The sequence below is a fragment of the Mchenga conophoros genome, linkage group LG10 (assembly GCF_057382185.1).
Source record: "Mchenga conophoros isolate Kocher_MC1m ecotype Shallow Benthic linkage group LG10, M_conophoros_male_GT1.1, whole genome shotgun sequence".
Classification (NCBI taxonomy): Eukaryota; Metazoa; Chordata; class Actinopteri; order Cichliformes; family Cichlidae; genus Mchenga; species Mchenga conophoros.
In genome coordinates, this window is record NC_140535.1 from 13073720 (window position 1) to 13145808 (window position 72089).

At 40.8% G+C, this 72089-nt stretch overlaps 1 protein-coding gene and 2 long non-coding RNA genes across 4 annotated transcripts; all 3 read left to right on the forward strand.

Moving 5' to 3' along the window:
• The first annotated feature begins 13722 nt into the window (after positions 1-13722).
• Positions 13723-38106, forward strand: LOC146565471 (disintegrin and metalloproteinase domain-containing protein 17-like). 2 transcript variants are annotated; one of them, XM_085288605.1, is made up of 20 exons: positions 13723-13854; positions 21418-21550; positions 22818-22951; positions 23113-23201; positions 23787-23970; positions 27646-27776; positions 27956-28042; positions 28620-28739; positions 29116-29260; positions 29546-29637; positions 30005-30157; positions 32810-33009; positions 33097-33200; positions 33299-33433; positions 33751-33878; positions 34057-34135; positions 34315-34403; positions 34527-34586; positions 35428-35464; positions 36442-38106. In XM_085288605.1, the coding sequence occupies exons 1-20, from the start codon at positions 13731-13733 to the stop codon at positions 36810-36812; spliced, it is 2595 nt and encodes an 864-aa protein (XP_085144731.1). In that variant the 5' UTR covers positions 13723-13730; the 3' UTR covers positions 36813-38106. The 2 variants fall into 2 exon arrangements, with proteins under 2 accessions (XP_085144731.1, XP_085144730.1); XM_085288604.1 differs by lacking the exon at positions 35428-35464.
• Positions 38107-53279: 15173 nt separating this feature from the next.
• Positions 53280-54284, forward strand: LOC146565472 (uncharacterized). The gene is made up of 2 exons (XR_014894011.1): positions 53280-53530; positions 53811-54284. It is a non-coding gene; the product is annotated as an uncharacterized LOC146565472 (long non-coding RNA).
• Positions 54285-59822: 5538 nt separating this feature from the next.
• LOC146565473 (uncharacterized) lies at positions 59823-60827 on the forward strand. Its single transcript, XR_014894012.1, has 2 exons — positions 59823-60073; positions 60354-60827. It is a non-coding gene; the product is annotated as an uncharacterized LOC146565473 (long non-coding RNA).
• Positions 60828-72089: the final 11262 nt, after the last annotated feature.

Below are 72089 nucleotides of genomic sequence, written 5' to 3' on the forward strand. Positions count from 1 at the left end.
CATCCGCCTTCGCTGGAGGGTCCGTGGGACCGCTCCAGCCTTCGTCGGCTTCGTCTGTCTGGATCAAACTTTTCACTTGGTGTTAAATGTTTGATTTTTGGGTGGGGGGAACTGTTACGTTTCGGTGTTGTCAGTGTGTTGTTTTTGGCGTGACTGTTATGTGTTTCCTGTGTTACTTTGAAAGTCTGTGTTATCTTAGTCTTTTTAGTTTACGTTTCCCTGTCTCGTCAGTTCTGAGTTGCCCCAGCTGTGTTTCCCTCTTGTTGTCCATTTTCCTGATTGCTCCCTCTAGGTATTTAAACCCTGTGTTTCAGTGTGTCATGGTCGCGATCTCCCCCGTGTTGTAAATAGTTTGGTGTTTTGTTGTAAATAAATAGTTTGTTGTAAATAGATTTGTCGATACTTTCGTTTCGGGATTTTGGTGGTGAGCTTTAGTGGGGGTTTTTTGTGTGTGTGTTTTTTTTTTCCTTCATTTTTACTTTTTTCGTGTTGCACTCCGGTTGCCTAGGCCGGGGTGTTCCTGCAGAGGGCTATTTATAGACTTAAATCCTTTGAAGTGTATGACGTCACTGAAGCCTTTGCTCTAAGCCCCGCCCATTTCGAGAAAAAAAAAGAATGCGCTCGAAGTGTGTGGCGTGTTTGTATATGACATATATCACTAATATCCATAATACCACGGAAACACCTGACAACTCAGAGGATTATGCATCGCTGGCAGATCAAATTCAGGCTGTGATTCTACAGAAAGAAATGGATTTGTTAAACATCCCAGAAAATAGCACAACAACAGTGGCCTCAAAGGAGACAGAAACAGCTCCTGAACGTGCACAGACCTCTAACACAGTTGACCGCATCATGGAAAATCTAATCTGTGTGCCAGTTGTTATTGTACAGAAAGCAACAGTCAACGTGAACAGCACAGCAGAAAATTCCGCTGGTGCCACACTTATCACTAATGTCCAAAATACCACGGAAAGACCTGAAAACTCAGAGGATAATGCATCGCTGGCAGATCAAATTCAGGCTGTGATTCTACAGAAAACAAGGGATTTGTTCAACATCAGGGAAAATAGCACAACAACAGTGGCCTCAAAGGAGACACAGACAGCTCCTGAACAACAGAAAACAACAGACAACATGAACAACACAGCAGAAAATGTTGCAACAAATATCATTGATACAACTGACGAGCCCAGAACTCTAATAGACAAGAAAAACCGTGACACCACGCAGGCTGTAGATAAAGCAGGAACCTCTTTGGAAAATAATGTAACCCCAAAGAATTCCTCTGCTCAACATGAAGCCAGCATGCAAAATCAATTCAAAAAACACCCTTTGGCAGCAAAGGATGAATTGCCTCAAAACAAAGAAAAATACAGATTTTTTGTGGAAATATGTATGGAAGAACTAGTTAAGCGGGTTATAAAAAAATCAGGTAAAGTCACAAGTCCAGAAAGAGTTTTAGCCATCTACAAGAGGCTTAGCAAAAAGATCTGGGCTAAGATCGGGGATGAAATTGATCAAATCCCCTTAAGGAAGTTCAAAAACTTTGAGAAGGTGATTTTCAAAGCCCTGTGTAAACAGTGGCAAGAGGCAGAAGTAGTTCTGCGAAACATGGAATTAAATGAACCAACAGTCGACAATACGATTGTTAAAATTTTCACAGAAGAGGCAGCCAAACTCTCGAAGAAGCCAAGTTGCATACGTCGGTTTTTCTCATCTATAGGCCGACTGTTTTGTTTCACCAGGAGACAAAACAAGGTTGATGCACTGTAAAATGGTAAATGGCCTGTATTTGTGTAGCGCTTTCCTAGTCCCTAAGGACCCCAAAGCGCTTCACGCGTCCAGTCATCCACCCATTCACACACACATTCACACACTGGTGATGGCAAGCTACGTTGTAGCCACAGCCGCCCTGGGGCGCACTGACAGAGGCGAGGCTGCCGGACACTGGCGCCGCCGGGCCCTCTGACCACCACCAGTAGGCGTAGGGTGAAGTGTCTTGAGCCACGATCGCCCCTGATGCACTGTAGAAAAAATTGTGATAACCCCTTGGAACGGTCGCGGCAGATGGCTGTCCCCTCACTGAGCCTGGTTCTGCCGGAAGTTTCTTCCTCTTAAAAGGGAGTTTTTCTTCCCCACTGTCGCCAAGTGCTTGCTCAGAGGGGTTTTTCTGTTGGGGTTTTCTTTTTAATAACTTTTAAAAAAGTTAACATCAATAAAAGTTATTAAATTTTACACTGATTTCTGTTTTTTTATTGTCTATAAGTTGAATAAATACATTTGTTATTTCTTACTCAGTTCAAACTGTGGGTAGAAAATGCTGTGCTGTCATGTGACCTGTTCACACACACACACACACACACACACACACACACACACACACACACCAACATTGGTTTGATTAAACAAAAAAAGGAACAATTTAAAAAGTTTTCACACACATTTCTTTTTCTCCAGACATGAATGACACCAGAAAATCACTTTCAGATCCTCTCATGGCAATGCAGCAGAGGATTTAACACATGACCTTTGACCCTCTCTAGAGAACCTCTGCTTTTCTTCTTCTCGTCCCCCCACTTGGCAGCATTACTGCCTCCGGCTGATCATCTTGCTTCTCCCCCTGCAGAGTTTGGAATCTGGTGTGAGAAGAGACGCCACCGCTCAACAGCATGCTCTCACCCAGGTGATACTTGAGCATACCTGACAGCTGCTGAGGGTCACCTGGACACAGAAACACAAACAGGTCTGATCACATTTCCTTCTTCATGCTAAGCTCTGCTATAAGCCACAACTTGCTTTGCCCCATGTTTGTAGATGACTGGAATCAGAGCAGAGTCTCTGCATGTCTTTATTAGGGTGGAAGCTGCTACTGATATTTGTGCAGCAGACTAAACAAACAGTTTGTGAACATTCAGCATGTTCAGTCCAATCAAAAAGCAGGAAAATAGCCCCACTGAGAAATCTCTACAAGGCACCGCTGAGAGGTGCCATGTAGAGATTCATACATTCGGTCTTCATACTCGACTCCAGATCTGGACTTGTGTTGAACTCGACTGAGGTGGTCTGATCAGACACAGCGCTGCTCTTCACTGCAGCTGTCCACAAATCACAGAGGAAGTCAGGAGTGTTTTTACCTCGTCTAGCTGCCTCTGTGTGTGTGTGTGTGTGTCTCTTTAATTCATTTTTCTTTGTAAGCTACAGAGACCTTCACAGGACAATAATTGATCCTCGTGTTCGCATGAAATCACTAAATACATGCAGCAAAGCCCAGAGGACACAGGTAACCGATACAGGAGACTTTTCCTGCCCTTCCAGGGAGAAAGTCGATTTCTTCAGTTATACTTCCTGTTGTTTTTTTTGGTTTTTACGTTGAAGATTTTAGATGTTTGGCTTTTAATTCTGGTACTCCTGTTTTAATTTCAAGGCCTGAGGTTGTTCTTCTTGCACCCGTGGACAGAATCGTCTGTTTTTATAGTTTTATAGTTGTTTTGGAGTCAATTTTGCTTCAGTTAGTTCATTTAAAATATTTTAAATAGTTGGGTTTTTTTTATTGTCAGTGGTAGTTTGCTGTGTATTGTGTTGTGTGAACTTGGCAAACTAACTAAAGGAAGCATGTCCCAGGTCTGGTTTGTGGGTGGTTGTCTGCTTAGTAATGAACTCTGCAGACCACATCAAGCTTTCTGCTTCCCACAGGTGTAGCATATGGACTGAAAGCAAACAGAGGTGTTAGTGTGTTGTTGTGTAGTTTCTATTGAAGCTGACATCATTTAATGCTGTTTCTGCATGCTGGTCAGTGCCATCCAGACAGCAGGTATGACTGAGCTTTTGAACCAGGAGAAGGTGTTTACCTTCTTCGCTCCCAACGACGATGCCTTCAATGCACTGCCGCAGGATGAACTCAGCAGGCTGATGTGTGAGTTTTATTCAACTACACAGCTTCTCTTCATTCACATTCTTAATTTATCCACATGGACACTTTCCACACACGTGTGTAAAGCGTCTCTCTTCTTTACAGCAGCTTATGCTGAGACAGCTCGTTCTCACTCCGGACGCGTAAAATAATGACGATTTGTCACGTCCCTTAACTTCTCATGCTGACACCTAAGGTACCCTTCCACATTTTTATGTGACGCTGTGGGTTGTCAATTCATTCCAATATAAACCCGCTCGCGGCGATCGGAGACGCTTCGAGCAGAGGCTCCAGCCATCCTTTTACTCCAATAATAACCCCGTCACGGCGAAACATGACACCGTGAAGCACAATCTAACTGGAGAACCGGGGACCCTCTCCGCGAACGGGTTTTTCTCCCTAATTTAATGCTTTCTTTTAATGACATCGTTAACATTTCTCAACAAAAACACATGAAAGTATCACTGATAATTCAACAGTAAAAGCTTGGAGTCATTTTTGACCAGGACATGTCCTTCAACGCACATATTAAACAAATATGTAAGACTGCTTTCTTCCATTTGCGCAACATCTCTAAAATTAGAAATATCCTGTCTCAGAGTGATGCTGAAAAACTAGTTCATGCATTTATTACTTCCAGGCTGGACTACTGCAATTCATTATTATCAGGATGTCCAAAAAACTCACTGAAAAGCCTCCAGCTAATCCAAAATGCTGCAGCAAGAGTCCTGACAGGGACTAGAAAGAGAGAGCAGATTTCTCCTGTTTTGGCTTCCCTTCATTGGCTTCCTGTTAAGTCCAGAATTGAATTCAAAATCCTGCTCCTCACATACAAGGTCTTAAATAATCAGGCCCCATCTTATCTTAATGACCTTGTAGTACCATATCACCCTATTAGAGCACTTTGCTCTCGCTCTGCAGGCCTACTTGTTGTTCCTGGAGTATTTAAAAGTAGAATGGGAGGGAGAGCCTTCAGTTTTCAGGCCCCACTTCTGTGGAACCAGCTTCCAGTTTGGATTCGGGAGACAGACACTATCTCTACTTTTAAGATTAGGCTTAAAACTTTCCTTTTTGCTAAAGCATATAGTTAGGGCTGGACCAGGTGACCCTGAATCCTCCCTTAGTTATGCTGCAATAGACGTAGGCTGCCGGGGGATTCCCATGATGCATTGAGTTTTTCCTTTCCAGTCACCTTTCTCACTCACTATGTATTAACAGACCTCTCTGCATTGAATCATATCTGTTATTAACCTCTGTCTCTCTTCCACAGCATGTCTTTATCCTGTCTTCCTTCTCTCACCCCAACCGGTCGCAGCAGATGGCCGCCCCTCCCTGAGCCTGGTTCTGCCGGAGGTTTCTTCCTGTTAAAAGGGAGTTTTTCCTTCCCACTGTCGCTTGCTCATAGGGGGTCATATGATTGTTGGGTTTTTCTCTGTATCTATGAAGCGCCTTGAGGCGACTTTTGTTGTGATTTGGCGCTATATAAATCAAATTGAATTGAATTGAATTAAAATCGCTTCATGTTTTGGCCACCACACAGTGTTTTCCGAACTGATTCACGATCTGAAAGTGTGCAGATCTAACGTACATAATCCTTTGTTAGGTTTATTATTTTCATTTCACACGTAAAACATTTATAGATTCATTCACCACTCCTGTTAGTTTGAGCTTCAGGCTGCTGACGAACTCCTTCAAGATATGCAGGTAACATTTTTAGTGGAATCAGTTGTTAAAGAGGGAACACGCTTGTCTAATATTTTGTACGGAGTAAACGTTATATTATTTTAAATTTTTTTTTAAAGTTTATGTCACATTAAGTTGGTTAACTTAAGCTGTTTGATAATCTTTGCTTTAATCATAGACTGTATTTTAGGCGTTCCCTTTTTTCCTTGTTAATTGCGTAGAATGATGCAGAGTGAACCTCAGCCAAGACCAGTGCGCTGGAAAAAACGTGACAGACAGGGAGCTTTTATTCCTCAAAGATCATCAACCACTCGAAGTACTAGTTGCATGCCACGTGCTCAGTGTTCACACAACCATTGATTTTATCTCACAACTTGTTTTCACCAAAGAATTTCAGTAAGTAAATATTCTTCATTTTTTTCCCCCTCCAGTGTCCAGAGAGCAGCATCAATGTCCACGTGAAGAACCTAGTTATGTTGCCAGTGTCAACCCAACAAAAGGTACTTTACCTTCTTGTATTTATTGTGATTTCTGTTTACTTTTATATTTGTTGTTATAGTTGAGTTATGCAGGGCTTTTGTGCAGTCCTAAGAAACATACTGCCTAGAGTGTTTTTCACTTTGTGGAAGAGTTTCTTCCTTTCTTTCTTTTTTTTCTGTTAGTGTATGGTGCTTCATCAGGAGCTCCTTCAGTTGTTGGAGGATGGAGAAGAGGATGCAGCCATGACTTGTGAGACGTCGTCTGAGTCAGCTGCTACTCACTGGGCGATCAGAAATATGGTGTCCTTGCAAAAGTGGAAAGAGGCCAGGCCTTGTCTTATAGACAATATGTTAGCTACTCTGGATCCACAGTCACACCGTGTGTGTCAGTGTGGCAAACAAGTAGTTGTGAGGTGTCTGGACTGCCTGCCTCTTCCATTCCTTTGTGCTGACTGTGATATTGCAGTTCACACACGCTTTGTCCTGCACAACAGAGAGGCAGTAACAGGAGGGTTTTTGCAGCCTTCATCAGAGTTTCACAAGCCAATAGGTACGGTTTTTAAGTCTTATGCATTTCTTGCTTTGTATGAGTATGAGTGGGTGCTGTTATTGTATATTTATTGGAGTGGAGTGGAGTGCTGTAAAGTTTGAGGTGGACAGGATGTGCAAGGAGCCATGCTTTAGCTGCCCTGCCTGCACTCCAGACATGCTTGCCGTCTCAGTTGATGGAAACCGCAAGCTTTATCGCTTTCAGTCAAATGCAAGGTACGTTATGCATTGTGTACATAAGTCAAATATGGATTTGTAGAAAAATGTATTTTAATGTTTCTTTTCAAACAACTGTCACTGTGTTCGTTCAGCACTTCAGAGCAGGGGGACTTTGAAGGTGTCTTCATTGAAAAAGATGAGGAAGTTGCTGAGTTTGTGAAATACATCCAGAGACACACAAATCATGTAAGATACACATATATATATATATATTAGTGCTGTTAGCGTTAATCTTGTTAAAATGACGTTAATGCCATAACCATATACACATACACGTATCCAGTGATGCCCTCATGCAGACCGATATTTGGCCCTGGCAGAGCACAAGTGAACGTAAGCTCTTGATATATAAATATCCTTTTTAAACAAACTCCCAGTATCTGAGCAGTAGTTGAATGTTTTGTTCTTGAATCATAATATGCTACTATGTTTTCCCATCTGATGTTGTTAAACTGTAGCTGCTGCTGACCTCCGGACAAAGAGAAAAGTCTTTGAGAAGGTGATGGCTGTGAGGCGCCTGAGAGAGGAGGAGATGATCCTTTGCAGGGAGATGCGGCATCACTGGACAGTGTTGCGAATGCCATCTGTGGTGTTGGGAACAATCTCCTCAGACTGTAAGCACTTTATTTATTTATTAATTTTTTGATGAATCGATTGAAAATAAGAGCAGATGCTAAAGTCTTACTGGATCTTTTACCTATATCTAGATTGCTAGCTAACACTGCCTTCTCCCTTTTAAAAAAATGTTTAATTACAGCATCCTAATTCCTTGTGTTTATGAGGTGAGGTTTTTTTTTTGTTTGTTTGTTTGTTTTTTAACTTTTCTCATATTTATTTGTTTTGTTCTTTTTACAGCCTCCTTTGTTGGCATGTCGGAGGATGCACAGAAGGGACTCTGTAGCCTGGTTTTAGAAAACAAAGTGAACTGAAAGCTGAAATGCTCAAAGTAAAGGACGTGTACAAGAGAATCCTCAGCCACCAACCACTCCTGGAAATGGACTCGGAGGAGGACATTCCAGACGATGCCACTGAGAGTGATTTGAGCACTTCTGCTGAAGACTGATTGTGTCATCATTGATGTTATGTTTGGTAAAATAAAAAGTTAATCACATCTCTGTTTAATGTGATTTTTCAACAGACATTTTACATTTTGAGAAGAAAAATGGAATTTCCTTGGTGCAGTTGTTTACCCTGAATCATTATTTCCCATCTAATTTAATGACTAGTGTACATGTTCAGATACGATAACATAATTTAATTTATGGGATGCTTTCTGGGCTGCTCAAATGATCACAAAATTTAAAAGCACCAGGCAGCACACTCACAAGTACATTTTTTGTTCAGTGTTTTGTCGAAGAAATCAACAAGTACAATTGAGATGTTTGCTGTAGTGGTGTGTTTGTTAAGAAGCATGCCAGCACACCGGTGAAGTGACAGTCCCAGAATGCACCCGAGCCAGTGACTCGCCCCAGAGCAAATGAAATTGCTTATCTAGAAAGACAACCGTCATCAAAGAAGAAGTAAAAGAGTAGGAAACAAATGGTAAGGGAAGGTACTGTGGGGTAGGAAAGAAAGGCCAGAGCTGTGCAAAATGACCTCCAGCAGGCTACAAATGTGCACGTCTGCTCAAACGGTCAGAAACCGACTCCATGAGGGTGGTATGAGGGCCCGACGTCCACAGGTGGGGTTGTGCTTACAGCCCAACACCGTGCCGGATGTTTGGCATTTGCCAGACAACACAAAGATTGGCAACTTTGCCACTGGCGCCCTGTGCTCCTCACAGATGAAAGCAGGTTCACACTGAGCACTTGTGACAGAGTCTGGGGACGCCGTGGAGAACCTTCTGCTGCCTGCAACATCCTCCAGCATGAGTTTGGCAGTGGGTCAGTTTTGGTGTGGGGTGGCATTTCTTTGGGGAGCTGCACAGCCCTCCATGTGTTCGGCAGAGGTAGCCTGACTGCCATTAGGTACTGAGATGAGATCCTCAGACCCCTTGTGAGACCATATGCTGGTGCGGTTGGCCCCGGGTTCCTCCTAATGCAAGACAATCCTAGACCTCATGTGGCTGGAGTGTGTCAGCAGTTCCTGCAAGATGAAGGCAATGATGCTGTGGACTGGCCCGCCCATTCCCCAGACCTGAATCCAATTGAGGACATCTGGGACATCATGTCTCGCTCCATCCACCAACTGCACCACAAAATGTCCAGGAGTGGGCAGATGCTTTAGTCCTGGAGTCTGGGAGGAGATCCATCAGGAGAGCATCTGCCACTTCATCAGGAGCATGTCCAGGTGTTGTAGGGAGGTCATACAGGCATGTGGAGGCCACACAGACTAGTGAGCCTCATTTTGACATGTTTTAAGAACATTACATAAAACCAAATTAATGATTCTGTATTGCATTGATCAAGGAACCAACCCAATAGGAGCTAAAGGAATCCTCTTGACATTACTTCACTCAGTAAGTTTATACTATGTTTAATGTGCATTTTCTTCATCAGTTTTGAACATAACATGTTAGCGCTCCCTGGTCCTTTTTGGAGACAGATCCTGAGACAGCAGGCAGCTATGGAGAACTCGTGTCAGCTGTGGTAATTAAGGAATACTTTGATTTAATATTGATTTCATGACAACTATCCTCAGGCACATATTCCTGGATATATATGATGACATAAGTAAAGTCCCATTTTACAATCATTGCCTTCTTTGATCTGACTTATTGCCTCAGACTTTGGCCCTGTGTCCCCAAAAGTATAGAAAATCCATGACACTGAGTAAGAGGCCTTTATCATGTTATAAGTGAGAGAGTTTGGTGTAACAGTGGTTGAACATGCCAAATCAATCCACAACATACTGCCATTCCCCAGCTGTAACCTGCATATGCATCAAACCAAAATCCAGTATCATAGACATAAAGATGAGGTTAAAGGGGTTGTATCATTTTGCCAGATAGCTTCATCCCAAAAAAGATAAACATTCTTCAAAAACAAAAGTTTGTGAATATTTGCTGTATTGCCAGGCCTAAACCAACCTGTTAAACTTATCAAATTATTGTCATAGATACGAACCTATTGATTGAAACAGAATAATCCATTGAAGCCTCCATCATCATCCACGATCACTGTTACTGTTCAGATTATTTCATCTCTGTTTTCCTCTAGAATGTTTTGAAAATCAGCATTTGATCAACAGACTTTTTAAAAGTTTATTTTGATCCTATTGTTTACGTGTGTAATTGCATTTTTATTGAAATTATGACAGGAAAACCCTTAATCAAATTGTATCTTTGATATCTAATAATAATATTAACAATAATGTTACATATGTAATATGTACACAATAATAATGTGCAAACAAACAAGAAAAATAGCAAAAAATGTCAATTTTTTTCTAATACCCTGTATATAAAAACCACATATGACCACAACTCCAAATGTGCAATTGTCACTGCATCTAAACATGACATATTACAAAAAGGTAGAAACATATAATATACAATATGTTCTGAAGCTGGTACTGGTGCAGTTAACTTTGCTTTAGGCTCCCATACACAGTAGGTGTTACTTACCTTACGTGCAGTGCAGTATTACTTTACCTTGTAATATGTTATAATAAGCAAGTCACTTCTATATTTATGAGGATGTAGACAATAATGTTGGCTGATATGTAAAACTATGAGATGTCGAGTGCAGGGAAGATATTATTGATGGATCAGATTCATGAATGTGTTAGGTACTTAAGCCACAATTAGAGAGTGAAACAGAGACTGACACTGGTTGAAATGTATAGTAAATATTTTATTTTGAACTTTTATGCTGAACTACAAGCTGTGAACTGTGCGATCTCTGCGACCTGTGGTGCCTGGTTTACTGTGTGTAAAACTGTGCAGGTTCCCATGTGTCATCCCACACTTTGCCACTGTCAGGAGAAAAACATAACAAAGAACAACCACACACAAAATAGGACAATTTAGGTTGTGACATATGACAATTTTTTAGGATGAAATATCTTCTATATTCATGTCATGCTTTATACACCTTCATTGTAATATAAATTAATCAAATCAAGTCAGACAGTAATAATATATGTAGTAGATGTCAAGCAGGACCACAGCAGCAGCCACGATCCATCGGAACCTGCTGGATGAGAGAGCACAGAAACTCCAGGGAAGAAGTTTAGTTAGTAACATGCATGAACTGCATTACTGAGACATGTATGTTTACAGATGGTGAGGGAGAGGGGGAGAGTTTTCAGTAAAACGAGACGCGACTGCATCTTCAACCAATACTGAGCCTGCATAACCCTGAAAGAGACAGACAGAGAGAGGGGGGGGGGACACTAACCCCCAGCAGTCTGGTCCCATTACAGCATAACTAAGGGCTGAGCTGAACCAGCCCTAACTATAAGCTCTATAAAGAAGTAAAGTCTTATGCCTACTCTTAAAAGTGTTGACCATGTCCACCTCCAAATCTCATAATGGACTTTGGAGGTGGACAGCTATCAAGCTCCTCACAGAAGAGGAGCTCGATAGCTAAAAGCTCTCAATTTACTTTAGTCCAAATACATGAATTCAAATTGAGGTGATAACTATTTATCAACAATATGAATGTCTGTTCCTGTCCAACAAAGTTGTTACTACATACCATGTTGAGCAAGGCTTCCACTTGACTTTAACTTCTTCTTTTTCCTGAAAAACATGATATAAACAAACAATTAATTAAGAAAGACATGCAAGTTGCATACAAAAAGGAGCTTATAAACATTTGTGTACTATTGAATGGCTCAATAAAAACATAAGAACCACTACAATGCGTGTACTGCCAGCATCGAGTGCATGTTAGCAAAGCAACACTGCTTACATTGTGGCTCACAAGCAAAACTAACTGAAGCAGATGTTACTGAATGGGAAGGAGCACCTCCACATCAATCACTCCTTCTGAGCATGATGTCAGGAGGACTTTAAAGAACGTAAACATCAGGAAGGCAGCACGACTAGGTCGTATCAGGTGGTCTGTTCTTATTTAATGTCCTATTTGGAGTGAAATCCTGACTCAGTGGCTGAATTAGTGTAGATTCATCAAATACAAAAGCTTATGGATATTCAGTCAGGCACAGTTCAAATCCAGGAAGTCCAAAGACGCAAACAAATCTGCACAACAGCAGGCTAAATTACTTACATTTACAACTCTCCTGTCTACTATCTCTTCATATTTGAAAATCTTCTGTGTACGGTGTTTTCGGCATTCTGAAAAATAACAAATGAAATATTTACATGAGTTCTGTAAAACTGGAAAAAAAATGCAAAAATTAAGAAAAAGAGATCTTAACAAACTTAACGAACATGTCATGTGTTTCGTACATTTACAATACCATAACGTCTAACCTTTCCTTGTCCTTTTTTTGTTTGGGACATCCGAGGTGTACACAGTAGAAATTGAGGGAGATGCAGGATGTGGAGATGAAGAGGAGGATGCAGGAGGAAGCAGAGATGAAGAGGAGGATGCAGGAGGAAGCAGAGACAGAGAGGAATATGCAGGAGGAAGCAGAGATGAAGAGGAGGATGCAGGAGGAAGCAGAGATGAAGAGGAGGATGCAAGAGGAAGCAGAGACGGAGAGAAGGATGCAGGAGGAAGCAGAGACGGAGAGGAGGATGCAGGAGGAAGCAGAGATGAAGAGGAGGATGCAAGAGGAAGCAGAGATGAAGAGGAGGATGCAGGAGGAAGCAGAGACAGAGAGGAAGATGCAGAGGAAGCACAGACGAAGAGGAGGAAGCAGAGATGGAGAGGAGGATGCAGGAGGAAGCAGAGATGAAGAGGAGGATGCAAGAGGAAGCAGAGACGAAGAGGAGGATGCAGGAGGAAGCAGAGACAGAGAGAAAGATGCAGGAGGAAGCAGAGATGAAGAGGAGGATGCAGGAGGAAGCAGAGACAGAGAGGAAGATGCAGGAGGAAGCAGAGACGGAGAGGAGGATGAAAGAGGAAGCACAGACGAAGAGGAGGAAGCACAGACAGAGAGAAAGATGCAGGAGGAAGCACAGACGAAGAGGAGGAAGCAAAGATGGAGAGGAGGATGCAGGAGGAAGCAGAGATGAAGAGGAGGATGCAGGAGGCTGACAGAGGGAAGATGTTGGTACAGGCTCTAAATGAAGAATAAATTCCTCGTTTAGAGCCTCTGGGTCTGGGACTGGTCCAGCATCGACACTGTCAGCAGAGGATGGTCCAGCTGCTGGTGTAGACCTTTTAGCAGGAGGTGAAGCTTGTAATTCTGAAAAATTTTAAATATTAAACATTCATTAAAATGGGTTGAAAAAATGTACAGTACACATAAACACATAATAAGTAGCCCAAACTTTAATAATATGTCTGCATTAGGTGCATAGTAATTACATAAATTGCAAAAAAGTGCAATAAACTACAAAAAAATTGAAAATCGTTTTTGTTTTTTTAACATATATTTCTAGTTAGAGAAATTTAAGAGGCTTATCCCTCAAAACTGTAAATACAAAAAAGTTACACAAACTAGTTTCCCACCACAGGAAATTTATTTTGAGTGTCTTCATAGTTTTATTTTTGAAATACACCAATTTTTATATACTGCAGGAAAAACGAAAATAAATATTATAGTGCAAATTTGCAAAATAACAGCATATGCATCAAAATAAACTATTTCCAGCAGTGCAATATGAGTCTTAAGCATCCCAGAAACGACACAGAAAGTCATAAAGTCAAACATAACTTTTTAAAACACATAACAAGTAAAACACAAGCTCATAAGGCCCCGATCGTAAAAAACTACATTTCCGCAAAATTACGTCACTTCCGGTTTCGGGCAGGTCATGCGGTCATGTGATAGTTCGCGCTGATGGACGTAGGAAGTGTTACAAACAGCTGATGGATCGGCGAAGCCTGTTTCTGGAATATCATGTTTTTGTTGCTGCAAGTGATTTTTATGCAGTTTTTGCAAAGCTATATGTGGAAGGAAACTGTGACCTAGGACAAGCTGATGGCATAAGATGTAAGTACAACTCCTCCAGTTTCATATGCAAAAAAAATTATTGCGCTAGCTTACTTGGTTGCAGAGCTACCGGGATTTAAAAATAGTAACGCAAAACAGAGCGTGCCCGCTCCGATCGGCTGTAAAGGGTTAATAAAGTTTAATATTTTGGAAAAAAAATGTTGGCAAAGAGAGGAAGTGACGTAAGATTTGCGCATGCGGGGTACCGATCGGGTTTCCGGTAAGGATCGGGTAGCGTTGAAACTCTGTCGTGCTAGCTAGCACGCAGTATGAGTCATTGTAACTGTCAGCACAACGAAAATAAACTACACCTAAACTCGGTTTATATCTGACCCAAATAGAGTGCAGTTCATAACTTCTTACCTGAAATTCAGTTCACCTCACGCTCCGACCGGCAGCCGCCTGCTTCTCCTGCCTTCGGTTTCCCTGATCCGGGATTGAGCTCTGCGTTAGCCACCACCGGTCGATCGGCGGCCGCCTCGCCGGTGGCTAGCTGCCCTGTGTTGTAGCTCCGCGTTAGCCACCACCAAAAAGCTCAGTTATTTTTTCCACATCGACCAGCATCATCGGCCCATATAAACGAAAAATAAGTCCAGCTAAGACAAACACTGTTTGCGAGCGATCGGGGGTGAAAGGAGCCTCACTGAAAGGGTGTTTTTTAGCGAAGGGTCGCTAGCCGGCTAGCATGAGAACGGGTTGGTACAGACTGCGGTCAAGTGAGCCCTCACTTACGAAGTCGCAGTCAAGCTAGCCGCCCCGCCAGCCGCACCTAAAATGTTGTTGCACTACTCTTACGCATATTACGGTATAGGTGCCGACTGGCTTAGAAACGCAGTGTTTTCTGTCCTGACACTATTTTACTTCACAATCCACTCCCAGTTTTGGTTAATCTCCACTTTCACCCCTGTGATCCACAGCCCAAATTACTGTATGATTCAGAGAAAATTAACAATAAAATTTACCCAATTTACTCAACTATACTTTTAATGTCCTCATCTTTGAGCTCAGATTACAGGAAAACTGAAAGAGGTGACGCAGATATCTCACTGGATTCTGACTCTGGGTGACCCCCACTCTGCATGCTGTGATCCACAGCCAAAATTACTGTACAGTTTTTGAGAAAATTGATAGTAAACTTTGCACAATTTACTCTACTGTACTCTATATATTCTCATCTTTGAGCTTAGATTACAGGAAAACTGTAAGAGGTGACGCAGATATTTCACTGGATTATGAATCTAAGCTGTCGCCACTCTTCACCCTGTCATCCACAGCCAAAATTACTGTACGGTTTTTGGGAAAATTCATGGTAAAATCTTCCCATTTTGCTTTACTGTACTCTACATATTGACATCTTTGAGCTCAGATTACAGGAAAACTATAAGAGGTGACGCAGATATTTCACTGGATTATGAATCTAGGCCATCTCCACTCTTCACCCTGTGATCCACAGGCAAAATTACTGTACGGATTTTGAGAAAATTGATAGTAAACTTTGCACAATTTACTCTACTGTACTCTATATATTCTCATCTTTGAGCTTAGATTACAGGAAAACTGTAAGAGGTGACACAGATATCTCACTGGATTATGACTCTGGGTGACCCCCACTCTGCACCCTGTGATCCACAGCAAAAATTACTGTATGGATTTTGAGAAAATTCATAGCAAAATCTTCCCATTTTGCTTTACTGTACTCTACATATTGACATCTTTGGCCTCAGATTACAGGAAAACTATAAGAGGTGACGCAGATATCTCACTGGATTATGACTCTGGGTGACCCCCACTCTGCACCCTGTTATCCACAGCCCAAATTACTGTACGGATTTTTAGAAAATTGATAGTAAACTTTGCACAATTTACTGTACTATACTCTATATATTCTTATCTTTGAGCTCAGATTACAGGAAAACTGTAAGAGGTGACGCAGATATTTCACTGGATTATGAATCTAGGCTGTCGCCACTCTGCACCCTGTGATCCACAGCCAAAATTACTGTACGGATTTTGAGAAAATTGATAGTAAACTTTGCACAATTTACTGTACTGTACTTTATATATTGACATCTTTGAGCTCAGATTACAGGAAAACTGTAAGAGGTGACGCAGATATCTCACTGGATTATGACTCTAGGCTGTCGCCACTCTTCACCCTGTGATCCGCAGAAAAAATTACTGTACGGTTTTTGAGAAAATTGATAGTAAACTTTGCACAATTTACTGTACTGTACTTTTAATATTCTCATCTTTGACCTCAGATTACAGGAAAACTGTAAGAGGTGACGCAGATATCTCACTGGATTATGACTCTGGGTGACCCCCACTCTGCACCCTGTGATCCACAGCCAAAATTACTGTACGGATTTCTGATAAAATTAAATCCTATTCCATTACCAAACAAAATGAGTTCATTGAAGTATTTGCTTAACTACAAGAAATGTCTTTCCACACACAATTTAAATTTTTCAAAATGTCATTCACACACCACCTCAAGTATCAACTTCAGTTTTAGACATTATTTATTCAGTGATTAATCACAACAATAGTCAACTTAAGGCACTTACATAATAAGTTAAACCTTACAATAATACATACAGAGAAAAACCCAACAATCATATGACCCCCTATGAGCAACAGTGGGAAGGAAAAACTCCCTTTTAACAGGAAGAAACCTCCGGCAGAACCAGGCTCAGGGAGGGGCGGCCATCTGCCTCAACCGGTCAGGGTGAGAAATTACATTTCTCAGATTACTGATTTCTCATATTACTACTACACAGTTTAGATACACTCAACAAAAATATAAACGCAACACCTTTGTTACTGCTCCCATTCCCCATGGGATGGACGTAGAGACCGAAAATTCATTCCAGATACACAATATAACCATCCCTCCCAAACAGTGGTCACAAATCAGTCCAAATGTGTGGTAGTGGGCACATCTGCCATATTGAGATAATCCATCCCACCTCACAGGTGTGCCACATCAGGATGCTGATCTGACATCATGAGTAGTGCACAGGTGTACCTCAGACTGCCCACAACAAAAGGCCACCCTGGAATGTGCAGTTTTTTGCGCTATTGGGGGTCTGGGGACCCAGAACCGGTCAGTATCTGGTGTGACCACCATTTGCCTCATGCAGTGCAACACATCGTCGCATGGAGTCTATCAGATTGTCAATTGTGGCCTTTGGAATGTTGGTCCACTCCACTTCAATGGCTGTGCGAGGTTGTTGGATATTCGTGGGAACTGGTACACGCTGTCGTATACGCCGGTCAAGCACATCCCGAACATGCTCAATGGGTGACATGTCCGGTGAGTATGCTGGCCATGCAAGAACTGGGACATTCTCAGCTGCCATCTGCCCTGAACAATGTGAACCATGATTCATCCGTGAAGTGCACACCTCTCCAACGTGCCAGACACCATCGAATGTGAGCATTTGCCCACACAAGTCTGTTACGGCGACGAGCTGGAGTCAGGTCAAGACCCCGATGAGGACGACGGGCATGCAGTTGAGCTTCCCTGAGACGGTTTCTGACAGTTTGTGCAGAAATTGTTTGGTTGTGCAAACCAATTGTTCCAGCAGCTGTCTGGGTGGCTGGTCTCAGACGATCTTGGAGGTGAACCTGCTGGATGTGGAGGTCCTGGGCTGGTGTGGTTACACGAGGTCTGCGGTTGTGAGGCCGGTTGGATGTGCTGCCATATTCTCTGAAACGCCTGTGGAGACGGCTTATGGTTGAGAAATGAACATTCAATGCACGGGCGACAGATCTGGTTGACATTCCTGCTGTCAGCATGCCAATTGCACGCTCCCTCATTGCTTGTGGCATCTGTGGCATTTTGCTGTGAGACAAAACTGCACATTCCAGGGTGGCCTTTTGTTGTGGGCAGTCTGAGGTACACCTGTGCACTACTCATGATGTCAGATCAGCATCCTGATGTGGCACACCTGTGAGGTGGGATGGATTATCTCAATATGGCAGATGTGCCCACTACCACACATTTGGACTGATTTGTGACCACTGTTTGGGAGGGATGGTTATATTGTGTATCTGGAATGAATTTTCGGTCTCTACGTCCATCCCATGGGGAATGGGAGCAGTAACAAAGGTGTTGCGTTTATATTTTTGTTGAGTGTATCTAAACTGTGTAGTAGTAATATGAGAAATCAGTAATCTGAGAAATGTAATTTCTCACCCTGACCGGTTGAGGCAGATGGCCGCCCCTCCCTGAGCCTGGTTCTGCCGGAGGTTTCTTCCTGTTAAAAGGGAGTTTTTCCTTCCCACTGTTGCTCATAGGGGGTCATATGATTGTTGGGTTTTTCTCTGTATGTATTATTGTAAGGTTTAACTTATTATGTAAGTGCCTTAAGTTGACTATTGTTGTGATTAAGCACTGAATAAATAATGTCTAAAACTGAAGTTGATACTTGAGGTGGTGTGTGAATGACATTTTGAAAAATTTAAATTGTGTGTGGAAAGACATTTCTTGTAGTTAAGCAAATACTTCAATGAACTCATTTTGTTTGGTAATGGAATAGGATTTAATTTTATCAGAAATCCGTACAGTAATTTTGGCTGTGGATCACAGGGTGCAGAGTGGGGGTCACCCAGAGTCATAATCCAGTGAGATATCTGCGTCACCTCTTATAGTTTTCCTGTAATCTGAGCTCAAAGATGAGAATATTAAAAGTACAGTAGAGTAAATTGTGCAAAGTTTACTATCAATTTTCTCAAAAACCGTACAGTAATTTTTTCTGTGGATCACAGGGTGCAGAGTGGCGACAGCCTAGAGTCATAATCCAGTGAGATATCTGCGTCACCTCTTACAGTTTTCCTGTAATCTGAGCTCAAAGATGTCAATATGTAGAGTACAGTAAAGCAAAATGGGAAGATTTTACTATCAATTTTCTCAAAAACCGTACAGTAATTTTGGCTGTGGATGACAGGGTGCAGAGTGGCGACAGCTTAGATTCATAATCCAGTGAAATATCTGCGTCACCTCTTACAGTTTTCCTGTAATCTGAGCTCAAAGATAAGAATATATAGAGTATAGTACAGTAAATTGTGCAAAGTTTACTATCAATTTTCTAAAAATCCGTACAGTAATTTGGGCTGTGGATGACAGGGTGAAGAGTGGGGGTCACCCAGAGTCATAATCCAGTGAGATATCTGTGTCACCTCTTATAGTTTTCCTGTAATCTGAGCTCAAAGATGAGAATATATAGAGTACAGTAGAGTAAATTGTGCAAAGTTTACTATCAATTTTCTCAAAAACCGTACAGTAATTTTGGCTGTGGATCACAGGGTGAAGAGTGGCGACAGCCTAGAGTCAGAATACAGTGAGATATCTGCGTCACCTCTTACAGTTTTCCTGTAATCGGAACTCAAAGATGTCAATATGTAGAGTACAGTAAAGCAAAATGGGAAGATTTTACTATCAATTTTCTCAAAAACTGTACAGTAATTTTGGCTGTGGATCACAGGGTGCAGAGTGGGGGTCACCCAGAGTCATAATCCAGTGAGATATCTGCGTCACCTCTTATAGTTTTCCTGTAATCTGAGCTCAAAGATGAGAATATATAGAGTACAGTAGAGTAAATTGTGCAAAGTTTACTATCAATTTTCTCAAAAACCGTACAGTAATTTTGGCTGTGGATAACAGGGTGAAGAGTGGCGACAGCCTAGAGTCATAATCCAGTGAGATATCTGCGTCACCTCTTACAGTTTTCCTGTAATCTGAGCTCAAAGATGTCAATATATAAAGTACAGTACAGTAAATTGTGCAAAGTTTACTATCAATTTTCTCAAAAACCGTACAGTAATTTTGGCTGTGGATGACAGGGTGAAGAGTGGCGACAGCCTAGAGTCAGAATCCAGTGAAATATCTGTGTCACCTCTTACAGTTTTCCTGTAATCGGAACTCAAAGATGTCAATATGTAGAGTACAGTGAAGCAAAATGGGAAGATTTTAATATCAATTTTCTCAAAATCCGTACAGTAATTTTTGCTGTGGATCACAGGGTGCAGAGTGGAGATGGCCTAGATTCATAATCCAGTGAAATATCTGCGTCACCTCTTATAGTTTTCCTGTAATCTGAGCTCAAAGATGTCAATATGTAGAGTACAGTAAAGCAAAATGGGAAGATTTTACCATGAATTTTCTCAAAAACTGTACAGTAATTTTGGCTGTGGATCACAGCATGCAGAGTGGGGGTCACCCAGAGTCAGAATCCAGTGAGATATCTGCGTCACCTCTTATAGTTTTCCTGTAATCTGAGCTCAAAGATGAGAATATATAGAGTACAGTAGAGTAAATTGTGCAAAGTTTACTATCAATTTTCTCAAAAACCGTACAGTAATTTTGGCTGTGGATCACAGGGTGAAGAGTGGCGACAGCCTAGATTCATAATCCAGTGAAATATCTGCGTCACCTCTTACAGTTTCCCTGTAATCTGAGCTCAAAGATGAGAATATATAGAGTACAGTAGAGTAAATTGTGCATATTTACTATGGATTTTCCCAAAAACCGTACAGTAATTTTGGCTGTGGATCACAGGGTGCAGAGTGGCGACAGCCTAGAGTCAGAATCCAGTGAAATATCTGTGTCACCTCTTACAGTTTTCCTGTAATCGGAGCTCAAAGATGTCAATGTATAAAGTACAGTAAAGCAAAATGGGAAGATTTTGCTATGAATTTTCTCAAAATCCATACAGTAATTTTTGCTGTGGATCACAGGGTGCAGAGTGGGGGTCACCCAGAGTCATAATCCAGTGAGATATCTGCGTCACCTCTTACAGTTTTCCTTTAATCTAAGCTCAAAGATGAGAATATATAGAGTACAGTAGAGTAAATTGTGCAAAGTTTACTATCAATTTTCTCAAAAACCGTACAGTAATTTTGCCTGTGGATCACAGGGTGCAGAGTGGGGGTCCCCCAGAGTCAGAATCCAGTGAAATATCTGTGTCACCTCTTACAGTTTTCCTGTAATCAGAGCTCAAAGATGTCAATATGTGGAGTACAGTAAAGCATAATGGGAAGATTTTGATATGAATTTTCTCAAAATCCATACAGTAATTTTGGCTGTGGATCACAGGGTGAAGAGTGGCGACAGCCTAGAGTCAGAATCCAGTGAAATATCTGCGTCACCTCTTACAGTTTTCCTGTAATCTGAGGTCAAAGATGAGGACATTAAAAGTATAGTTGAGTAAATTGGGTAAATTTTATTGTTAATTTTCTCTGAATCATACAGTAATTTGGGCTGTGGATCACAGGGGGGAAAGTGGAGATACACTAAAAATGGGAGTGGATTGTGAAGTAAAATAGTGTCAGGACACAAAACACTGCGTTTCTAAGCCGGTCTTCACCCATACCGTAATATACATAAGAGTAGTGCAACCACATTTTCGGTGCGGCTGGCGGGGCGGCTAGCTTGACTGTGACTTCGTAAGTGAGGGCTCACTTGACCGCAGTGGCGTTTTCACATGTGCAGACTTTTGTAAATGAACGAACTCAGTATGTCCTCGGTCTTATGTGACAGTTTTCCCCTTCATATTCCAGATTCTCTGAACTCAGTCCTGTCAGATTATGAGGTGCTGCCTTTGTCAGGCCTCCAGTTGCACTCTCTGAGGAAGAGGGACGTCCACACCCAGTCCCACCTTGAGCGTCTGGTGAGCTTCAGAGCCCTGCACAGGTACAACAATGAGCTCTTTTAAGCGATGTTGTTGAGTCGCTTCACTTTTCCTTTAGGTTTGTGTTAAAACAAAGACCCCTATAGCTGTGCACATGAGGTAAAAATCTTGATCAAATCTATGAGCAGATTTCCACTGTGATATTATACATTGGTTTTGGAGTAATGAGGACCTGGTAAAACATCTCTAACGTGTTTGACATGTTTTTTTTTTTTTTTTTTATCAGTCTCTTTAGAAACACAAATTTGTGTTTGTGGCTCAGAGATTATAACACTGATCTGCTGTTGTCTCACTAGTCACTATATTCTAATAATAATAATGATCACAATCAGTGGCACAATCAGGTCTCCAAGTGTTACAGAGAGGGTAAAAATTAATCTCATAGGAGCTTTGTTTTCTTTAAGCCATTTTTCTTGCACTTTCCTGATAATTCTTTCCTGATTTTCTCAAAGCATGCTTTGTTTTTCTTTCGTTTAGTCTTAACTGGGCTGCTTTTTTGCCCGAAGCACTCAGAACCTTTTCTTTTATTGGTGAATCCTACATGTGCATTACTGCCATCATTGCCAAATAGCAGTAATGGCAGAAACTGTGTAAGTCTTGGAAAAAGCTAAATGTTTTGCGTTCTACCTTTTAGAAACTGTTAAAAATCCACACAGCCATGGCTCAGTACAAACCTAATAGACTGTTGTGGCTGTTATAGACTGTTTTGTAAGAAGTGTTATTTGTAAAAAGAAAAGGCTCAGTTGAAGCGGTGAGTTCGTGCCTAGTTCCCTTTGTCTTGAAAGGGGAACAAGAAAGGTTTCAGTTTTGTTAGTTTTGTTAAATCCTCTCACGTCAAAAATAATTGAGATGACAATTCTAAATTTACACAAACTGTAAAATCGAAATGTGCCCAAAGACTATTTTTTTGCCTGCTCTATTTAATAATTGCAATTTATATTTACTAGCAAACTCCTGTGCGAGGTGTTTGGTGCTCAATTGAACTGTCAAATGTACAAATATATACAATTGTGGGATTTTTATAGAATATTTGTATATGCTATATAGATGTTGGCCCTCACACTGGATGTTCTACAGTGTTCCAATCTAGGAGGAGATACAGACACATACACACCGTGACACCAAAGTATCGAACCGAACCGTGAATTTTGTGTATCGTTGCACCCGTAGTGAATACTATGTCTGCTAAACCCAGTTTGATGTCTCACACAGGACCAAACAGCCATTTATTGGTTAAGTAAAATATGTTATCTTCTTTTCCAAATCCAGACATTTCAAACTTTACTTGACCACAAACACAGACCTTTTCACGGACAACTTCCAAGCTGTGTTTGTTGACAAACACGGGATGAAGGAAAATTATGATGTTCACCTCCAAAACTATTTCACTGGCCATGTTGTTGGTGAGTGAATGAAAAAAAAAACATATTTTCAGAATATAATTTTTCCAGTCTTTCATTTTAGAAGAGTTACAGTTTATATGTGGAAATCAAGCAAATTTTTATATATCTGAAGTAAATCCATATTTATTAAATGTTACTAATAATTTGTTTTATGTTCGCAGGGGAGGAGAATTCGCGTGTGCAGGCACACATAGACGGAGATGAGTTTTCTGCTCACATTCTGACTGATGAAGCAGAGTACAATGTAGAGGTATGCATCTGTATACCTGCTGTCTCCGTGCCAAAATAGAGGGAGAATTTAAATTCAGTATTTTTCTTTGTAAGACGCTTAACCTTAGCTGTTTCACATCATCAAGCCCGCACTCCTGAAGCATGTAACGGCAGCAATAACAAAACCAATACAAAACCCCAAAATCTATATGTATACAACAACTGAGTACAACGTGCTGGGCTTGCTTGCTGAGATATCATAAAATATTACCAGTATAGAGCTTACCTATAGTGTCAGTTGAAAAAGATGCTAGATTAGTAGAAAGTGAGGCAGCTAAATAATCGATGCCTTGTAGAAATGAGCTTATTTTGTGTGATTAAAAATGCCCAATATCTGTTCTAATTATTCACAACTAACATGTGAAACTACACAGAAGTAAACGATACAGTGCATTTTTCATATTGTGTAAATCTGACACACCTGCCAGTCCATTCCCACCACACCACTACCCTTACTGTCTTTTTTTCTCCAGCTATCAATACTCACGTTTCATCAAGCTCTGTGATTTTTTCTCTCTAATACCAGCTCTTTCTTTCTCTCTTTAAAAAATTTATAAAAATGCAGCCCCTGTGGAGATTTACCGATTCCCCAACTGATGGGAGGTTGCTGGTTTATCGCTCAGAAGATGTCAAGAATCTGAGCCGCATTGCTTCTCCAAAAGTGTGTGGCTACGTCAACGCTGAGCCCCTTTTGCCACAGAATACCAGAGGGGACTGGGAAGGGCAGGAGAGGGTGGACCAGGAAGAGGGTGAGCTGTGCTTTTTAACTCTCTTGAAGTGGTGAATCTCGCAAATCTGTGCAGATATTTGTGCTGTTACAGCGTGGGCTCTGTGCTGGTGTGGATTATAGGAGTAGGTGAAAAAGAGTAGGAGGATAGCAAATGTTTAAGGTAGAGATGGCACGATACCACTTTTTTATGTCCGATACCGATACCGATATCATAAATTTGAATATCTGCCGATACCGATATGAATCCGATATAGTGTTTTTTAATCAACAAAACTGTTTTTTAAATATCTTGCTGCATTTTGTATAAGTTCATACTCAAGTTTAAAACAACAACTACACTAAAGCTATTCTGTTATACCTGTATGCAAAAAAAAAAAATTTCATAGTTCAGCAATACTGATCAATCTAATAAACTTAAACCTACACCATCCTCCCTATTCTGGTATTTTAAAGAGTACTTAGCATAAATATTAAGCAACCTAACTAATAGGGCTCCAACTCCCAGCAACAACAAAAATAAATAAATAAAAAATAGGGAACCACCCCTCACGCGCCACCTCATGATGCTTAATCGACGTAATCAACCTTAATTTGATGCAGTGTGAAAAAAAATGCACAGAAATCAATTATTTTTCAAGAAATATTAAATAGATTCAACATCTTTCTTCAACAAAATTGCAGACTGCACAGATGGTACCTTCCCAAAGGAAAAAGTACTATAGCTTACTAGGGTATATTAGACTTAATAGTTACTATATACAGTAATTGACTTCTATTCATTTTACATCAAATTAAAACTTTGGGTGTCAGATAATTATTTATTAAAAGCTAGACATTTTAAATGAGAATAAGAAAGAAAAGTATGTCTTTGTGCCCCCCTTTTCCCAGTTAATGCCCTATCGGCCCCCCTGGCTAAACTTTGCTAGATCTGCCCCTGCACAGTTACCAGCGTCAGCTACGTAGAAAAAGATCCTCGAGTAGAAAGTAATATTAAATAAATTCTAACAACAGCTGATCAAGCTTAAACGTGCTGCTGTTGTTCAGCCGCTGGTTTCCTCTTTCTGGTGCAAAGTGGGCCAAAAGCAAACTAGAGACAGACTGGCGACAGAAAAGCCGATCAGCTGATCGTTAAGCAGTTTCATGATTGAAGTAGCAGCAAGAAGAGGCAGTCGCTCCATATATCGTTTGTTAAGCTTAACGCAGGAATGCTTTACAAACATTCAGAGATGGACTTACACACTTGCTTTACTTCTCTCGGGGATAACTTTGTCGGAGATGAAATGCCGGGTTGCTAGCGAAGCTCCACATGCTATCCAGACCACCGACAGGTCCTGCATGCCACAGCCGCTCTATCACGTGATGCATACTGCTCCGACGTGCTAACATTCTGAGGTGAGTTATGGCGTGTTGCAAGTTTTGTGAGGTGCTTTCGTGATATTTAATGGATCGGATTACATTTTTTATTTTTCTCCGATATCCGATCCAGTAATTTAGGTCAGTATCGGACCGATACCGATACGTAATATCGGATCGGTCCATCTCTAGTTTAAGGTGGAGAGAAGGAAAGAGGAGCCTGTAGTGAGACAAAGGAGGTGGGTGTTGGATTCAGTCCCTTTAATACAAGCCTTTCTATCTCCATCCTGTGTTATGCACATACACACTGATCACAAGTAGGCATTATGTAAAAACCAAATGCCTCTTCATTCTTTTGTGCTGCTTTGGAAATGTAAAGAATATAACAGCGCGATGTGCCAGAGGAAATGTATGCAACAGCTCTCACTGGTTCCTGGTTGAAAATGCTCTTTGGGGAAATGAGCTGAGGTGAAGGTTCGTATGGAGGAGGAGGCATTAAAATTCATGGATGCTCCTCTGCCCAATGAGCGGACTCTGAGTCGTCACTGGTCTCCCACTGCTTGTTGTGGAGGACAGTGAAGCGCACACCCACACTTTTGAATAGTGTCGAGTGTACTGTGTGATGTAATGCCCCAAAGGATGTCTTCCTGTTTTCCTTTTCTGTAATGCATTATTTAGGGTGTGTGAGTCTCACTTAAACATTTCTAGGTAGAATATTCAGATTTTTATGACGAACATACTGTGACCGTTACACGGTAAAATGACTTTGCACATGCATTCGAATAATTTATTTATTTATTTTTAAATTGTATTAATCGTCATTCTTTCCTAAAGGATTTGCTGTTGATTTTATCTTGGGTAGTAGGTTGTAGATTTTTAGTCTATTAAAAGCACAGATTTATAATGAAGGATCGCCTTAGTTTATATGGAGGGCTGCAAGAGCCAAAATGAGTTAAATAAATTATATATTAATATGAATTGTAACATTTAATGTGTAAGTAATTAAATATTATTTTATTTAAAAAATGTAAAAGATTGTTTATGTATTTATTTTAAATTTTAATTAAATATTGACTCATATTTAATTAATTATCTAATGATGTGTGTTGTTGCCAACTTAGTCATCCAGATGAGGAAATCCCCAAAAGTTGGTTTTGTTCATCTGGATTTTATCAAAGTGACAAAACGTTCGTTCCACTGAAAGCGCTACGTCCAGGTGAACAGAACCAACTTTTGAATGTTTAATGATGTGATTGTTTAATTTATTTTTGCACTCATGGCCCTCCACCTTTTATAGAAGAGTTTTTTTTAAAGCTGGGTGATGTAGGGCTCTTTGCACAATAGGAGGAATTGTGCAAAGAGCCCCTTAAAATAACCCCCAAAACCCTTAAAAATAACCCAAAAAATAAAATAAATAAATGAATAAAATAAAGCCATCTTCTGTTTAGTTTGAAAATCCTTGCAGCAAGAGAACTTTGTTTCCTTCGTGTCTAAACACATATTTGGCTTATATTTGAAGGACCCTGCTGAGGAACATGATTAATTGAATATTGACAATGAATGCAGGGGCAGCAGACTGGTGCAGCGGTTAGCACTGTTACCTCACAGCATGAAGGTTCTGGTTCTGTGCCCGTGTGGGTCGTCTGTCTTCTTCACACAGTCCAAAAACATGCATATTAGTTTAGCTGTTGATTCTAAATTGTCCGTAGTTGTGAGTGTGAGCGCGAATGGTTGTTTGTGTGTCTGTGTTAATGTTGTTGTAAACCGCCAACCTGTCAGGGGTGTACCTCGTGATGGCTAGGTTGCGACCTTAAATTGGAAAAGTGAGTGGGTAGATGGATTAATGCTAGACTTTTAATAAAGGAAGAACAAAGCAACTTAAGCGGACTAAAAATAAATAACTGAGTATATCATGAATACCTACGCTTAAGGTAGGTGATGGAGCCCAACACTGTATGATCTGCGCATTAAATTACCTTGTGTTTACAGTGGCTTTGTTCCTCCCTGTAAAGTACACCTCATCCACATTTATTGTGCTGTTAAACCTCTATAATAAGGCTAAATCTGCTATTTAAATCTGGCCTGAACAGAGGTAGAGCTTAATTAGATCACAGCCAAGCAAAAAAAGAGAAGTCATGTTACTATATCTGAAAATGAGGACAATTAACAATGGGATATTGGAGCGTGGCCTCATTGTCCAGCATCTTTATGTACTTTGTACTTAATCTGTCTTACCTGAGACTTATCTGGTGAGGCAATGCTACAAAAAAAGATTCTACTTTTCTGAATCTTTTGCTTGTACTTATTCTTTCTCTCTGCTTCTGTTGCTTCGTCCTGGCAGAATACCACCACAGAGAGAAGAGACAAGTTCACGATCACAAGAAGAATACCTGTCCCCTGTTGCTGGTTGCAGACTACCGCTTCTACAGACACATGGGCCGCAAAGAAGAGAGCATTACTCTGAACTACCTGGTCTGATTTTCTAATGTGTTATTATACATGTATATTTCAGCAGAATAACTTTTGTCACATTTTGTTTCCCGTTGAAAGAGTAATTGTAAATAAAGCCAGCAGGAATTTTGTTGTTTGCATATTCAGGTGTGTCAAAATGCTTTATTTGTATGTCTGATTATTTTCTTTTCCTATCCCAGATTGAGCTAATTGATCGAGTTGACGATATTTATAGAAACACAACATGGAGTAAGGAATTTAAAAACTATGGGGTCCAGATCCATCAGGTGTGTACGTGGCTGTGTGTCATAACATTACAGTACTGTCAAATATTGACATTTTGATCCACTTGTGGCGATTTAGTGTCAGTCGGTGCTGCTCCCAGCCTCACGATGGCTGATGTTTTATATTGCGTCACTCCGGAAATGAGGCTGAGAATAACGCTGCCCCCTCAGTGGCTTTGAGAAGTGCATTTTTAGGAGAAACTGGAAGCTTTTGTGCATTCCTCGTTGGGTAATTTAATTTGTTCCACTGGCTTTGGGAATGAATAGAAACACTGTTTGTCACACTATGAACTCAGTGCGTTCTCACTGAAAAGATATGCATTCATTTAGCTGCTTAATGACTAATTTTCTTCACAATAAATGTCAAGAGGAACTTGAACTGTGTCACATTTAACCCCCAGTAAGGGTCTGAAAGGGAACGCCCAACACATTGCTCTTATTACTTTAATAGCTTTTCAAATAAAATGTTCCACGTAGCACTTATTATTAGCATTACACTTAGGGGCATGGCTTTAATTTAAATTTTGTATTACTCAGAAATGACACTTACTGAAATTGTGTCTTTGGTTACTATTCGCAGATCATTATTAACAAGGAGCCTACAAAGCCTCCCCCTAACCAGCCCAACTGGGTCCATTACAACATGGAGGACAGCCCTGTAAAAGGAAAGGAGGTCTGGGACGTGAAGAGACTTCTGGAGGTACAAAAGCAAGAAAACCAAAGTGTATAGATACACAAAGTTCAAAGGGGCCTTTTCAGGCAAAACTGACTGGATTCATATTTCCAAGATTAGTTTTGGAAATCATTCAGTTCAACTCAATCAGGTTGTTTAATCCATTTACACAAATGCATAAAAATAGTGAGTTCAAGTAGCTGAGCACAGGTTTGTTTGAGGTAATATGGTAAATAAGTTGAGTGCATCATGTAAAATGTCCTGGTATAAGATAAATATTGTTCCAAATCAAAGAGTTTTACACAGAGCTCAGTTTCTGAATGTCCAATATTTTTGTATTGCCATTGAAAAATAATTAGGATTTACAGAAATGGTGACAAATAAGAATCCTCTTGTCCTGCAGCAATTCAGCTCGGACATTGCTGACAATGCCTCTAGTGTGTGTCTGGCCCACCTGTTTACATACCAGGACTTTGATGAGGGGACACTGGGTCTGGCGTATGTGGCCCCCTCCAAACCTCAGGCTCTAGGTGGACTCTGCCCAAAACGTAAGATCACTTTTTGATTATTTGCATGGAGGATTTTTCTAATGTCATTTTGAAAGCCTAACTTTTAGCGTTTCCCTGTTAGGACAATTAGCTCCATTAAAATTTACTGCACTGGCACAGCTCTTGACCAGATGGGCAAACTATGATTTCTACTCTGTGAAGCTAAAAACAAAAAGAAAAACGAGCCATAATATTGAAAAGAAACCAAACAAAAAGCCATGTGTTGGAGGCTTTTTTTAGAACAAACAAAAAAAGGTACTGACACTTTCCTTTGTAATTTTCTAGCTTACTATCCATCTCATTCTTCAAAGAAGCCGAGTTATCTCAACACAGGCCTGACAAGCACCAAGAACTACGGCAAAACCATCCTCACAAAGGTCTGTTTCGTCTCATTTCTTTAGTCATAATTTCAGAATAAAACGAGTTGCTGGGTGCAGTTCAGCCAAGATGTTACGCAACATGTCAGTCTGCCAAGCTGAGGTTCTAGGTAGAGCAGACACACCTTTTTGTGTGGGTGTGATGAGTATCGATGTCAAGTCAGGCTGCATTTTGACACCCCAAGTAGCGTTATGCTCCACGCTCATCTGCAAAACGCTTACTGTTATAAATATAATGTGCAAAACTTAACTATGTAATTATAACTTTTACCTTTATTTTAAACAGAATGGATTTTAGATTCTAGATTTATTCTTAGGTAGCTTAAAAATTAAGCATTAAAAATTAATGTTGTTTTTGTCTCATCAGGAGGCAGATTTGGTAACTACTCATGAGCTGGGCCATAACTTTGGAGCAGAGCATGATCCTGATAATATACCGTACTGTGCCCCCAGTGATGACCAGGGGGGGAAGTTTGTCATGTACCCTATTGCTGTGAGTGGAGATCATGTCAACAACAAGGTAACTATCCATTCATGTAATATAAAAACATATATGCTTGGTAAGCCTGACATCATTAGCTATTTCCAGGGTTCAGATGCTTCTTCACTTCCCAAAGTAAACACAGTGAAGCAACACTGAGAGTTAAATAGTCCAGGTTCTTTCAGCTACAGTATCATGATCAATGTGTCTGTCGTCCAAGGTGTTACAATAAAGTTTAACATCCAGGTATCCATGAAAAAGCAGCCTTAGAAATGATCGAGAAGCTAGTTAGCTAGTTTCCACCTAAAGAGGAGATGCCATGTTATGATTAAAGAGAGAAAAAACAAAACTACACTGTACATCTTTGCACACTAAACATAAAAAACTAAATGTCAATGACCTTTGGAGGATTAGTGAAATTGCGCTACTTGAAATAAAGTTGAGACCTAAACACCAGGAAGATGAAAGAGGAGGGTTAAACTGTTCTTCGTGAAAGTCCATGTTGACACAGAGACAAATACAGTCACATGCCAGGAAGAGAGAACGTCTGCGATGACCCACAATGTTAGTCATTAATACATAGCTGTGTGAATTAGTATTACTCACTATGAATAAGACCTGATCCTAAGCTTAATTAAATCTTGGTCCTTCTTATGTTGAGCTCACAGGCTGCAGTGTACACAGTGAGTTCTGGATTTAGTTTAAATATGTGCGGCACAGGAGTAGTGCTAATAAAAGGCCAGATAGGTGATTATTTTTGGCAGGATTAAAGAAAAGACAACAAAAAGAAAACAACCATGATAAGCACAGTAGATACTTGGTCCTGGAGACAGGGCTGGCATGTCATAACTAGACAAGGGGGGGGGGGGCAGACCCAACAATACTTCAGCTGTGCTCGTAGTTCAGCTACTACTTGATTTGCTTTGATCAAAAAGTTGTGGGAATGGACAAACTATTGGTTATAAGTGATTGGCATCATCTTTTTGTGCAACTCTGTGGTGAAATCAAACGGTGTACAGTGTGAGAGGTCAGAACAGCAAGTCCACAACAGAAACAGAATTATTATCGTTTTGATTACTTTCATTTGGACTTTTTGTTTTTCATTTGGTTAAGTTTCAGTAAGTTTCCAGAGTGAGTTTGCTCGTTTCAGTTATCGTTGAAAATGTTTCGTTTCCATCCATCCATCCATCTTCATCCGCTTTATCCGGAGCCGGGTCGCGGGGGCAGCAGCCTAAGCAAAGAGGCCCAGACCTCCCTCTCCCCAGCCACCTCCTCCAGCTCATCCGGGGGAACACCAAGGCGTTCCCAGGCCAGCCGAGAGATATAATCTCTCCAGCGTGTCCTGGGTCTGCCCCGGGGCCTCCTCCCGGTGGGACACGCCTGGAACACCTCACCCAGGAGGCGCCCAGGGGGCATCCTTGTCAGATGCCCGAACCACCTCAGCTGGCTCCTTTCGATGTGGAGCAGCAGCGGCTCTACTCTGAGCCCCTCCCGGATGGCCGAACCTCTCACCCTATCTCTAAGGGAGAGGCCAGCCACCCTTCGGAGGAAGCTCATTTCTGCCGCTTGTATCCGCGATCTCGTTCTTTCGGTCACTACCCACAGCTCGTGGCCATAGGTGAGGGTAGGGACGTAGATCGACCGGTAAATTGAGAGCTTCGCTTTTACACTCAGCTCCCTCTTCACCACGACGGACCGGTGCAGCGTCTGCATTACTGCAGCCGCAGCCCCAATCCGTCTGTTGATCTCCGGCTCCCTTCTCCCATCACTCGCGAACAAGACCCCGAGATACTTGAACTCCTCCACTTGGGGCAGGAACTCATCCCCGACCCGGAGTGGGCACTCCACCCTTTTCCGGCTGAGAACCATGGCCTTTCGTTTCGTTTCCATTTAGTTTTTATTTGTTTCAGTTTTAGTCTGTAATGTTATTATTGTATCGATGGATTATGCCAGAGGCAAGGTTTAGGAAAATCAGTTTCAGCTTTACATTTTAAACACAGAACTTGTAGAAAGCAGTCGACTTAAAGTCCCCTTTTGTTACAGCCAAACAAATAAAAATCTGACCAGTTTTAATTATTTTCGAAAGTCTAGTTTTTATTTTAGTTAGCTAAAATGTCACATTTTGTTTTAGTTAACCATAATAACCTTGCCAACAAGTTGTACTTGAGGGGGCAGATCAATCAAATTTACAGCAGGTAGCATTGTTTATTTATTTTTTTAAATAGGCTATGATGCCGTTTAGTTTGAATAGACTGCTGCATACCAGGATATATGTCTGCAAGATGAGCTGAGATGATACAGAATGTGATGGGCAGAATGGATGGCAGCTTCTGGTTGTGCAGAAGGTGGGATAACTGAGTCACAGTTGTTCCTGTGAAATTAACAACACACGCAAAATCTTATGCGCTTCCTCCATCATTGGCCTTATGATTTCTGCAGCTTCACATCAACCATGTTAGGTGTTTGAGGAGAAGCATAAAACAAGATAATTGCATAAACTGTTAAACCTTTTGAGATTCAGGTTTGGAAAATTTAGAGGCAAGTGATTTGCGTATGTCATTATTTCAGCGTTAAAGATTCATGACTATTCTTTGTCACATCACCTTTAATCACACACACAAAATAACAGTAAAAATTTAGTCCTCTTTAACCTGTTACAGATTAATTCTTATCTTCTTGTTTTTCCTCAAGCATTTCTCCAACTGCAGCAAGGCTTCTGTAGAGAAGACATTAAGTCACAAGGCACCGCTGTGCTTCAAAGAGAGGAACAGCAAAGTCTGTGGAAACTCCAGAGTGGAGAATGGGGAAGATTGCGACCCTGGGCTTCTCCACCTCAATGATGACCCCTGCTGCACCTCCAATTGCAAGTTCAAAAGTCATGCAAAGTGCAGGTATGAAATCCAAAAGATGGATCTATAAGGAATTTTTTTGAAAAACAACAATCGAATTAAATGTTGGATTAATTGATTTCTTTACAGTGACAGAAACAGCCCTTGCTGCAAGAACTGCACTTATGCAAAGAGAGGAACAGTGTGCCAGGAGCCCATCAATGCTACCTGTAAAGGCAAATCAGTCTGCACAGGTGATCGCCTCCTGCTGGTGTAACACGAGAACTGCAGCAGTTATTCAAGCCTGCCTATTAAAAAACTAGATAAATTAACCCTTTTCTTCACATAACAGGTAACAGCAGTGAATGCCCACCTCCTGAAAATGCTGCTGACAAAACAGTGTGTGTTGACAAAGGCCTGTGTCGCAATGGAGAGTGTGTGCCCTTCTGTGAGGCTGAGCTGAACCTTCAGCCTTGCGCTTGCAATGGTGATTTTTATTTCTTTCAACAACATTTGAAAATGTCTGAGATTTGCTGAATAAGCCTGGAGACTCTCACTGATTATAGAGGTAATCAGATGGAGGAGTATCTAGACAAGCAAAAATCAATGAGTTTGGAAAGAAATGACAAGATCACAGATGAATTTTTCTTTTTTGGATTTACAGCTGGAAGTAACATATTAAGAATAAAAGGGACTGTTTGAATAAGCTTGGATATTCTTTCAATATATCCAGGATATAAATGAATAACAGTTCTCAATATTTTTTTAAATGCTTCTTGTGTTGATCGTCTCTTCTGCTTCCAGATACTGAGCACTCCTGTAAAGTGTGCTGCAGGAGTAAAAATGGCACCTGCTCTCCCTACTCTAAAGGTGGCAACTTTCTATTCCTTCGCAAAGGAAAACCCTGCACCGTGGGCTTCTGTGATGAAGGCGTGAGTTACCAAACCTTTATACTTCTCTGCTCTGCAATCAAGAAACCTGCTGATCCTATCGTATTTCTGTATTTCTGTATTTCTGAACTACAGTAGTGCTGACAAAACTGTGTCAGCGTTACAACATTTTGGAGATATTATTTTTATTTCAATGTCAACTTTGTTTTCGGTCATAAAGGGAAAGTGCATGAAGCAGGTACAGGATGTGATTGAGAGGCTGTGGGACTTTATTGACAAGCTGGACATAAACACATTTGGTAAGTCGGCGTTAAAAAGTGTGTGAAAATGCTTCCAGATACAATAAAACTCTGAATAATTGTGATATTGTTTTAATGTTTATGACTGTAGTAGCTTAGCTTAGTCAAATTCAAAGTTTTTCTTCTTCTTCTCCTCTTTTGTGTGTTTATCACTATCCTCCACCTCATCACCACATCAGGGAAGTTCTTGGCTGATAACATAGTGGGCTCAGTCGTGGTGTTTTCCCTCATCTTCTGGATTCCTCTCAGTATCCTGGTTCACTGTGTGGTAAGAAGCTGCTGAATATCCATTTGCACTGATCCCCATTGTCTTCAGTGTACAATGAGCAGCTGATATTTGCATCATTAGCACTATGCTTATGCTGTCCTTTTCTGTTACCTCTATCTTTAGGACAAGCGACTCGACCAGCAGTATGAGGAGAACACAAAGTCATTTTATTATCCTCCAAATGTAAGTTCTTCAACTTTCCAGTGCTCACACACGCTGATCCTGTGCACCACCGTTGCTCTCTTGCACCAGACTAACCAAACTAATCCAGTTCCATATTGCTTCTTAAAAACTGACCTCTTTAATCAAGCAGGGAGAAGAAACAGGAAGGACTGTAACTGAGGATCAGGGATTGGCCTTTTTTCATTGCAAATGAGAAATTAAGACATAAATTCAAAACTGCAGTGTAACATTTAAAGTTCAAAGTATTGCTTATATCTTATGCTGGAGCATACGGCAACCCCCTCATTGCCAGAAAACAAGATCTGTTTTTAGCTCTTCTTCTTTCCAGCTGACTTTCCTCTGATTGGCTGAGCCTTTTAAACAGAAGGTTTAACCAAAAGTCTTGTGTGTCTGCTGCTGATTTTCCTTCTCTGATCATCCTGCAGCACCAAGAGTAAAAGGAAACATGATGAAATTAGCATTTAGAGCATCTTAAGCCTGAGCTTTTAGTTCATAGGGAGCCTGGCCATGTTTTATATGTGCTTCCCACATTGAAACGGTATATGTGTGACAAAAGATGAGAAAAATCAAAATAGGCCAACTTTAAAATTTGCTAACAGTTATGGTTTTTGTTGCTGAGCTGGGAAATTGTGGTTTTACCTTTAATATCATTATTTGATGTTGGAAAAGGCTAGTGGTAAACCAGCCCAGACCTGGAAAAATAAAAGGGTAAGAATGAGAATCAGAAGACTCTCTTTAAATTGCATAAACCAGTGGTCAGATAATCCACAAGCAATGGCCTCACTGTCACTGCTGGGTTTTCTGAATGACCTGTCCATCACTCTTTGCCTTGGAACTGCAGCAGATGGTGGAAATTTGTAGTAGAGCTCCCGCCATAGGTGAGTGTGTGTGCGACGGCTTGGTGTTGCAATGCGTTGCCATTGAGTCCATGACGGTGCATGGTCAGTGGCCCATGTTTGGGATACTCTTGCAGTCACTTACTGCTTGATGGTAATCACTGATCCAGCTGCACATTTGCAGCCCCTCGAACTCGTCTTCATCTGACAAATAAAGTGAGGGAGGCTCGCACAGCTTCATGTGACTGAACAGCTGTGGAGCAGCAGATCAGGAATTGCCTCAAGTAAGCAAGATTGCACTTTTGGAGTATTCAAACATCGAGACGACCAAACGGGTTTCACATTGTTGTCGTTCGTGAAATTGGATGCAGTGTGTGTCGACATTTTTCAGTTTTTAGTTGCTCTTCAAAGCCAAAACAAGAAGCGTTTAGGTGACTGTTTTTATTTTTTGTTTAGTGGCTGTGTGCACTGTGTGAGGTCCTTCTTTGGGTTTGATTGGAGGGAGAAGAAAAAGACTGGGGGGTACATTCCTCTTAAGACCTTTCTTGCAGACATTTTGACTTGTTAGAGCATTTTAAGCGCTCGCACAAATGATCAAATTAATGATGGCTTAGTTCCATTTAGGTTTGCTTTTAAATCCTGCAGCTGAACCAATGTGTTTAATATCAGGGTGCTGGTAACCCTAAATGGATTGCAGTCATAATTAATAAATCACATTTGCCTGACACTTCAAAATGGTCAAAGGCAGAAAGGTTTTTGTTTTTACTCATTCCCACCTTAAGATATTGGGTGTGTTTTAAGAGTGTAGATAAGAGTAGATAGGAGCTACTTAAAGGTAGCGCAATCAGCAACATGAGGTTATTATTATAAAACATATGTTGGGGAGTTAAACTGTAAAGTTCTGGGATACATGTGATGCTCTGAATTAAACAGAATGTAGTAAAAAGGGAATGGGTGCCACCTCAGTCACACACAGCTGTGACTTGCCTCCGTCCTCACATGCTGTTCTCCCTCTTCAGAATCAAGACGTGCTGAGCAACCTCGAGTCAGCATCCGTGCGCATCGTCAAGCCTCTTCAGCCTCCCTCCTCCTCCGGCGGCCGGACCGTGCCCTTCATCCATCAACAACAGCCGCAGAGCCAGGTCCGGGCCACACTCGCAACCAACACCAGTACCCCGGCCCCCGATCTGAACTCCGGCCCCACCCCGGACAGCGCAGGGGGGCTGCGGATGGCCACCATCCAGGAGGACACCAGCAGCGGCTCTCACCTGGGAGAGGAGGGCCTGCTGGAAGATTTCACAACCGCAGGAGCCTGCTCGTCGGCTACGAAATCCTCCTTCGAGGATCTGACCGAACAGAACCTACCAGCCAAGGACCGACGGCGCCTTAAGAGGCAGGAACGCATTGATACTAAAGAGACGGAGTGCTGAGAGAGGAAAAACAAAAAACAAGTGCGTTTGCACAAGCGTCCTGATATTTGTTTTGTTTTTTTTAGGGAACACGAACAAATGTGCAGCATCATATGCTTTTCTTTCTTATTGCAACCGGTATTAAAGCGTAACATATCTTTCTCAGATCTTAGTGCTCTAAAAGTGTTTATTCAGTCACATGAAATTAGATTGAGCCACTGAACAAATACAACACAGGAAGTCTCAAAGCCCTCTAACACTAAATCCAAATAAGTTCATGTTTTTGTGCCTTTTTCACTAAGGTATCTATTTCCATGGCCATTTGAAGCTTTTGAGTGTCTGTGGAAATAAACCTGCCAGTTCTTTAAACAATGTTCATTTTGTTTAACCTAATGGCTAAATGTGTTTCTGACAATGCAAATATTGGTCAGGAACAAAAAGAGATTATATTAAATATTTAACTGTAATCCCTGCAGATTGAAAATGATTACACAAATACTTATTCGTAGGTTTATTATGTGTTATATGGTAAGTAACCGTAACATTTCTTGCTCCAAACAGCGCCTAGAAGCAGAACAAACCTTAGCAGTACGATGCAGAATTCTCTATATTAATGTTGTAAGTGTAACTATTTTTCAGTGAAGGAAACATTTACTGGAAGTGCAAACAACACATAAAGGAGGAGTTGGTCTAGAAGTATTTAAACATCACTGGAGAATTGAAGTTTACATGCTTACACATTCTGTCTCATCAGCTGTTTCTTTGAGGTACTGTGTAAGTAGCATTATTGTGTTATTTGGTAGGTGGAACTTAAAGTGGGGAGAAGTAATATCAGCTTTGCTAAAGCTTCAGTATTGTGATGTTTGAACCTGTAGAAAACAATATGGTGCTTTTTTGGATTTTGTGACCAACTATCCCACGGTGACTCTCATCTATATACAATTCCCAGCAGCAGACAACTCCAACATTCTGTATTTAATATTTGAATATATATTTTTTAATTTTCTGTCTGTGTGCCAAGGTGAGCTATGCACCTGTTTATTGTTACCTGCTGTGTCTCATGTTAAGAAAACATGTATGGTCAAAATAAAAACACTAGCTTTTAGTGTACAGGATGGATGTGAATGTTAGTGAACAAAACAGGCCTGCTGTATATCAGATGATGTGTATATTCTTAATGTTTTTATGCTTACAAAGCTCTACTCAAGTTTCTTTTAAAGTTTTTGCTTGCATTTCCTACACAAATGTCAAAATAATAAAAAATCTTTGTGCACTGATACATGGTCTCACATTTTTATCTATTCAGCTGCTGTGTGATGCACACCAGTGGTCCTCACTGCGCAATGTTAAAAGAAAGGCTTCATTTTTATCAGCTGGTTTTCACATAGGCCAAACATCTCTAAGGATATTTCTCCATTGTCTATAAATACATGTCAACAACATGTAGCAACAACTACTACTGATTCATACATGTCCATCACTTTGGATGAGTGCATGTTTTTTTGCACACTGTCATCCTGTGCACTGTTCCAGCATGATTAGACCTTAGCGATGAACCTTGTTGCCAAAAAGCAAAGCCAGTGGGAGCAACATCTTCCAGAGCTAAAGCTCCGTTCACCAGCACTACTGGTGAGCCTTGTCTATAACAATGCCATGTTTACATCACATACCAAATGTAGTCATTTTTTTTAAATTAACAGAATGATATATAGGATGTGATACTGATTACATAGTACTGATCCTCACCTGAGTACATTTTGTTTTATAATTTCCCTGAGGTCCAGAACATCTCCATCATAATGATCATATCTTGTTTGGGGATGCTGCCCTGCCACACAGTTTGTAGGCCTCAAAAACCTGTTGATCTCAGTACACCTGCAGATTCAAGGAGACATACTTTTACAGGTGACAGTATGTACTAAAGTATATGTAATTTAAACTTTTTTCATAACATTATGAAGTTGTGTGATATGCGAGTGAGAGATTATGACAAACATCCAGAAAAGTCTTGTGATCATGCAGTCATGTCTGAAACTTCTCCCACACCGAGTGCAAGACAGGGTGGAAAAACCCTTTAATTCATAGTGTTCTTGTTGCAGTGAAACGCTAAAAGATTTAAAACAAAAAATAAGGGCACATAAAGTGACACTGCTTGCTTTTTGCAAACTACTTTCACAAAAAGCCCATTATGGATTATGCTCAAGTACACTGTTGTGTAAAATTTACTTTAGTAAATTTACTTGTTTCATGCTTGGTCATGCAAGTTCTGTAAGTGAGTGAAAATAATTCCACAATTTTTTTTAGACATTTTTAGACACTCTAAGCTTTTTGAAAAAGAAAATTATCAAATTGTAACACAGAGTGTGGTCAGACTGCTTTTGTTACACACAAATACCTGTACACGTTTGTAAATCTTAGTTTACGCTAAGAGATCAGAGGAGAAGGGTGGAGTGCCCACTCCAGGTCAGGGATGAGTTCCTCCTCCAAGTGGAAGAGTTTAAGTATCTCAGGGTCTTGTTCACGAGTGATGGGAGAAGGGAGCAGGAGATCGACAGACAGATTGGTGCTCTCAATTTACTGGTCAATCTACGTCCCTACCCTCACCTGTGGTCACGAGCTGTGGGTAGTGACTGAAAGAACAAGACTGCAGATACAAATGGCTAATATGAGCTTCCTCAGACGCGTGGATGGCCTCTCCCTTAGAGGGGAGGCCAAGTGGCTTCTTTCCATGTGGAAAGAAGCCACTTGAGGTGGTTCGGGCATCTGAGAAGAACACCTCCTGGGGTGAGGTGATCCGGGCATGTCCCACTGAGAGGAGGCCCCCGTGCCTTGGTGTTCCCCCAAACAAGCTGAAGGAGGTGGGTGGGGAGAGGGAGGTCTGGGCTTCTTTGCTTGGGCTGCTGCCCCCGTGATCCGCGATCCAGTAGAGTTGAGTATGTGGGTTACGCCCATTAAAAACTTGCCAGATTTTCTAATACAATACCAAACAGCACATTCTGCTATTCACTCTTGCTTTGAGCTTTGATACCCAGGTGCTCCAGTCATGTTCCTGATTGATACAAGTTTGATTTACTGAATACTAGCTAAGCAATCTAAGCAATCTACAGAATCTACAGAATCAACAAATTTCTTCCAGTCAGCGAATGCTGCATATAATTTTATTTTTTGCTTGTTGCAACGTGCATAAAATTAAAAGGTTAAAACTAATGAAACTAGTTTTGAATTTTTTTTTTCAGTTGATTCAATTTTATATCATGAAATATGCAGAAAAAATAGAATTGGGCTGAAAGGTCTAATGCTTCATAACGTATTCAGGTTGTGTATCATATTTTTTAAAAGTAACTAAGTAAGAAAGTAACAAATTACTTACAAAAATAAGCAATCAGTAAAGTAATGGGATTAATTTCTTGGAGAAGTAATCAGTAATTAGTAAATAATTACTATTTTCAAGTAACTTGACCAACACAGGGTATTACCGTATGAAGTGGCAGATGTTAAAGAAACTGTTCGGCTACATGTCCAGTAGGTGGTGCAGACGACTGTCAGGATCCACTAATTCACCACAGTCAGAGTCTTTTGGATTACCTCTGCATCAGCTGAAGGAGTTAGTTTATTTAGTTTTTTGGTTATGTCATAGAATAAAAAGGCCCACATTTTGGAAGGATTTAAGCCCATAAATAAACAGCAGAAATATCCATGTATAGAAAACCTTTTTCTATTAGAAAAAATTCTAATAATGTATAGATACATATCAATACTCAATAACTCATTGTTCCACTTACAATAGCTGTAAGTGCAGCTTACCATGACTTGAGTGTTATCTCACACATCAACCACGGTAAAGCGTGTTATAGACAAGCCAGCCCACTGTGACCATTTCATGCTTTGCCTCTTTCAAAGTGTGAAATATACATGCATGCAAAAATTGCAGTAAGCTGTGGTTACAGCAGAGGGAGACATTTTATTTCAAGCCAAAGTGAAAAGAACCACAGGAAAGCATTTAAAAATGAAATTATTAACACATTTACAATTAAATATACATCAGCTGCCTAGCACTGCTCTGCTCACTACTGTGATATGGAGTTGCACACAAGTGTTTCTGTTTGCAACACTTTGCAAGATGTTGAAAGAGATGGAAGGAAAGATCTTACTGTGAACTAGCTCCGGCCTTGAGTTGAATTATTTCTTCAAGAAGTCACTTGGATGAGTGACGAAATGTTTCTCCCACACATAGGGTTTTAGATAGCACCTCCTCTCCTGACTTAGCTTGTTTTTGTTTGTTATTTTGGCCTGTGTTCACCAGGGAGTTAAGTTTTCAGTGGAGACAAATAAACCACCGTTCACTTAATAAATTGTTTTTTCTTCCCAAACCGTCACTTCCTTTTTAACCCTTATGCTACGTTCCTGTACCCCTAGACTGGGGCGTAACACATCTGAAATGAAAAGCCTGTAAACATGTGTTCCAGCCTCCTGACTTTGCTGGCACTCGGTCTTCATACTCGACTCCAGATCTGGACTTGTGTTGAACTCGACTGAGGTGGTCTGATCAGACACAGCGCTGCTGTTTGCTGCAGCTGTCCAAAAATCACAGACAAAGTCAGGAATGTTTTTACCTCGTCTAGCTGCTCTGTGTGTGTGTGTGTGTGTGTGTGTGTGTGTGTGTGTGTGTGTGTGTGTGTGTGTGTACAGGTCACATGACAGCACAGCATTTTCTACCCACAGTTTGAACTGAGCAAGAAATAACAAATGTATTTATTCAACTTACAGACAATAAAAAAACAAACAGAAATCAGTGTAAAATTTAATAACTTTTATTGATGTTAACTTTTTAAAAAGTTATTAAAAAGAAAACCCCAACAGAAAAACCCCTCTGAGCAAGCACTTGGCGACAGTGGGGAAGAAAAACTCCCTTTTAAGAGGGAGAAACTTCCGGCAGAACCAGGCTCAGTGAGGGGACAGCCATCTGCCGCGACCGTTCCAAGGGGTTATCACAATTTTTTTCTACAATGCATCAACCTTGTTTTGTCTCCTGGTGAAACAAAACAGTCGGCCTATAGATGAGAAAAACCGACGTATGCAACTTGGCTTCTTCGAAAGTTTGGCTGCCTCTTCTATGAAAATTTTAACAATCGTATTGTCGACTGTTGGTTCATTTAATTCCATGTTTTGCAGAACTACTTCTGCCTCTTGCCACTGTTTACACAGGGCTTTGAAAATCACCTTCTCAAAGTTTTTGAACTTCCTTAAGGGGATTTGATCAATTTCATCCCTGATTTTAGCCCAGATTTTTTCGCTAAGCCTCTTGTAGATGGTTAAAACTCTTTCTGGACTTATGACTTTACCTGATTTTTTTATAACCCGCTTAACTAGTTCTTCCATACATGTTTCCACAAAAAATCGGTATTTTTCTTTGTTTTGAGACAATTCATCCTTTGCTACCAAAGGGTGTTTTTTGAATTGATTTTGCATGCTGGCTTCATGTTGAGCCGAGGATTTCTTTGGGGTTACATCATTTTCCAAAGAGGTTCCTGCTTTATCTACAGCCTGCGTGGTGTCACGGTTTTTCTTGTCTATTGGAGTTCTGGGCTCGTCAGATGTATCAATGATATTTGTGGCAACATTTTCTGCTGTGTTGTTCACGTTGACTGTTGTTTTCTGTTGTTCAGGAGCTGTCTGTGTCTCCTTTGAGGCCACTGTTGTTGTGATGTTTTCTGTGATGTTGATCAAATCCCTTGTTTTCTGTAGAATCACAGCCTTAATGTGATCTGCCAGCGATGCATTATCCTCTGAGTTTTCAGGTGTTTCCATGGTATTTTGGATATTAGTGATAAGTGTGGCACCAGCGGAATTTTCTGCTGTGCTGTTCACGTTGACTGTTGCTTTCTGTAAAATAACAACTGGCACACAGATTAGATTTCCCATGATGCGGTCACCTGTGTTAGAGGTCTGTGCAAGTTCAGGAGCTGTTTCTGTCTCCTCTAAGGCCACTGTTGTTGTGCTATTTTCTGGGATGTTTAACAAATCCATTGCTTTCTGTAGAATCACAGCCTTAATTTGATCTGCCAGCGATGCATAATCCTCTGAGTTTTCAGTTGTTTCCGTGGTATTTTGGATATTAGTGATAAATGTGACATCAGCGGAATTTTCTGCTGTGCTGTGCAAGTTGGCTGTTGTTTCCTGTGAAATATGAGCTGGCATTTCCGTGTTGCGGTCAACTGTGTTAGAGGTCTGTGCAAGTTCAGGAGCTGTCTGTGTCTGCTTTAAGGCCACTGTTGTTGTGCTAGTGACAGCAGTGTCCTGGCAAAACCTCAGTTCTGCACCTGCTGACAGTGAGCATAGGGCAATGACATTATCTACAAAATTACATAGCCTTCCTATGGTGGCATTTTCGGCGTAATCACACCGCAACTGTTGCCACTGCTCATGTGTAACATTATTTAGCAATTCCTCTAGCAGTGGCCTAACATCATTTGCAGGAGTGGAATGACTCCTGACATTGTCTGGATTGCTCCTAGCTGTGTTGTTGTCCATTTTGCTTCAATATCTATTTGTTTGCTGTTAATGTCTTCTCTCTGTTTGTTAAAGCGAGCGTTAGAAAAAACAGAGTTGCAGAGGGCTATTTATAGGTTTTTGTCTGTATGACGTCTTTGAAGCCCCGCCCACTTCAAGTGTGACGTCTTTGAAGCCTTTGATCTAAGCCCCGCCCACTTCGAGCAAAAAAAGAATGCGCTCGGAGAGTGTGGTTTGTTTGTCTCTCTCTCTCTCTCTCTCTCTCCCCCCCCCCCCCCCCCCCAAGCTTCATCACAGCCTCCCATAATAATAACTTTAGTAATGGTAGCAGTTAAAATATTGTCTGGTTTCATTTGGAACAACGATAGTTGTTTCGTTTATCGTTGATTGTTGATCTATTACAGTCGACCAGGTGACAACAATCACGTTGAAAAATCATTTATTTATAGTTGGCCGGAAACTAAAGCTGCTGTCACTTGGACTATTCCGTAGCACCCACCCGAGTAGTCGTCCTCGTCCCTGCACTGCACGTCGATCTCAGGTAAGAATGTATTTATTTAGTCATTGTTTGAATGCTGAATTTGGAAAAACAGTCAAGATTGCTTGATATTTATAGTCTATTAAAATGTATATTATAGTATATTTAAAATGTGGGGAAAATTTCTCAATAGAAATGTCTAAAATATCATAATTTGGTTCCCAAGTATAAATAACATTTAAAGCTATCTTGGACAGAAGGAAAAGAGTATGTATTTCTTAGAAAACGCGAAATCTGCACAAACATACCATTTTCATGTCATAATGTTCTTTCTGTTATAAAGCTATATTAGCAAAGGTGCTGTAAAGTTGTTAGCAGTGTGTCAGCTTGGTGACCTGCCACAGAGTACCTTTGTGACGTCATTCGCTATGCTCCAGATCGGATGGGTGGTGCAGGACGCCCGACGACTCTCATCTATATACAATTCCCAGCAGCAGACAACTCCAACATTCTGTATTTAATATTTGAATATATATTTTTTAATTTTCTGTCTGTGTGCCAAGGTGAGCTATGCACCTGTTTATTGTTACCTGCTGTGTCTCATGTTAAGAAAACATGTATGGTCAAAATAAAAACACTAGCTTTTAGTGTACAGGATGGATGTGAATGTTAGTGAACAAAACAGGCCTGCTGTATATCAGATGATGTGTATATTCTTAATGTTTTTATGCTTACAAAACTCTACTCAAGTTTCTTTTAAAGTTTTTGCTTGCATTTCCTACACAAATGTCAAAATAATAAAAAATCTTTGTGCACTGATACATGGTCTCACATTTTTATCTATTCAGCTGCTGTGTGATGCACACCAGTGGTCCTCACTGCGCAATGTTAAAAGAAAGGCTTCATTTTTATCAGCTGGTTTTCACATAGGCCAAACATCTCTAAGGATATTTCTCCATTGTCTATAAATACATGTCAACAACATGTAGCAACAACTACTACTGATTCATACATGTCCATCACTTTGGATGAGTGCATGTTTTTTTGCACACTGTCATCCTGTGCACTGTCCCAGCATGATTAGACCTTAGCGATGAACCTTGTTGCCAAAAAGCAAAGCCAGTGGGAGCAACATCTTCCAGAGCTAAAGCTCCGTTCACCAGCACTACTGGTGAGCCTTGTCTATAACAATGCCATGTTTACATCACATACCAAATGTAGTCATTTTTTTTAAATTAACAGAATGATATATAGGATGTGATACTGATTACATAGTACTGATCCTCACCTGAGTACATTTTGTTTTATAATTTCCCTGAGGTCCAGAACATCTCCATCATAATGATCATATCTTGTTTGGGGATGCTGCCCTGCCACACAGTTTGTAGGCCTCAAAAACCTGTTGATCTCAGTACACCTGCAGATTCAAGGAGACATACTTTTACAGGTGACAGTATGTACTAAAGTATATGTAATTTAAACTTTTTTCATAACATTATGAAGTTGTGTGATATGCGAGTGAGAGATTATGACAAACATCCAGAAAAGTCTTGTGATCATGCAGTCATGTCTGAAACTTCTCCCACACCGAGTGCAAGACAGGGTGGAAAAACCCTTTAATTCATAGTGTTCTTGTTGCAGTGAAACGCTAAAAGATTTAAAACAAAAAATAAGGGCACATAAAGTGACACTGCTTGCTTTTTGCAAACTACTTTCACAAAAAGCCCATTATGGATTATGCTCAAGTACACTGTTGTGTAAAATTTACTTTAGTAAATTTACTTGTTTCATGCTTGGTCATGCAAGTTCTGTAAGTGAGTGAAAATAATTCCACAATTTTTTTTAGACATTTTTAGACACTCTAAGCTTTTTGAAAAAGAAAATTATCAAATTGTAACACAGAGTGTGGTCAGACTGCTTTTGTTACACACAAATACCTGTACACGTTTGTAAATCTTAGTTTACGCTAAGAGATCAGAGGAGAAGGGTGGAGTGCCCACTCCAGGTCAGGGATGAGTTCCTCCTCCAAGTGGAAGAGTTTAAGTATCTCAGGGTCTTGTTCACGAGTGATGGGAGAAGGGAGCAGGAGATCGACAGACAGATTGGTGCTCTCAATTTACTGGTCAATCTACGTCCCTACCCTCACCTGTGGTCACGAGCTGTGGGTAGTGACTGAAAGAACAAGACTGCAGATACAAATGGCTAATATGAGCTTCCTCAGACGCGTGGATGGCCTCTCCCTTAGAGGGGAGGCCAAGTGGCTTCTTTCCACATGGAAAGAAGCCACTTGAGGTGGTTCGGGCATCTGAGAAGAACACCTCCTGGGGTGAGGTGATCCGGGCATGTCCCACTGAGAGGAGGCCCCCGTGCCTTGGTGTTCCCCCAAACAAGCTGAAGGAGGTGGGTGGGGAGAGGGAGGTCTGGGCTTCTTTGCTTGGGCTGCTGCCCCCGTGATCCGCGATCCAGTAGAGTTGAGTATGTGGGTTACGCCCATTAAAAACTTGCCAGATTTTCTAATACAATACCAAACAGCACATTCTGCTATTCACTCTTGCTTTGAGCTTTGATACCCAGGTGCTCCAGTCATGTTCCTGATTGATACAAGTTTGATTTACTGAATACTAGCTAAGCAATCTAAGCAATCTACAGAATCTACAGAATCAACAAATTTCTTCCAGTCAGCGAATGCTGCATATAATTTTATTTTTTGCTTGTTGCAACGTGCATAAAATTAAAAGGTTAAAACTAATGAAACTAGTTTTGAATTTTTTTTTTCAGTTGATTCAATTTTATATCATGAAATATGCAGAAAAAATAGAATTGGGCTGAAAGGTCTAATGCTTCATAACGTATTCAGGTTGTGTATCATATTTTTTAAAAGTAACTAAGTAAGAAAGTAACAAATTACTTACAAAAATAAGCAATCAGTAAAGTAATGGGATTAATTTCTTGGAGAAGTAATCAGTAATTAGTAAATAATTACTATTTTCAAGTAACTTGACCAACACAGGGTATTACCGTATGAAGTGGCAGATGTTAAAGAAACTGTTCGGCTACATGTCCAGTAGGTGGTGCAGACGACTGTCAGGATCCACTAATTCACCACAGTCAGAGTCTTTTGGATTACCTCTGCATCAGCTGAAGGAGTTAGTTTATTTAGTTTTTTGGTTATGTCATAGAATAAAAAGGCCCACATTTTGGAAGGATTTAAGCCCATAAATAAACAGCAGAAATATCCATGTATAGAAAACCTTTTTCTATTAGAAAAAATTCTAATAATGTATAGATACATATCAATACTCAATAACTCATTGTTCCACTTACAATAGCTGTAAGTGCAGCTTACCATGACTTGAGTGTTATCTCACACATCAACCACGGTAAAGCGTGTTATAGACAAGCCAGCCCACTGTGACCATTTCATGCTTTGCCTCTTTCAAAGTGTGAAATATACATGCATGCAAAAATTGCAGTAAGCTGTGGTTACAGCAGAGGGAGACATTTTATTTCAAGCCAAAGTGAAAAGAACCACAGGAAAGCATTTAAAAATGAAATTATTAACACATTTACAATTAAATATACATCAGCTGCCTAGCACTGCTCTGCTCACTACTGTGATATGGAGTTGCACACAAGTGTTTCTGTTTGCAACACTTTGCAAGATGTTGAAAGAGATGGAAGGAAAGATCTTACTGTGAACTAGCTCCGGCCTTGAGTTGAATTATTTCTTCAAGAAGTCACTTGGATGAGTGACGAAATGTTTCTCCCACACATAGGGTTTTAGATAGCACCTCCTCTCCTGACTTAGCTTGTTTTTGTTTGTTATTTTGGCCTGTGTTCACCAGGGAGTTAAGTTTTCAGTGGAGACAAATAAACCACCGTTCACTTAATAAATTGTTTTTTCTTCCCAAACCGTCACTTCCTTTTTAACCCTTATGCTACGTTCCTGTACCCCTAGACTGGGGCGTAACACATCTGAAATGAAAAGCCTGTAAACATGTGTTCCAGCCTCCTGACTTTGCTGGCACTCGGTCTTCATACTCGACTCCAGATCTGGACTTGTGTTGAACTCGACTGAGGTGGTCTGATCAGACACAGCGCTGCTGTTTGCTGCAGCTGTCCAAAAATCACAGACAAAGTCAGGAATGTTTTTACCTCGTCTAGCTGCTCTGTGTGTGTGTGTCTGTGTGTGTGTGTGTGTGTGTGTGTGTGTGTGTGTACAGGTCACATGACAGCACAGCATTTTCTACCCACAGTTTGAACTGAGCAAGAAATAACAAATGTATTTATTCAACTTACAGACAATAAAAAAACAAACAGAAATCAGTGTAAAATTTAATAACTTTTATTGATGTTAACTTTTTAAAAAGTTATTAAAAAGAAAACCCCAACAGAAAAACCCCTCTGAGCAAGCACTTGGCGACAGTGGGGAAGAAAAACTCCCTTTTAAGAGGGAGAAACTTCCGGCAGAACCAGGCTCAGTGAGGGGACAGCCATCTGCCGCGACCGTTCCAAGGGGTTATCACAATTTTTTTCTACAATGCATCAACCTTGTTTTGTCTCCTGGTGAAACAAAACAGTCGGCCTATAGATGAGAAAAACCGACGTATGCAACTTGGCTTCTTCGAAAGTTTGGCTGCCTCTTCTATGAAAATTTTAACAATCGTATTGTCGACTGTTGGTTCATTTAATTCCATGTTTTGCAGAACTACTTCTGCCTCTTGCCACTGTTTACACAGGGCTTTGAAAATCACCTTCTCAAAGTTTTTGAACTTCCTTAAGGGGATTTGATCAATTTCATCCCTGATTTTAGCCCAGATTTTTTCGCTAAGCCTCTTGTAGATGGTTAAAACTCTTTCTGGACTTATGACTTTACCTGATTTTTTTATAACCCGCTTAACTAGTTCTTCCATACATGTTTCCACAAAAAATCGGTATTTTTCTTTGTTTTGAGACAATTCATCCTTTGCTACCAAAGGGTGTTTTTTGAATTGATTTTGCATGCTGGCTTCATGTTGAGCCGAGGATTTCTTTGGGGTTACATCATTTTCCAAAGAGGTTCCTGCTTTATCTACAGCCTGCGTGGTGTCACGGTTTTTCTTGTCTATTGGAGTTCTGGGCTCGTCAGATGTATCAATGATATTTGTGGCAACATTTTCTGCTGTGTTGTTCACGTTGACTGTTGTTTTCTGTTGTTCAGGAGCTGTCTGTGTCTCCTTTGAGGCCACTGTTGTTGTGATGTTTTCTGTGATGTTGATCAAATCCCTTGTTTTCTGTAGAATCACAGCCTTAATGTGATCTGCCAGCGATGCATTATCCTCTGAGTTTTCAGGTGTTTCCATGGTATTTTGGATATTAGTGATAAGTGTGGCACCAGCGGAATTTTCTGCTGTGCTGTTCACGTTGACTGTTGCTTTCTGTAAAATAACAACTGGCACACAGATTAGATTTCCCATGATGCGGTCACCTGTGTTAGAGGTCTGTGCAAGTTCAGGAGCTGTTTCTGTCTCCTCTAAGGCCACTGTTGTTGTGCTATTTTCTGGGATGTTTAACAAATCCATTGCTTTCTGTAGAATCACAGCCTTAATTTGATCTGCCAGCGATGCATAATCCTCTGAGTTTTCAGTTGTTTCCGTGGTATTTTGGATATTAGTGATAAATGTGACATCAGCGGAATTTTCTGCTGTGCTGTGCAAGTTGGCTGTTGTTTCCTGTGAAATATGAGCTGGCATTTCCGTGTTGCGGTCAACTGTGTTAGAGGTCTGTGCAAGTTCAGGAGCTGTCTGTGTCTGCTTTAAGGCCACTGTTGTTGTGCTAGTGACAGCAGTGTCCTGGCAAAACCTCAGTTCTGCACCTGCTGACAGTGAGCATAGGGCAATGACATTATCTACAAAATTACATAGCCTTCCTATGGTGGCATTTTCGGCGTAATCAGACCGCAACTGTTGCCACTGCTCATGTGTAACATTATTTAGCAATTCCTCTAGCAGTGGCCTAACATCATTTGCAGGAGTGGAATGACTCCTGACATTGTCTGGATTGCTCCTAGCTGTGTTGTTGTCCATTTTGCTTCAATATCTATTTGTTTGCTGTTAATGTCTTCTCTCTGTTTGTTAAAGCGAGCGTTAGAAAAAACAGAGTTGCAGAGGGCTATTTATAGGTTTTTGTCTGTATGACGTCTTTGAAGCCCCGCCCACTTCAAGTGTGACGTCTTTGAAGCCTTTGATCTAAGCCCCGCCCACTTCGAGCAAAAAAAGAATGCGCTCGGAGAGTGTGGTTTGTTTGTCTCTCTCTCTCTCTCTCTCTCTCTTCCCCCCCCCCCCCCCCCAAGCTTCATCATAGAAAACCTTTTTCTATTAGAAAAAATTCTAATAATGTATAGATACATATCAATACTCAATAACTCATTGTTCCACTTACAATAGCTGTAAGTGCAGCTTACCATGACTTGAGTGTTATCTCACACATCAACCACGGTAAAGCGTGTTATAGACAAGCCAGCCCACTGTGACCATTTCATGCTTTGCCTCTTTCAAAGTGTGAAATATACATGCATGCAAAAATTGCAGTAAGCTGTGGTTACAGCAGAGGGAGACATTTTATTTCAAGCCAAAGTGAAAAGAACCACAGGAAAGCATTTAAAAATGAAATTATTAACACATTTACAATTAAATATACATCAGCTGCCTAGCACTGCTCTGCTCACTACTGTGATATGGAGTTGCACACAAGTGTTTCTGTTTGCAACACTTTGCAAGATGTTGAAAGAGATGGAAGGAAAGATCTTACTGTGAACTAGCTCCGGCCTTGAGTTGAATTATTTCTTCAAGAAGTCACTTGGATGAGTGACGAAATGTTTCTCCCACACATAGGGTTTTAGATAGCACCTCCTCTCCTGACTTAGCTTGTTTTTGTTTGTTATTTTGGCCTGTGTTCACCAGGGAGTTAAGTTTTCAGTGGAGACAAATAAACCACCGTTCACTTAATAAATTGTTTTTTCTTCCCAAACCGTCACTTCCTTTTTAACCCTTATGCTACGTTCCTGTACCCCTAGACTGGGGCGTAACACATCTGAAATGAAAAGCCTGTAAACGTGTGTTCCAGCCTCCTGACTTTGCTGGCACTCGGTCTTCATACTCGACTCCAGATCTGGACTTGTGTTGAACTCGACTGAGGTGGTCTGATCAGACACAGCGCTGCTGTTTGCTGCAGCTGTCCAAAAATCACAGACAAAGTCAGGAATGTTTTTACCTCGTCTAGCTGCTCTGTGTGTGTGTGTGTGTGTGTGTGTGTGTGTGTGTGTGTGTGTGTGTGTGTGTGTGTACAGGTCACATGACAGCACAGCATTTTCTACCCACAGTTTGAACTGAGCAAGAAATAACAAATGTATTTATTCAACTTACAGACAATAAAAAAACAAACAGAAATCAGTGTAAAATTTAATAACTTTTATTGATGTTAACTTTTTAAAAAGTTATTAAAAAGAAAACCCCAACAGAAAAACCCCTCTGAGCAAGCACTTGGCGACAGTGGGGAAGAAAAACTCCCTTTTAAGAGGGAGAAACTTCCGGCAGAACCAGGCTCAGTGAGGGGACAGCCATCTGCCGCGACCGTTCCAAGGGGTTATCACAATTTTTTTCTACAATGCATCAACCTTGTTTTGTCTCCTGGTGAAACAAAACAGTCGGCCTATAGATGAGAAAAACCGACGTATGCAACTTGGCTTCTTCGAAAGTTTGGCTGCCTCTTCTATGAAAATTTTAACAATCGTATTGTCGACTGTTGGTTCATTTAATTCCATGTTTTGCAGAACTACTTCTGCCTCTTGCCACTGTTTACACAGGGCTTTGAAAATCACCTTCTCAAAGTTTTTGAACTTCCTTAAGGGGATTTGATCAATTTCATCCCTGATTTTAGCCCAGATTTTTTCGCTAAGCCTCTTGTAGATGGTTAAAACTCTTTCTGGACTTATGACTTTACCTGATTTTTTTATAACCCGCTTAACTAGTTCTTCCATACATGTTTCCACAAAAAATCGGTATTTTTCTTTGTTTTGAGACAATTCATCCTTTGCTACCAAAGGGTGTTTTTTGAATTGATTTTGCATGCTGGCTTCATGTTGAGCCGAGGATTTCTTTGGGGTTACATCATTTTCCAAAGAGGTTCCTGCTTTATCTACAGCCTGCGTGGTGTCACGGTTTTTCTTGTCTATTGGAGTTCTGGGCTCGTCAGATGTATCAATGATATTTGTGGCAACATTTTCTGCTGTGTTGTTCACGTTGACTGTTGTTTTCTGTTGTTCAGGAGCTGTCTGTGTCTCCTTTGAGGCCACTGTTGTTGTGATGTTTTCTGTGATGTTGATCAAATCCCTTGTTTTCTGTAGAATCACAGCCTTAATGTGATCTGCCAGCGATGCATTATCCTCTGAGTTTTCAGGTGTTTCCATGGTATTTTGGATATTAGTGATAAGTGTGGCACCAGCGGAATTTTCTGCTGTGCTGTTCACGTTGACTGTTGCTTTCTGTAAAATAACAACTGGCACACAGATTAGATTTCCCATGATGCGGTCACCTGTGTTAGAGGTCTGTGCAAGTTCAGGAGCTGTTTCTGTCTCCTCTAAGGCCACTGTTGTTGTGCTATTTTCTGGGATGTTTAACAAATCCATTGCTTTCTGTAGAATCACAGCCTTAATTTGATCTGCCAGCGATGCATAATCCTCTGAGTTTTCAGTTGTTTCCGTGGTATTTTGGATATTAGTGATAAATGTGACATCAGCGGAATTTTCTGCTGTGCTGTGCAAGTTGGCTGTTGTTTCCTGTGAAATATGAGCTGGCATTTCCGTGTTGCGGTCAACTGTGTTAGAGGTCTGTGCAAGTTCAGGAGCTGTCTGTGTCTGCTTTAAGGCCACTGTTGTTGTGCTAGTGACAGCAGTGTCCTGGCAAAACCTCAGTTCTGCACCTGCTGACAGTGAGCATAGGGCAATGACATTATCTACAAAATTACATAGCCTTCCTATGGTGGCATTTTCGGCGTAATCACACCGCAACTGTTGCCACTGCTCATGTGTAACATTATTTAGCAATTCCTCTAGCAGTGGCCTAACATCATTTGCAGGAGTGGAATGACTCCTGACATTGTCTGGATTGCTCCTAGCTGTGTTGTTGTCCATTTTGCTTCAATATCTATTTGTTTGCTGTTAATGTCTTCTCTCTGTTTGTTAACGCGAGCGTTAGAAAAAACAGAGTTGCAGAGGGCTATTTATAGGTTTTTGTCTGTATGACGTCTTTGAAGCCCCGCCCACTTCAAGTGTGACGTCTTTGAAGCCTTTGATCTAAGCCCCGCCTACTTCGAGCAAAAAAAGAATGCGCTCGGAGAGTGTGGTTTGTTTGTCTCTCTCTCTCTCTCTCTCTCTCTCTCTCTCTCTCTCCCCCCCCCCCCCCCCCCCCCCCCCCCAAGCTTCATCACAGCCTCCCATAATAATAACTTTAGTAATGGTAGCAGTTAAAATATTGTCTGGTTTCATTTGGAACAACGATAGTTGTTTCGTTTATCGTTGATTGTTGATCTATTACAGTCGACCAGGTGACAACAATCACGTTGAAAAATCATTTATTTATAGTTGGCCGGAAACTAAAGCTGCTGTCACTTGGACTATTCCGTAGCACCCACCCGAGTAGTCGTCCTCGTCCCTGCACTGCACGTCGATCTCAGGTAAGAATGTATTTATTTAGTCATTGTTTGAATGCTGAATTTGGAAAAACAGTCAAGATTGCTTGATATTTATAGTCTATTAAAATGTATATTATAGTATATTTAAAATGTGGGGAAAATTTCTCAATAGAAATGTCTAAAATATCATAATTTGGTTCCCAAGTATAAATAACATTTAAAGCTATCTTGGACAGAAGGAAAAGAGTATGTATTTCTTAGAAAACGCGAAATCTGCACAAACATACCATTTTCATGTCATAATGTTCTTTCTGTTATAAAGCTATATTAGCAAAGGTGCTGTAAAGTTGTTAGCAGTGTGTCAGCTTGGTGACCTGCCACAGAGTACCTTTGTGACGTCATTCGCTATGCTCCAGATCGGATGGGTGGTGCAGGACGCCCGACGACTCTCATCTATATACAATTCCCAGCAGCAGACAACTCCAACATTCTGTATTTAATATTTGAATATATTTTTTTTAATTTTCTGTCTGTGTGCCAAGGTGAGCTATGCACCTGTTTATTGTTACCTGCTGTGTCTCATGTTAAGAAAACATGTATGGTCAAAATAAAAACACTAGCTTTTAGTGTACAGGATGGATGTGAATGTTAGTGAACAAAACAGGCCTGCTGTATATCAGATGATGTGTATATTCTTAATGTTTTTATGCTTACAAAGCTCTACTCAAGTTTCTTTTAAAGTTTTTGCTTGCATTTCCTACACAAATGTCAAAATAATAAAAAATCTTTGTGCACTGATACATGATCTCACATTTTTATCTATTCAGCTGCTGTGTGATGCACACCAGTGGTCCTCACTGCGCAATGTTAAAAGAAAGGCTTCATTTTTATCAGCTGGTTTTCACATAGGCCAAACATCTCTAAGGATATTTCTCCATTGTCTATAAATACATGTCAACAACATGTAGCAACAACTACTACTGATTCATACATACATTCATCCATCACTTTGGATGAGTGCATGTTTTTTTGCACACTGTCATCCTGTGCACTGTTCCAGCATGATTAGACCTTAGCGATGAACCTTGTTGCCAAAAAGCAAAGCCAGTGGGAGCAACATCTTCCAGAGCTAAAGCTCCGTTCACCAGCACTACTGGTGAGCCTTGTCTATAACGATGCCATGTTTACATCACATACCAAATGTAGTCATTTTTTTTAAATTAACAGAATGATATATAGGATGTGATACTGATTACATAGTACTGATCCTCACCTGAGTACATTTTGTTTTATAATTTCCCTGAGGTCCAGAACATCTCCATCATAATGATCATATCTTGTTTGGGGATGCTGCCCTGCCACACAGTTTGTAGGCCTCAAAAACCTGTTGATCTCAGTACACCTGCAGATTCAAGGAGACATACTTTTACAGGTGACAGTATGTACTAAAGTATATGTAATTTAAACTTTTTTCATAACATTATGAAGTTGTGTGATATGCGAGTGAGAGATTATGACAAACATCCAGAAAAGTCTTGTGATCATGCAGTCATGTCTGAAACTTCTCCCACACCGAGTGCAAGACAGGGTGGAAAAACCCTTTAATTCATAGTGTTCTTGTTGCAGTGAAACGCTAAAAGATTTAAAACAAAAAATAAGGGCACATAAAGTGACACTGCTTGCTTTTTGCAAACTACTTTCACAAAAAGCCCATTATGGATTATGCTCAAGTACACTGTTGTGTAAAATTTACTTTAGTAAATTTACTTGTTTCATGCTTGGTCATGCAAGTTCTGTAAGTGAGTGAAAATAATTCCACAATTTTTTTTAGACATTTTTAGACACTCTAAGCTTTTTGAAAAAGAAAATTATCAAATTGTAACACAGAGTGTGGTCAGACTGCTTTTGTTACACACAAATACCTGTACACGTTTGTAAATCTTAGTTTACGCTAAGAGATCAGAGGAGAAGGGTGGAGTGCCCACTCCAGGTCAGGGATGAGTTCCTCCTCCAAGTGGAAGAGTTTAAGTATCTCAGGGTCTTGTTCACGAGTGATGGGAGAAGGGAGCAGGAGATCGACAGACAGATTGGTGCTCTCAATTTACTGGTCAATCTACGTCCCTACCCTCACCTGTGGTCACGAGCTGTGGGTAGTGACTGAAAGAACAAGACTGCAGATACAAATGGCTAATATGAGCTTCCTCAGACGCGTGGATGGCCTCTCCCTTAGAGGGGAGGCCAAGTGGCTTCTTTCCACATGGAAAGAAGCCACTTGAGGTGGTTCGGGCATCTGAGAAGAACACCTCCTGGGGTGAGGTGATCCGGGCATGTCCCACTGAGAGGAGGCCCCCGTGCCTTGGTGTTCCCCCAAACAAGCTGAAGGAGGTGGGTGGGGAGAGGGAGGTCTGGGCTTCTTTGCTTGGGCTGCTGCCCCCGTGATCCGCGATCCAGTAGAGTTGAGTATGTGGGTTACGCCCATTAAAAACTTGCCAGATTTTCTAATACAATACCAAACAGCACATTCTGCTATTCACTCTTGCTTTGAGCTTTGATACCCAGGTGCTCCAGTCATGTTCCTGATTGATACAAGTTTGATTTACTGAATACTAGCTAAGCAATCTAAGCAATCTACAGAATCTACAGAATCAACAAATTTCTTCCAGTCAGCGAATGCTGCATATAATTTTATTTTTTGCTTGTTGCAACGTGCATAAAATTAAAAGGTTAAAACTAATGAAACTAGTTTTGAAATTTTTTTTTTTATTTGATTCAATTTTATATCATGAAATATGCAGAAAAAATAGAATTGGGCTGAAAGGTCTAATGCTTCATAACGTATTCAGGTTGTGTATCATATTTTTTAAAAGTAACTAAGTAAGAAAGTAACAAATTACTTACAAAAATAAGCAATCAGTAAAGTAATGGGATTAATTTCTTGGAGAAGTAATCAGTAATTAGTAAATAATTACTATTTTCAAGTAACTTGACCAACACAGGGTATTACCGTATGAAGTGGCAGATGTTAAAGAAACTGTTCGGCTACATGTCCAGTAGGTGGTGCAGACGACTGTCAGGATCCACTAATTCACCACAGTCAGAGTCTTTTGGATTACCTCTGCATCAGCTGAAGGAGTTAGTTTATTTAGTTTTTTGGTTATGTCATAGAATAAAAAGGCCCACATTTTGGAAGGATTTAAGCCCATAAATAAACAGCAGAAATATCCATGTATAGAAAACCTTTTTCTATTAGAAAAAATTCTAATAATGTATAGATACATATCAATACTCAATAACTCATTGTTCCACTTACAATAGCTGTAAGTGCAGCTTACCATGACTTGAGTGTTATCTCACACATCAACCACGGTAAAGCGTGTTATAGACAAGCCAGCCCACTGTGACCATTTCATGCTTTGCCTCTTTCAAAGTGTGAAATATACATGCATGCAAAAATTGCAGTAAGCTGTGGTTACAGCAGAGGGAGACATTTTATTTCAAGCCAAAGTGAAAAGAACCACAGGAAAGCATTTAAAAATGAAATTATTAACACATTTACAATTAAATATACATCAGCTGCCTAGCACTGCTCTGCTCACTACTGTGATATGGAGTTGCACACAAGTGTTTCTGTTTGCAACACTTTGCAAGATGTTGAAAGAGATGGAAGGAAAGATCTTACTGTGAACTAGCTCCGGCCTTGAGTTGAATTATTTCTTCAAGAAGTCACTTGGATGAGTGACGAAATGTTTCTCCCACACATAGGGTTTTAGATAGCACCTCCTCTCCTGACTTAGCTTGTTTTTGTTTGTTATTTTGGCCTGTGTTCACCAGGGAGTTAAGTTTTCAGTGGAGACAAATAAACCACCGTTCACTTAATAAATTGTTTTTTCTTCCCAAACCGTCACTTCCTTTTTAACCCTTATGCTACGTTCCTGTACCCCTAGACTGGGGCGTAACACATCTGAAATGAAAAGCCTGTAAACATGTGTTCCAGCCTCCTGACTTTGCTGGCACTCGGTCTTCATACTCGACTCCAGATCTGGACTTGTGTTGAACTCGACTGAGGTGGTCTGATCAGACACAGCGCTGCTGTTTGCTGCAGCTGTCCAAAAATCACAGACAAAGTCAGGAATGTTTTTACCTCGTCTAGCTGCTCTGTGTGTGTGTGTCTGTGTGTGTGTGTGTGTGTGTGTGTGTGTGTGTGTACAGGTCACATGACAGCACAGCATTTTCTACCCACAGTTTGAACTGAGCAAGAAATAACAAATGTATTTATTCAACTTACAGACAATAAAAAAACAAACAGAAATCAGTGTAAAATTTAATAACTTTTATTGATGTTAACTTTTTAAAAAGTTATTAAAAAGAAAACCCCAACAGAAAAACCCCTCTGAGCAAGCACTTGGCGACAGTGGGGAAGAAAAACTCCCTTTTAAGAGGGAGAAACTTCCGGCAGAACCAGGCTCAGTGAGGGGACAGCCATCTGCCGCGACCGTTCCAAGGGGTTATCACAATTTTTTTCTACAGTGCATCAACCTTGTTTTGTCTCCTGGTGAAACAAAACAGTCGGCCTATAGATGAGAAAAACCGACGTATGCAACTTGGCTTCTTCGAAAGTTTGGCTGCCTCTTCTATGAAAATTTTAACAATCGTATTGTCGACTGTTGGTTCATTTAATTCCATGTTTTGCAGAACTACTTCTGCCTCTTGCCACTGTTTACACAGGGCTTTGAAAATCACCTTCTCAAAGTTTTTGAACTTCCTTAAGGGGATTTGATCAATTTCATCCCTGATTTTAGCCCAGATTTTTTCGCTAAGCCTCTTGTAGATGGTTAAAACTCTTTCTGGACTTATGACTTTACCTGATTTTTTTATAACCCGCTTAACTAGTTCTTCCATACATGTTTCCACAAAAAATCGGTATTTTTCTTTGTTTTGAGACAATTCATCCTTTGCTACCAAAGGGTGTTTTTTGAATTGATTTTGCATGCTGGCTTCATGTTGAGCCGAGGATTTCTTTGGGGTTACATCATTTTCCAAAGAGGTTCCTGCTTTATCTACAGCCTGCGTGGTGTCACGGTTTTTCTTGTCTATTGGAGTTCTGGGCTCGTCAGATGTATCAATGATATTTGTGGCAACATTTTCTGCTGTGTTGTTCACGTTGACTGTTGTTTTCTGTTGTTCAGGAGCTGTCTGTGTCTCCTTTGAGGCCACTGTTGTTGTGATGTTTTCTGTGATGTTGATCAAATCCCTTGTTTTCTGTAGAATCACAGCCTTAATGTGATCTGCCAGCGATGCATTATCCTCTGAGTTTTCAGGTGTTTCCATGGTATTTTGGATATTAGTGATAAGTGTGGCACCAGCGGAATTTTCTGCTGTGCTGTTCACGTTGACTGTTGCTTTCTGTAAAATAACAACTGGCACACAGATTAGATTTCCCATGATGCGGTCACCTGTGTTAGAGGTCTGTGCAAGTTCAGGAGCTGTTTCTGTCTCCTCTAAGGCCACTGTTGTTGTGCTATTTTCTGGGATGTTTAACAAATCCATTGCTTTCTGTAGAATCACAGCCTTAATTTGATCTGCCAGCGATGCATAATCCTCTGAGTTTTCAGTTGTTTCCGTGGTATTTTGGATATTAGTGATAAATGTGACATCAGCGGAATTTTCTGCTGTGCTGTGCAAGTTGGCTGTTGTTTCCTGTGAAATATGAGCTGGCATTTCCGTGTTGCGGTCAACTGTGTTAGAGGTCTGTGCAAGTTCAGGAGCTGTCTGTGTCTGCTTTAAGGCCACTGCTGTTGTGCTAGTGACAGCAGTGTCCTGGCAAAACCTCAGTTCTGCACCTGCTGACAGTGAGCATAGGGCAATGACATTATCTACAAAATTACATAGCCTTCCTATGGTGCCATTTTCGGCGTAATCAGACCGCAACTGTTGCCACTGCTCATGTGTAACATTATTTAGCAATTCCTCTAGCAGTGGCCTAACATCATTTGCAGGAGTGGAATGACTCCTGACATTGTCTGGATTGCTCCTAGCTGTGTTGTTGTCCATTTTGCTTCAATATCTATTTGTTTGCTGTTAATGTCTTCTCTCTGTTTGTTAAAGCGAGCGTTAGAAAAAACAGAGTTGCAGAGGGCTATTTATAGGTTTTTGTCTGTATGACGTCTTTGAAGCCCCGCCCACTTCAAGTGTGACGTCTTTGAAGCCTTTGATCTAAGCCCCGCCCACTTCGAGCAAAAAAAGAATGCGCTCGGAGAGTGTGGTTTGTTTGTCTCTCTCTCTCTCTCTCTCTCTCTCTCTCTCCCCCCCCCCCCCCCCCCCCCCCCCAAGCTTCATCACAGCCTCCCATAATAATAACTTTAGTAATGGTAGCAGTTAAAATATTGTCTGGTTTCATTTGGAACAACGATAGTTGTTTCGTTTATCGTTGATTGTTGATCTATTACAGTCGACCAGGTGACAACAATCACGTTGAAAAATCATTTATTTATAGTTGGCCGGAAACTAAAGCTGCTGTCACTTGGACTATTCCGTAGCACCCACCCGAGTAGTCGTCCTCGTCCCTGCACTGCACGTCGATCTCAGGTAAGAATGTATTTATTTAGTCATTGTTTGAATGCTGAATTTGGAAAAACAGTCAAGATTGCTTGATATTTATAGTCTATTAAAATGTATATTATAGTATATTTAAAATGTGGGGAAAATTTCTCAATAGAAATGTCTAAAATATCATAATTTGGTTCCCAAGTATAAATAACATTTAAAGCTATCTTGGACAGAAGGAAAAGAGTATGTATTTCTTAGAAAACGCGAAATCTGCACAAACATACCATTTTCATGTCATAATGTTCTTTCTGTTATAAAGCTATATTAGCAAAGGTGCTGTAAAGTTGTTAGCAGTGTGTCAGCTTGGTGACCTGCCACAGAGTACCTTTGTGACGTCATTCGCTATGCTCCAGATCGGATGGGTGGTGCAGGACGCCCGACGACTCTCATCTATATACAATTCCCAGCAGCAGACAACTCCAACATTCTGTATTTAATATTTGAATATATTTTTTTTAATTTTCTGTCTGTGTGCCAAGGTGAGCTATGCACCTGTTTATTGTTACCTGCTGTGTCTCATGTTAAGAAAACATGTATGGTCAAAATAAAAACACTAGCTTTTAGTGTACAGGATGGATGTGAATGTTAGTGAACAAAACAGGCCTGCTGTATATCAGATGATGTGTATATTCTTAATGTTTTTATGCTTACAAAGCTCTACTCAAGTTTCTTTTAAAGTTTTTGCTTGCATTTCCTACACAAATGTCAAAATAATAAAAAATCTTTGTGCACTGATACATGATCTCACATTTTTATCTATTCAGCTGCTGTGTGATGCACACCAGTGGTCCTCACTGCGCAATGTTAAAAGAAAGGCTTCATTTTTATCAGCTGGTTTTCACATAGGCCAAACATCTCTAAGGATATTTCTCCATTGTCTATAAATACATGTCAACAACATGTAGCAACAACTACTACTGATTCATACATACATTCATCCATCACTTTGGATGAGTGCATGTTTTTTTGCACACTGTCATCCTGTGCACTGTTCCAGCATGATTAGACCTTAGCGATGAACCTTGTTGCCAAAAAGCAAAGCCAGTGGGAGCAACATCTTCCAGAGCTAAAGCTCCGTTCACCAGCACTACTGGTGAGCCTTGTCTATAACAATGCCATGTTTACATCACATACCAAATGTAGTCATTTTTTTTAAATTAACAGAATGATATATAGGATGTGATACTGATTACATAGTACTGATCCTCACCTGAGTACATTTTGTTTTATAATTTCCCTGAGGTCCAGAACATCTCCATCATAATGATCATATCTTGTTTGGGGATGCTGCCCTGCCACACAGTTTGTAGGCCTCAAAAACCTGTTGATCTCAGTACACCTGCAGATTCAAGGAGACATACTTTTACAGGTGACAGTATGTACTAAAGTATATGTAATTTAAACTTTTTTCATAACATTATGAAGTTGTGTGATATGCGAGTGAGAGATTATGACAAACATCCAGAAAAGTCTTGTGATCATGCAGTCATGTCTGAAACTTCTCCCACACCGAGTGCAAGACAGGGTGGAAAAACCCTTTAATTCATAGTGTTCTTGTTGCAGTGAAACGCTAAAAGATTTAAAACAAAAAATAAGGGCACATAAAGTGACACTGCTTGCTTTTTGCAAACTACTTTCACAAAAAGCCCATTATGGATTATGCTCAAGTACACTGTTGTGTAAAATTTACTTTAGTAAATTTACTTGTTTCATGCTTGGTCATGCAAGTTCTGTAAGTGAGTGAAAATAATTCCACAATTTTTTTTAGACATTTTTAGACACTCTAAGCTTTTTGAAAAAGAAAATTATCAAATTGTAACACAGAGTGTGGTCAGACTGCTTTTGTTACACACAAATACCTGTACACGTTTGTAAATCTTAGTTTACGCTAAGAGATCAGAGGAGAAGGGTGGAGTGCCCACTCCAGGTCAGGGATGAGTTCCTCCTCCAAGTGGAAGAGTTTAAGTATCTCAGGGTCTTGTTCACGAGTGATGGGAGAAGGGAGCAGGAGATCGACAGACAGATTGGTGCTCTCAATTTACTGGTCAATCTACGTCCCTACCCTCACCTGTGGTCACGAGCTGTGGGTAGTGACTGAAAGAACAAGACTGCAGATACAAATGGCTAATATGAGCTTCCTCAGAAGCGTGGATGGCCTCTCCCTTAGAGGGGAGGCCAAGTGGCTTCTTTCCACATGGAAAGAAGCCACTTGAGGTGGTTCGGGCATCTGAGAAGAACACCTCCTGGGGTGAGGTGATCCGGGCATGTCCCACTGAGAGGAGGCCCCCGTGCCTTGGTGTTCCCCCAAACAAGCTGAAGGAGGTGGGTGGGGAGAGGGAGGTCTGGGCTTCTTTGCTTGGGCTGCTGCCCCCGTGATCCGCGATCCAGTAGAGTTGAGTATGTGGGTTACGCCCATTAAAAACTTGCCAGATTTTCTAATACAATACCAAACAGCACATTCTGCTATTCACTCTTGCTTTGAGCTTTGATACCCAGGTGCTCCAGTCATGTTCCTGATTGATACAAGTTTGATTTACTGAATACTAGCTAAGCAATCTAAGCAATCTACAGAATCTACAGAATCAACAAATTTCTTCCAGTCAGCGAATGCTGCATATAATTTTATTTTTTGCTTGTTGCAACGTGCATAAAATTAAAAGGTTAAAACTAATGAAACTAGTTTTGAATTTTTTTTTTTTATTTGATTCAATTTTATATCATGAAATATGCAGAAAAAATAGAATTGGGCTGAAAGGTCTAATGCTTCATAACATATTCAGGTTGTGTATCATATTTTTTAAAAGTAACTAAGTAAGAAAGTAACAAATTACTTACAAAAATAAGCAATCAGTAAAGTAATGGGATTACTTTCTTGGAGACGTAATCAGTAATTAGTAAATAATTACTATTTTCAAGTAACTTGACCAACACAGGGTATTACCGTATGAAGTGGCAGATGTTAAAGAAACTGTTCGGCTACATGTCCAGTAGGTGGTGCAGACGACTGTCAGGATCCACTAATTCACCACAGTCAGAGTCTTTTGGATTACCTCTGCATCAGCTGAAGGAGTTAGTTTATTTAGTTTTTTGGTTATGTCATAGAATAAAAAGGCCCACATTTTGGAAGGATTTAAGCCCATAAATAAACAGCAGAAATATCCATGTATAGAAAACCTTTTTCTATTAGAAAAAATTCTAATAATGTATAGATACATATCAATACTCAATAACTCATTGTTCCACTTACAATAGCTGTAAGTGCAGCTTACCATGACTTGAGTGTTATCTCACACATCAACCACGGTAAAGCGTGTTATAGACAAGCCAGCCCACCGTGACCATTTCATGCTTTGCCTCTTTCAAAGTGTGAAATATACATGCATGCAAAAATTGCAGTAAGCTGTGGTTACAGCAGAGGGAGACATTTTATTTCAAGCCAAAGTGAAAAGAACCACAGGAAAGCATTTAAAAATGAAATTATTAACACATTTACAATTAAATATACATCAGCTGCCTAGCACTGCTCTGCTCACTACTGTGATATGGAGTTGCACACAAGTGTTTCTGTTTGCAACACTTTGCAAGATGTTGAAAGAGATGGAAGGAAAGATCTTACTGTGAACTAGCTCCGGCCTTGAGTTGAATTATTTCTTCAAGAAGTCACTTGGATGAGTGACGAAATGTTTCTCCCACACATAGGGTTGTAGATAGCACCTCCTCTCCTGACTTAGCTTGTTTTTGTTTGTTATTTTGGCCTGTGTTCACCAGGGAGTTAAGTTTTCAGTGGAGACAAATAAACCACCGTTCACTTAATAAATTGTTTTTTCTTCCCAAACCGTCACTTCCTTTTTAACCCTTATGCTACGTTCCTGTACCCCTAGACTGGGGCGTAACACATCTGAAATGAAAAGCCTGTAAACGTGTGTTCCAGCCTCCTGACTTTGCTGGCACTCGGTCTTCATACTCAACAACTGAATTCTAAGGAAGACCATTCAGGTGGTAAAATACATCTTAAGTAAAATGCTGATGGCCAATCACAGATTGTGAAGTGTAAAGAGTGTCATTTCCCAGAATTTTTTGATGATACTGTGTATATTCATCCAGTGAACGTTCTCTACTGCAGTGTTTCCAGTGAACTAAACAGCGATGACGTGAAGATTTTGTTTTCCTTGGATAAGAACAATGCATTAAAACGCTGAATTCCACTGAGTTTTGTCCAGTCTCTTTTCAAATCTTACATATGCATTTAAATAAAACCAGATATGTTTTGCTGTCCACAAAGTTTTAGACTTTTTTATTGTTTTTAATACCTGTCTTCAAGCTCATACTTAAAATATGAATTTCATGCACTCACTGAGGATTGTGTCAATGTCATGTCCCACAGTGTGCCATGCTGAGCTGAATGCCATAGTGAACGCAAGCGCGAATGCTGATGTGAAAGGCTGCACCATGTATGTGACTTTGTTCCCCTGCAATGAGTGTGCAACGAGTATTATGATGTGAGGTGAGTTATAAACCTGGTATGCATTTGCCTATTGCCCTCTTCCTTGTATGCAGGAGATGTGGAGCTGGTTTAGCATGCCCACACACCCTGACATGGGAAGAAAGACAATGGAAAACTAAAAATAAGAGTTATTGAGTAGATTTGTATGTCCTTCACCTGTTGAGCAAATGTCTCTTATCTCTGCTTCAAGCTCTTTACAGAAAGAAAGTTATTCTGTGTGTCAACCACTGTGACAAGATGTTCATCTTGAATCTAGTTGTCAGTGTCAGTACAACAAAGACAGTCATATTCTGAAACCAAAAAAATAATGACAATCTGAGCTATGCTAACTTTGTGTTATTTAAATGAAAGAGGTTTGATAGATTTAAGCACTGTGTTGGACTAGTGCACAGTAGCTACGGTGTTCATGGTCAGATTTAGGTTATGTTAAAACAGCAGATATTAATATGAATTTCAGCTGATGATGCTTAGATGCATTTACTGAATTCCACCTTTATACAAACTTGATAGGATTTAGTGTAAAGACAGTATAAACAGTATACTGTAAATGTAGGGGATGGAAATTAGCGAAGACATGAAAATCTGCTTACATCCTGTTGAATTCAGTTGTGCAAATCCACAAAGCGCAGTAAACCTCAGAGCAGCAGTAACACAGTAGATGCTGCTATAAACTACTATAAAGATCACAGTGAGTTGTGATTCTTTTTCCCCTGCTGATTTTTCATTTCCTCACCTCCCATATCTCACTTTAGCCCAACTGAACTCAGTTTCCTGTTTAGGTGTTGAGCCAACGTCACCCTCTAGAATGTAGGCAACGAAAAAGAAAGTGTTTTTTATAACTGATTCTTTTTTTTTTCTTTTTTTTTTGTCCCGTTTGGATCTACAGCCATCAGAATTGTTGTCTTGAGGCCAAGAAAGATGCCAAGCGGATTTATTTTACCAAGTGGATCGTCATGGCCTTGCCATATTGGTCCATTTGATTGACCTTTATTATAATTATGAATTTATTTTATTTTCAGTTGCTACAAACGGGACAGACATGACTGTGGGATAGGACAGGGGGAAAGAATGAAAGAAAGAGAGGGAGAGAGAGAAAGAAAACCAAAGGGGAGAAGAGACGGCGAGAAGGGGGGGAAGAGAGAAAAAAAACAAAACTCCTGGGTCACCTGTATGGAGAAAAAAAAAACAGAGGAGACAACAAACAACAAAGAGCAACATAATAAGAAAAAAAAAAAAAAGCACCATCACAATAAACTAGCTAGCAGTAGATATCAGTAGATACTAAATAATAAACGATATTGTGCAGCACGCAAGATAGATAGCGCATAGTGTGCTTTGAGGCAGCAGCCAAGAAAGCTGTAGTCCGCGTCTTGAATACCCATGTGTACACCTGTGTGCATACCTGTGTGGATCAGCATGCTTGCATTCCAAAGGTTTCTCCATGTAATGATCTGCTAGGGAGTGTGGGGAGCCACAGCCCTGTCCTTTATGGCATCAAGCAGGTATGGAGGAGATCAAAACTCCAGACATCCAGAGGCCCCCAGAACACAAGAGACCAAGGAAGACCCACAGAGGGGCAGCTGCGCCACTGTCCCAGTAAGAGCTAAGAGTCCCAGATGAGGGCTCATTCAGCAGCCGCGGAGCAGAAGCCAGGGGGAGTTGCAGTGATGCGCCTGTGAGCTCCGCCGGCAGCCAGCTGTGCCTGAGTGACCGAGCCCCAGGCCGAGAGGCCGGGGGCACCCCACCTCCGAAGTGGCCTGAGCGAGCCCCAATAAGCGGCCGCCAAGGAGTGAGCCGGTGTGTACCCGGACGCCCACCCCCAGATACAAAGAACCACCAACGCACCGACACCTGAGGGAGTCCGCCACTGGCAGGGGAAGTGGTGGTGGGTGGAGATAGGCCTCCAAACCTTGGAGGGCCCGAGATGTCCCCAGAGAGGTGGCGTCTGATACCCAACCTGACATATAGACACAGACATACAGGCACACACAGACACAAACATCCATTCCCACCCTCATGCTCTCATGTGCACTTCACACTCAACCGACGTGGAGACAGACATAAAGAGACGCTGTATACACGATCACACTCCCCAAGCGTACTCTACAAACCGGGTCTAGGTACCCTTGCCCCTGGAGGGGGGAACCGCACCTAGCCTCCTCTGCACCCTGGTGACATACCCCTACTCCAAGGCCCTGCATGTGTGGGTGGTTGTGGTGGAGCGGGAAGAGGGAGGCAGCTGGAGATGGGGAGGGAAGGAAGGGAGGGGCAGGTGACCTCCTCCCTGGGGCCAGCTCCCCCACTGACCCCAGTAGGCACTCCCATAGTCCGCGCCCCGCCAGGGAAAGGGGGCTCAGGCCCATCCAGACCGGGGCCCAGCGCAGCAGCGCCCCCCGGCCCCACAGAGCCCGGGACAGTCCACCCAACCCCACCACAGAGAAAACTGCACCCACCCCACCATCCACTCGTCTTCCAGACTACATGAGACAATAGACGCCCAGGCTGAGATCTTCCTCCACCTCTCCTGTATCTCCCCCTCCTGCAGAGAGAGTTCCTGAGGGGAGGAAAGCTCCTGCAAGGTGTGACAATCTCCCCCACCGGTTGAAGAGCCCCACAGGCGGCTCGACACACCGGCGGCACCCCGCGCCAGGGATGGGCCCCCATGCACCCACCCGCCCACAACCCCGGCAACACACAAACCAGGACCCAAGGCCCCGAGGCCCGGCCAGGGCCCCGGCCCAGAGACGGAGCGCCCCCAGACCCCCACGCCCATCCCGGACCCACCCAGGGGCAGACAGGCTACCAGGTCAGTAACCCACGTCCATCAGCACAGACCCTCCCCTAGCCCCACTGCACGCAGCCACGAGGAAATAGTCAGAAAAGAGCCCCCAACCGGACAAGACCGCTACCCCGGGTTGAGCCCCCCCAAGGAAGATGCCTCCGGGGAACCCCCCGACGCCCTAAGCCTGTCCCTACCCCCACACCAATCACAACATTGAAGGCGGGACCAAACTATGACCCCCCACCCCCACTAGGTGATGGAGCCGATCAAAGGAGCCTAGAGCAATTGATCTGATGTGGTGGCAGAGGCTGTATCAAAACTAATGTAATCTAATAGATAATTTCTATATTGGTTAGAATTAAGATTGTTTTTATTTTTCCAGTTCATGAGGACAGTTTTCTTGGCTATGCATAGGTCAGTGAAAACCATATGGGCTATATTCTTTTCTGAAGTGACATTATCTAAGCTGCCCAACAAACACACTAAGGGGGAAGTTGGAATGTTACATTTCAGACACTTTGATAAGTCTTCACATATCTCGCGCCAAAACTTCTGCACTGGTGGACAGAACCAAAGAGCGTGGATATAATTGTCTGGTGTATTGCTTTGACAGTGTGAGCAGTTGTTGGAAGATGTAAAGCCCATCTTGAACATCCGATGACCTGTATAGTGCACTCTATGTAGTATTTTGTATTGTATTAATTGCAGACTGGGATTTTTAATCAATTTAAAGGTTTTTGAGCATACCTGAGACCAGAAGTTTTGGTCTAAGCTGACTGATAAATCTGCTTCCCACTTTGCAATAGGAAGGGATATTGATTCATCTAATTTAGAAAGTGTTCTGTATATTTTAGATAATAATTTGGGGGATTTAAGAGTAAGGAAATGTGCCACACTTGGTGGTGTTTGTAATTCAACTTGACTGAGGTTAAATTTCTTTTTTATTATGGATTTAATTTGTTGATATTCTAAAAATCTTTTCTTGTTGATCCCATATTGTCCAACTAGTCTGTCAAATGGGATAAATTCTGTTCCCTCTAATATATGTTCTAAGTATTTAATTCCTTTACAACTCCATTCTGGGAAATTAATCATATTATTGTTTTGTAATATGTCAGGGTTATTCCAGATAGGTGTACGTTTGCATGGGATTAGTGAAGACTCCGTTATTTTTAGAAACTCCCACCATGCTGTCAGAGAGAAGCTGATGTTGATACTTTTAAAGCATTCATGTCTTTTGATGTTTGAGCTAATAAATGGTAGGTCTGAAATCTCTAGATCCTTGCATAGTGCCTGTTCAACATCTACCCAGGGCTCATCTAGGAAGGTATGTTTTGACCATTCTGAGATGAACTGAAGCCTGTTGGCTAAGAAGTATTGGTGAAAATTAGGCAGATCTAATCCTCCTCTATCCCTGGTTCTTTGTAGCGTTTTTAAGCTGATACGCGGGGGTTTATCTTTCCAAAGGAATTTAGAAATATATGAATCCAAAGATCTGAACCAGTCTTCTGATGGTTTGTTAGGGATCATCAAAAATAAGTAATTTATTTTTGGCAAGATCATCATTTTTATAGTGGCGACCCTTCCCATGAGTGATATGGGTAAAGATTTCCATCTAGTCAGATCGCCTTCTACTTTCTTTAGAAGTGGGATGTGATTTAATTTAGTTAAGTCTGAAAGCTTAGGAGAGACATTAATACCTAAATATTTAATATTTCCGGATTGCAGTGGGGCAGAGGAAGAATTATGGAAGGAGCAGTTAATGGGGAGCACTGTAGATTTTGGCCAGTTAATTGAATAATCTGAAACTCTTGAAAACCAGTTTATTAGAGTAATTACCTCAGAGAGGTTGGTTTGTGTGTTTTGCAGAAAAAGCAACACATCATCTGCATAGAGACTGATTTTATGTTCTATGTTCTTACATTTTATGCCCTTAATTGTTGTAGCCTGTCTAAATGCTGCTGCTAGAGGTTCGATAAAAATTGCAAAAAGTGAGGGGGAGAGTGGGCATCCCTGTCTGGTGCCCCTCAGGAGACAGAAGCTGGAGGATGTCTGGTCATTTGTTCTGATACGAGCTGTTGGGGAATTGTATAATATTCTTATCCAGTTTATAAAAGAGTTTCCGAAACCAAATTTGTGTAAAGTTGCGAATAAAAATTTCCAGTTAACTCTGTCAAATGCTTTTTCTGCATCTAGAGATAATATTATGGTTTCGATGTTTTTATTGTATGAGTAGTCTATTAAATTAAGTAATCTACGAGTGTTTGTTGAGGAGTGCCGACCTTTTATGAAACCAGTTTGGTCAGGATGAATTAAGAGGGGGGTCATTTTCTCTAATCTCTTTGAGAGAGCTTTGCAGATTATTTTAAGGTCTACATTTAAAAGAGAAATTGGACGATAGCTTGAGGGAAATAAAGGGTCTTTGCCTGGTTTTAGCAGGAGACTAATGTTGGCAGAATTCATATTTGGTGGTAGTCTGCCATTTTCCTCGATTTCCTGCAACATTCCGTGGAATACTGGTGCCAGAATTGTCCAGAATTCTTTGTAGAATTCTGCAGGGAAGCCGTCTGGACCTGGAGCCTTATTATTGGGCATACTTATCAGGGCTTCCTGGAAATCACTTGGCGTCAGTGGCGAATCCAGTTCCATTGCTTGACTGTCTAGTAATTTTGGGAAAGTTACGTTGTCAAGAAACAGATCAATTTCATTTTTAGATGGGTTTATTTGTGGTGAGTATAAAGTTTCATAGAAATCCCTAAAAATGTTGTTTATTCTTCCAGGGTCATATATTGTGTTCCCCGATAAATCTTTAGCAGCACATATAGTTGTTTTTTCTTTATTTATTTTTAACTGGTTAGCTAGAAATCGACCTGATTTGTTACTGTGTTCAAAATTCTGCAAGCGAAGTCTTTGTATAAGGAATTGTGTTTTTATATTAATAGTTTCATTTAATTCTAGTTTTGTCTTGCATATTTTGTTCAATGTTTCCTGATCTTGGTCGCACGCGTAGGCTTCTTCTAGTGATTTGATGGTTTTTTCTAATTCCTGAATATTTTTGTTTTCTTCTTTCTTTTTGTGTGATGAGAAAGAAATTATTTTACCTCTCATCACAGCTTTCCCTGCTTCCCATAGAACAGAAGCAGATATTCCGGGAGTGTCATTAAAGTCTAAATATGAAGTCCATTCCTTTTTAAAATATTTAATAAAGTCTTCATCTTTAAGCAGTGATGTATTAAATCTCCAGTTTTTACTTGGCGTAGTATTATTCTTGTGCATTAGTTTTAAAGATACAGGAGCATGATCACTGACAGCTATAGGATGAATCTCAGTGTCTGAAATGTCACTCAGCAGTGAGCTGCTGACCAGAAAATAATCCAGACGAGAGTAAGAGTGATGAACATGCGAGAAAAAAGTATATTCCTTACTGTTGGGGTGAAGGGAGCGCCATGCATCGCGAAGGCCAAAGTCGCTCATATACTGTTTGATTATATTTTATATATATATTATATATATATCCTGACTTCCGGCGCCCCCCGTGTGCGGCAGCCTGTTACAGCAGCTCTGCTCATTCTGAGTTTCTTTCTTTCTTATCTTTTCTTCTCGTAATTTTTTATAACTAACGTATCAGTAATTAGACTCTGCAACCATGTTCTACCGTTTTGTGCTAGTTCTGGTCGTTTTTCTTAGTTTATTTCTACTTTTTTCACGCGTGTCTGGGGACCCAGAGCAGGGATCCTTTGTTTACAGTAAGTATCAGACTGCGGTCAAGTGAGCCCTCACTTACGAAGTCGCAGTCAAGCTAGCCGCCCCGCCAGCCGCACCTAAAATGTTGTTGCACTACTCTTACGCATATTACGGTATAGGTGCCGACTGGCTTAGAAACGCAGTGTTTTCTGTCCTGACACTATTTTACTTCACAATCCACTCCCAGTTTTGGTTAATCTCCACTTTCACCCCTGTGATCCACAGCCCAAATTACTGTATGATTCAGAGAAAATTAACAATAAAATTTACCCAATTTACTCAACTATACTTTTAATGTCCTCATCTTTGAGCTTAGATTACAGGAAAACTGTAAGAGGTGACGCAGATATCTCACTGGATTCTGACTCTGGGTGACCCCCACTCTGCATGCTGTGATCCACAGCCAAAATTACTGTACAGTTTTTGAGAAAATTGATAGTAAAATCTTGCCATTTTGCTTTACTGTACTCTACATATTGACATCTTTGAGCTCAGATTACAGGAAAACTATAAGAGGTGACGCAGATATCTCACTGGATTCTGACTCTGGGTGACCCCCACTCTGCATGCTGTGATCCACAGCCAAAATTACTGTACAGTTTTTGAGAAAATTGATAGTAAAATCTTGCCATTTTGCTTTACTGTACTCTACATATTGACATATTTGAGCTCAGATTACAGGAAAACTATAAGAGGTGACGCAGATATCTCACTGGATTATGACTCTGGGTGACCCCCACTCTTCACCCTGTTATCCACAGCCCAAATTACTGTACGGATTTTTAGAAAATTGATAGTAAACTTTGCACAATTTACTGTACTATACTCTATATATTCTCATCTTTGAGCTCAGATTACAGGAAAACTGTAAGAGGTGACGCAGATATTTCACTGGATTATGAATCTAGGCTGTCGCCACTCTGCACCCTGTCATCCACAGCCAAAATTACTGTACGGTTTTTGAG

Excerpts from the sequence above, each read along its gene's own strand:
- LOC146565471 (XM_085288604.1), top strand. The coding sequence starts at position 13,731 with ATGGATCGGCGAAGCCTGTTTCTGGAATATCATGTTTTTGTTGCTGCA. Across the intron at positions 13,855-21,417 it reads ACAAGCTGATGGCATAAGAT|ATTCTCTGAACTCAGTCCTG; the intron begins GTAAGTACAACT and ends TTCATATTCCAG. Across the intron at positions 23,971-27,645 it reads GAGGGTGGACCAGGAAGAGG|AATACCACCACAGAGAGAAG; the intron begins GTGAGCTGTGCT and ends TCGTCCTGGCAG.